This window comes from Eumetopias jubatus, unplaced genomic scaffold, assembly GCF_037043125.1.
Source record: "Eumetopias jubatus isolate StellerSeaLion01/CBP00866 unplaced genomic scaffold, mEumJub1_p1.0 scaffold_10, whole genome shotgun sequence".
In the NCBI taxonomy this organism is placed as follows: domain Eukaryota; kingdom Metazoa; phylum Chordata; class Mammalia; order Carnivora; family Otariidae; genus Eumetopias; species Eumetopias jubatus.
The window spans coordinates 72104509-72175730 of NW_028274816.1; the positions used below are offsets into that span (position 1 = coordinate 72104509).

General features: G+C 48.8%; 1 protein-coding gene across 1 annotated transcript; it reads right to left on the reverse strand.

Annotated features, from left to right (window-relative positions):
- Positions 1-16058: 16058 nt before the first annotated feature.
- On the reverse strand, positions 16059-55512 carry LOC114197857 (heparan sulfate glucosamine 3-O-sulfotransferase 3B1). The gene is made up of 2 exons (XM_028089059.2): positions 54544-55512; positions 16059-20289 (listed from the first exon to the last, which is right to left on the reverse strand). Exons 1-2 carry the CDS (start codon positions 55095-55097, stop codon positions 19671-19673), a joined length of 1173 nt encoding a protein of 390 aa, XP_027944860.1. The 5' UTR covers positions 55098-55512; the 3' UTR covers positions 16059-19670.
- Between the last annotated feature and the right edge of the window lie 15710 nt (positions 55513-71222).

Genomic DNA, 71222 nt, shown 5'->3' on the forward strand with positions numbered 1-71222 from the left:
GTCACTTGGTAGTACCAAGTACATTGTTATTTTTATAAACGACATTACATTAAGAGGGGTAGGTCATGTCGTTTGCAGGTTTCATAAAAACACATTTTAAACAATACAATGAAATTGTAGAAAAGAAGGCCAATAATATACATTCCCAGCTAACCCGTGTGCTACCTTGTTGAACACATGCACATAAAGATGGGCCATTGCCCGGGCATGGGAGGCAGGGCAGGGTACTAATGAGTATGGGTTCTAGAATCAGATGACTGGGTTCAAGACTTGGCTACTCCATCTAGGAGCCAGGTGTCTTTGGATAAGTTGCTTCATCCCTCCAAGCCCCCATTTCCTTGTCTCTAAAACAGGCATAGTAATAAAAGTATATAAAAGTATATAGTTCACAAAACCAATTTTGGATAAGAAACATTGCAGGCATTAAAAAGCCCCCAAATGCAATTGCTCTTGCTGAGCCTCACATCACCAAACTGAGACTTAATTACAGTCTCGGCTCTCCCAGAAATAGAATCTTAAAGCACTCAGGAATCACCTGATCAGCGCTAGTGGGGAGGCCACCTGCCCAGTAAACCCCCATCATCCCCTTTAAGAAGTAACCTTGCAATAACCCACCCGCTTTTTTGCAGGTATGGCTTCCTTGTTCCGATCCCCTTCTGCCTATAAAAGTCTTCCATTTTGCACAGCTCCTCCAAGCTCCTTGCTATGTGCTAGATGGGAAGCTCCCTGATTCATACGTGAACTGTTGAATAAAGCCAACAAGATCTTTCAAATTTACTCAGTCGAATTTTGTTTCTTAAGACATTCAACAACGGTATAGCTATTATTGTGAAAAGTGCTCCAAAATCATTTCTCTTTGGAACCGCCAACCAAAGTTGCCCATCTGCACAAAATGATAGTCTTCAAGCAATGGTAGCTTTATATCATGAGTTCTGTAATACTATTGGGATATGAAGGCCTTTGCATATAGTTCACTCATCTGCAATATTCTTTTCTCTTTTTCCTTCCCTCGTCACCATCTGTTTATTTTTTCAGATCTTTGCTCACAAGCCTCTCCTTTTTTTTTTTAAGGATTTTATTTATTTATTTGACAGAGAGAGACACAGCGAGAGCAGGAACACAAGCAGGGGGAGTGGGAGAGGGAGAAGCAGGCTTCCCGCAGAGCAGGGAGCCCGATGAGGGGCTCGATCCCAGGACCCTGGGATCATGACCTGAGCCGAAGGCAGATGCTTAACCGACTGAGCCACCCAGGCGACCCGCTCACAAGCCTCTCTTGACTTCCTCAGATGAAATCATGCTCCTCTACTTATAAAGCCATGTATTCTTTCTGAATCCTTACCACACTTTGCAATTGCCTATTGATTTGTAATTACTTGTGGTTATCTCTTGAATGTTCATCTCCTCCTGCGATACTGTGATTTATAATAAGAAATATCTATATTTGGTCTTCATCCTCATTTCTGGCACAGGACTCCCTAAAACCCTTGGAATTTCCTGTGATGAGAGTGATCAAGGTGTCTCTTTAATGTTAATGAGGCGACTCTGGAAGAAGCATCTGAGGACGGAGGCTGGTTGCCAGGGGAACCAACCATGTGATCAGAGGGTTGGAACCTTCAGTCCTTGGCCCTTGTTGGAGAGGAGAGGAGCTGAAGGTTGAATCACCAATAAGCCGATGATTTAAGTGAGTGGGCCTAGGTAATGAAACCTCCGTAAAGTTGGGAGCACTTCCAGGTTGGTAGACACGTGGGGAACAGGGAGAGTGGTAGATCCAGAGAACATGGAAGCTTCATGCCCTTTCCCCACACCTGCCCCTGGGCATCCCTTCCATCTGCTATTTCTGAGTTATTATCCTTTTATCACAAACTGGCCATCTTGTAAGTGAAATACTTCTCTGAGCTCTGTGAGCCACCCTAGTAAATTAATCCAACCCAAGGAGAGGGTGGTTGGAACCTCTAATCTATAGTCAGAAGCACAGGTGACAACTTTGGACTGGACTCTGAAGTCTCAGGGGTGAGGGGCAGCCCGTGGGGTTCAACACTTCTTAACCTGTGGGATCTGATGCTGTCCTGGGTCGACAGTGTTAGAAGTGAGTTAACTCAGTGGTGCTGGAAAACCCACACGTAGAAATTGATACTGGAATTCTTTTACTTCTCAGTAGAGTATCACCTGTCTGAGGTCAGATGCCACACCGCTTTCTCAGCTCTCTTCCGCACTATAGGGATTTGGTTGGTCTTCAAGAAACAGATTCTGAATAAATGTATTAATTAAAGCATTTGAAAAGGCAGTATGCTTTAAAACAATTTAGTACTGGGGCGCCTGGGTGGCTCAGTCCATTAGGCATCTGCCTTCCATTCAGGTCACGATCTCAAGGTCCTAGGATCAAGCCCCAGGTAGGGCTCCCTGCTCAGCGGGGAGCCTGCTTCTCCCTCTCCCTCTGCAGCTCCCCCTGCTTGTGCTTACTCTTCCTCTCTCTCTCTGTCTTCAAATAAATAAATAAAATCTTAAAAAATATAAAATAAATAAAAACAAATAAATAAAACAATTTAGTACTTATTACATACAATTCTAAGTAATTGTAATTGTATCTGCATACAACTGAGTACTTTTCTCTATAGAATTAAATGGTCTTTAATCACAGATTGAGCTAATCCTGGTGGTGCACCCAGCCTGAGAAAAGCTCATTTTAACTTACCTCGAATCTTTATTTGTGACACAACAGATGTCCAGAAACTTTTGAGACTTTAGCAGTAACTGTGCCTTCCGCTAATAAAATGGGATCTGCGAGTAATTTGGCATCAGAAAACTTTGAAGGGAATAAAATCAGTTGAAATGCAATGTATTCTGGGGAGGGGGAAGGGGGGCAAGGCAGTGCAAGGGGATGTCATCTGGGTTAGAAACCTCGAAGAATTAATTGGCACGTATAACTTTCCTAAAAAAAAAAAAAAACTCAGAAAAGAAAGAAAAAAGGAAATAGAGGTTCAAAAATAAGAGAAATCGGTGCATGGATAAAGATGAGCACTGTGGTGGACCACCATACTGTGTCTTGGGGGCAGAAACACTCCACAGGAACACTTTGTATAAAAGTTTAAAAGTCTAAAGAAGTAAAAAACAAACAAACAAACAAAAAGACCAACCAAACAACAACAAAACAATTCTCTGCTCAGAGGCAATCAGTTGACTATATCCTTCTATAGCATGTATTTTAGTGTGTTTCAAATAACTGAGATAATGAAGATATAATGGCATATCCTAAGTTTTTCACCCAATATTACAAAAGAACCATTTTCCCCATGTAACTTGCTGAGAAAGAGAGCAACTCCTTGAAATCTTTATAAAGATCATAACCTTTGAGTCTGTATCCATCTTACTAATTCTGTTTATGTCTAGACCGAGAAAATAATCAAAAAGGGAAAAGTATGTACAAGATTTTCATGAGAGCATTGTTTATAATAGCAAGAAATTGGAAACAGGCAGAATTTCCAGTAATAGGGAGAAAGCTGAGCAAATTATGGTAAATCCTTAAGAAAGACAACTTGAAGTCATTTAAAATGATGTTTTCTAACGATTTTATAGTTGTGAGTCTGTTTAATGAGTAGAAATGAAATGTGAAATAAAGCGAGATACAAAACAATGTATTTTATCTAGTTTTTATACCATACATATATAAATTTACATACAAGCATGTACAGAAAAAGTTGAAAGTATTATCCTCTAAGTGTCCACCATGATTATCTCCAGGTGGTAGGATTCCAGTAATCTTTATGTTCTCATTATATTTTTCTATAGTCTCTAAATTTTATATGATAAGTAGACATTAATTTCTTTATCCAGAAGGGGAAGATAATATTTTTAGAAAGCCCCTGGATTGAGTTAATGCATAAAAGTCATTAGAAAAAAATTTTTTAAAAGCCTTGGATAGTTCTGTTCTGTACATGAATGATAGCTGTAAATAAATCATATTTGTATGACAGTCCTTAATTAGGTGGAAATAGTAGTACTTAAAAAAACTTTCTTGGGTTAAGTTTTAAAGCTTTTGATTCATAAATTCCGAGCTAAGTACTCGAGCTGTCAGGCCCTTCAAATCCATCACGGCGTATCCAGGCCACTTTTTTTTCCTGACATTTCAAAATGTTATTTCACCAACTCAGGGACTGGAGATGATCTAGATGATAATGACTTGAATTCTACCAACTCTTTAAATTTACTTTTTCAGGGATGTATTTATGTTCTTTTCCCCTGAAACAGCCCAGTCCATTCACAGGACGCCATGCAAAGGGTAAAGAGGTGGATAGATTTTCTAAATTGTGGGATAGCTTCAAGTAGCAGCCCAGACACAGGTCATGAGAAAGAGGGGGGCAGGGACTGGGTCCGGGGACCTGCCCACCAAGGAGGCAGCAGCTTGGCCCCCCGGGATGCACTGGTCTTCGGGTCCACATCTGCTTTAAAAGTTGGAGCAGAATATTCTACTGGAAAGAACACAGACTTGAGAGTCAGACTAGAGTCTGAGGTCTGGCTCTGTTGCCTGAAAGCTATTTCTAATTTGCTGAAAAAGGCTCTCACAACAGCCTTGTAAAAAAAAAAAAAAAAAAAATCTCTCTCTCTTTTTTTTTTTTAATATTGGCAATCAATTTTTGTCTTTAACGTCAAAACCCCCGGCGGGCCAAATCAAACACATCCATGGGCAGGACTATCTTGGGGCCTTCGTATTTGTTGTTGGCAATTAGAACCTGGCCTGGGAAGTCAACCACTGCTTTGACTCCTGCTTCCCAAGCTGTATGACCTTGGGCCTGTGTGACCTTGGGCAGGTGAGTCTTGTAAAGCTGCAATGTCTGCGTCTTTAGAATGGGTAAAGTCAAGGTCACAGCAGTTTGGAGTAAGTGAGATGATGTGTGTGTGTTTAGCACGGCACCTCACACAGAGTAAGCTCAACAACGGGAGTTACTATTACTGTTGTCGTTGTTGTTGAAAGTCGGCCAGGTGAAGTTGTTGAGGGCCTGGAGGAGGAGGGAATGTTTGAGGAGCACCTTAAGTAACCAGGAGGTGTTTAAGTGAACATTCCTGCAGTCAATGCATTATTTTGAGCAGCGGCTGTGTTCCAGATACTCTGTAGGTTCTGGGAATCCAGAACAAAACGGCCTCTGCTCTCATGCGGCTTATATTCAGTTAGTGGGAGAGGAAGTTTAAATCCTATGCTTAGTGGTAGATAGACACTGGAGAAGAAGAAATTAAGGTAAAAAAACCCAAATGTCCATTAACAGCAAGTGCGATACATTCATGAAATGGAATGCTATAAGGTCAGATTAAGAAAGAACCACAATGGGGGGCACGTGGGTGGCTCAGTCGGTTGAGCATCAGACCTTTGATTTCAGCTCAGGTCATGGTCTCATGGGTCCTGGGATGGAGCCCGGAGTTGGAGTCGGCCTTCTCGCTCAGCAGGGAGTCTGCTTGAGATTCTTTCCCTCTGCCCCTCCTCCACTCGTGCTCATGCGCACTCTCTCTCTCTTTCATATAAAATAAATAGATCTTTTTTTTTTGAAAGATTTTTATTTACTTATTTGACAGAGAGAGAGAGAGCGAGAGCAGGAACACAAGCAGGGGGTGTGGGAGAGGGAGAAGCAGGCTTCCTGCCGAGCAGGGAGCCCGATGTGGGACTCGATCCCAGGACCCTGGGATCATGACCTGAGCCGAAGGCAGACGCTTAACGACTGAGCCACCCAGGCGCCCAAAAATAAATAGATCTTAAAAAAAAAAAAAAGAACCACAACAAAGCACCGAACACACGTGGCACGTACCAGCACCGTGCTGAATATAGGAAGCAGGTACAAAAGAACGGGATTCCAGAGGCATGAAGTTGAAAAACCAGGCAAAACCTATCCTTAGCGTTCATGGGGCAGAACTCCAGAAAGTCATGAACTGATTATGGCCAATGTGGGGATGTGGGTACCCTCTAGCGGGGTGGGAGGGGACCGCTTCAGAGGGGGACACGCAGGGGCCTCTGGGGTGCTGATAATGGTCTCTTTCCTCATCTGAGTCGGTATCCATGGGACAGTTGTTCAACCATCATAGATGTTTCATGTATTTGTCTAAGAGTCTACCTCGCAAATTTTTTTAAATGTAGAAAAAGAAAAAAAGCAGAAGAGAGCAGAGAGTGGAAATGCCTGGAGGCACGTTCCAGAGAGAACGAACTGCTAACAACAAGGCGAGGAGCTGCAAAGACACCTGCTGTATTCTGAGAAGCAAAATAACTCAGGGTAGCTGATGCACAAATCATACGCAGAGGTGGAGGGAGGAGAGGCCTGCGGGGGCCAGATCGCGGCAAATGGGTGCCATCACTTGATGAGGGATGGAGCTCAGTCCCTGCCGACTGGTGGGAGTCGCCACAGAATATTTCTGACAGCAAGTCAGGTGCTCGGTGGAGGGCAGGTGGTGGGCAGGGAGGTGGAAGGGGGTTCTTCCTGTAATCAAGGTGAGATCATGTGGGTCTTGGGGGACAGAGAGGTCGGGGCGAGGAGGGCACCAGGAACCCGTAGAGGACAGAATCGTCTGAGACAATGAACTGCTGGAGGAGGTTGGAGACCAGGCAGCAGACTACGTTACAAAGCGCTACAGAGTGGATTGTCGGGGAAACGTGGGGCAGACGGCCAGAGAAGGCAAATGACGGTGTGTGCACTTGAATCTTCAAAACTGGATTCAAAAAAGATGGAATTGGGGTGCCTGGGTGGCTCGGTCAATGAAGCGTCTGCTTTTGGCTCAGATCATGATCCTGGGGTCCTGGGATGGAGCCCTCTGCGTGGGTTGGGGCCCCCCCCCTCCCTGCTCAGCGGGGAGTCTGCTTCTCCCTCTCCCTCTGCCCCTCCCCCCACCTGTGCGCTCGCTCTCTCTCAAATAAATAAGTAAATAAAATCTTAAAAACAAAAGATGGAATTTGGGCTGGGCTGCAAAGGAGCAAGGGACAGGGAGAAAATGGGGAATGGTGGGGGCTCCGGGCAGTCCCGTGAGGAAGGGAAATTGCGTATTAGGGAGAAGCTGAACAAAAAGTGTCTCCTTGCAGGGGAAGGGCTCAGCAGCTTCTGGTCCGCGAGCCCTGTTTTAACATCGACTGTCCTGTTCCCACAGATGCAGACTGAGGCAACCCTTGCCCTGTCTCTTCATGCCCGGGTGTCAGTGCAACCTTCCTGCCCACCATGTCGCCTCGGGCTGTTAGGAGTGGGAGGCAAGAACGGGAGTGGGAGATGCCCAGGGGCCCGTGGGGTGGGGGGCTGGGGCCACTCACCCGGCTGCAAACTGGTCCCCCAGGCCTGGGTCAGGAAATCACCAATTCACGTGGAGGTTTAATCCCCGAGAGGGGCACTGCACGGGGAACAGATACCCAAAGACACACATCCAGCCAGGCAGCAGGATGAGGATTTCAGAGTACCAACTGGCCCATTCGGGGCTGGGCTCAAGCCTCCGGCTGGAGAGGGGCAGGGATCAGAGCTGAGGGTAAGAGTACCCAGGGCATGAGGGACCCAAACAGCCAGGAGTCCAGGACGGTCTCTAATTCCGGAGGAAATACGAAATCCTAAAGCATTCACACCTACTAGACCAACAGGTAGGGAGGAGGGCAGGAGGGTCTCCCACAGCTCTGCAACCACTGGGGTTTGAAGGACTCACCCTGGAGCACCAAACAGTGGTTTTATACAAATGGGATTGTTTTTAGGTAGCCCCCAAACCTGAACCTGGGGCTTTAGATATTTGTCCCATCCTGATCACAAGTAAGTCGGGAGGGGTGAGTGCAAGAAAGTAATGTTTCTCGAATATTACACGTGCCAGACGGTATGATAAGTGCTTCGCAGATGAATTCTCCTTTGATCCTTATAAACCTATTAGGCCAGTATCATCGACTACAACCTGCTGTTAAGGAATCCAGTTCAGAGAGGGTTAGCAGTTTTCCCAAGGCAACAGAGCCAGTAAGTGGTAGTTCAGAGCTCCAGATCTGGAGTGAAATGGGCTGAGCGTATAGTTAGAAAGTATAAGAACCTCAAGTTGGGGCAACTGAGGCAAGAGGGACTTGATGTTCTGAGGCTATGCATCTCCCCAACCTCACGAGGCTTCAGGCTCCTCTTCTCTTGTCTCCCCAAGAAACCAATGGTTGGATCCCCAATAAGACATAAATAAATGGTCATTTGGGCAGAAGACAAAGACCCGAATGGACATTCACATTCAGAATCAGCAAAATGGCAGTGTAGGTCTCGAGTGGAACTCATTACTCATGATTTATATACATAATCTACAGAAAAGATCACCCATTCCATTGAAAGAGCTTACCAGATTTTTAATGGTTACCAACTAGATGCTTTAGAGTCACCACATCCTAATGAGGGTTAACGTTAATGACGTTATTGCATTAAACCTCGATTGCCAATTCAAAACACTCACCCCTGAACACCCCTGTGTAATATATTGTTTTGATGCTGTGCAGGCACCTGGGCCCCTAGGAGCTCAAGAAGCGTTGAAGGACCCTCAGGATGAGAATGTTCAGCTACTGAGCAAGCTATCAATGGGCATGTCTTTCTGTGCACAGGTCGTTAAGGAAAAATAAATGAAATTGACATGCTCTCCGAACAAAATCTTATAAATAATAAAAAATTACTACTAAAAACTCAGTAAAATGATAAAATTTTCCCGAGAGCATCCCACCTCCCCCCAGTTTGGCTAAGATTTTTCTCGACTTCGAACAGCTCAGCTTGCCCATCCAAGCTCTCAGACGCTTAGGGAACTCATTCAATCCGACTACTCCCATGTTGTGACATTTGGGGAAACAGGGCAACTGGAAAAGCAGGGGTTAGTTATCGAGCCAGAGACCTACCCCAGTCATCCACCCATCCAGGCCCTCATTGTAATGTCTGCATTACTGCAGCGAGGAGCTCCTTGTCTCCAATTTCCCAGCTAAGCTTCAGCATTGATAACCACCCAGGTGTTTCATTCAGAAGTCTGTTTTCATCCTTGGTACCTCCTTACCACTTAAATTCCTCCAATCGTCTCTCCATAGTTCTCATTGGCTTGCCTCCACCTCCAATCCACTACACCAGTTCTGAAGCCTTCTGAGCGTACACCTCAACGCTCATAGCCAAATAAAATAACTAGAATTTTAACCGCAGGGAGTCCACACTCTTGTCTTTTCACTTCCGAGGCTCACCTGTCCCTTGGGGTCATCGCTTCTCTCTTCTCAAACCCTCCCTTCATTCTCAGAGGCAGATCTGAGATTCCAAAGGTCTTCCATATCCCATTGCAAAGGTCCGGAAAGCCCATAAAGGTTAGGAAAAGCTCTGGGGTTGCACATTGGAGAGAATTAAAGCACGTCTTGCTAACAACTTAAATGGGGTATCGGGATGTTTCGGGTTGAACTGTATTCCCCCAAAACTTAGGCAGAAGTCCTAGCTCCCAGGACCGGTGAATGTGACCTTATCTGGAAAGTCTTTGCCGGTATAATCAAGTTAAGATGAGGTCATTAGGGTGGGCCCTCATCCAATATAGCGGATGTCCTCCCAAGAAGGAGGAGATTTGGAAAGAAAGGAAATTCAAACACACACATGGAGGAGAATGCCATGTGAAGACACAGACACAGGAAGCCGAGGCAGATTGGAGTTTTGCTGCCAAGCGGCTACCAGGAGCTTCGAGAAGTTAAGAAAGGATCCTCCACTGAAGGTTTTGTGTGTGAGCGTGGCTCTGCACACACCTTTATTTCAGATGTCTGACCTCCAGAACTGTGAGACAGTCCCTTTCTGTTGTTTTAAGGCACCCAGTTACGGCAGCCAGGATGCTCTCCGCAACACAGGTCTAATCATTCTGACTCTGCCTTAGAAAAATCTGCCCATCTCTCCCTGGGGACCTGGCCTCTCTCGTGTCTCTGGGGAACACTCTCAGAGCCCACCTGCTCTCTGTCTTTCTCCCTCCAGTTTCTGTCTCCCTAGATGTCTCTCTAGAGCTCATCTCAAAAATTAAAATCCTTTCATTTATTTTTTCGCTGCCCAAAGAAGCCACTTTTCACGTTACTTTTCAGTCACCCTTAGCCTCTCCTGTCTCATCATCTCTTACCCAGACTGAAGCCCAAAGCCTTCCCTTTTTAAGACCCAAAGTCTATTGTTTCTTAAATCATAAGACAAGCTCTCTAAGAAGTATTCCATCCTCACTAAATGCTAGCTTTTAAAAATATCACTTTTCCTCCACATGAAACTATGTTGTCACTCACCTGTTTAAACTTCCTTTTTTTTTTTTAAGATCTTATTTATTTATTTGTCAGAGAAAGAGCACAAGCAGGGGGAGTGGCAGGCAGAGGCAGAGGGATAAGCAGGCTCCTCTCCAAGCAAGGAGCCCAGTGAGGGACTCGATCCCAGGAGCCTGGGATCATGATCCGAGCCAAAGGCAGACACTTAAGGACTGAGCCACCCAGGCATCCCCGCCTGTTTAAACTTCTTATCCTCTCACCCTTGGGATATAATCTCAACTCTTGCTTCCTTTATTCAACAGACAATTAAGCAGCTCTTCGGTACCTCAAAGACCCTTTCCTGCTGAATAAGAAGCCATGGTCTCTGCTGTTGTGGAGACGGCAGACTAGTGCTGAGGACAACAAGCAAACACAAATATGTGCATAGCTCTACAGTACAACAAGTACTGTCAAGGAATGGGATTGGATTCTCTGAGCTGAAATAAGAGCTAGTGTTCCTTTAGATGGGGGATTATCCCAATTCGGTATTATTCCAAGCACTCCCAAATTTCATGGCTTAAGACCAAGAACAGTTATGATCTCCGTTTTATTGGTTGACTGGGCTCAGCTGAGTGGTTCTTCTGACCCATGTGATGTTACAAAAGCTGCAGCTGGCGGGGGGCTCAGGGAACTGGAACCCCCAAGGTGGCGGGCTAATATGGCTGGCAGTTGAGTCTGGGTGTCTTCTGGGAGCTCAGCTGAGACTGGTGACCAAAATACGCACACATGGTCTCTCCATGTGTTTTGGGCAACTTGTAGCAAGTTCCCCAAGAGGGAGCATCCCAAGAGTGAGTGTTCCATGAGAGGGGAAGCCAAAGTGGTCAGGCCAATGAAGGGCAGTGGGCACAGCCCTCTCTCTGTTGTCTTCTGATGGTTAAGGGAGTCCGAAGCACAGCGCGACGTCATGGTGGGGAAAGGCTACCCAAAGGTGCGAACACCACCTCGTGTGGTTCACTGGGGTAACCACGGTTAGAGAAGACCTCCCTCACTAAGGGACAAACTCATGCGGATAAGGGTGCTGAGATCTGAAAGATGAGTCTAAGTTAGCCAGGCAAGGACTTGGGAGCAAGGCATCCACACAGAGAACTTGGCTTCCCCCCCCCGGAGCGAGAAGAAGACTCTTGTGGTTGGAGCATGGAGAACAGGAGGAGAGGGTTTAAAATGAAGCTGGTAGGTCTTCCCGGGCAAATTAATGAGATTTATCTGAAATAGAGTAGGAGGTTATTTAAAGGTTTTTAGCAGGAAGGGTACACAGTCCAATTTGAGTTTTGAAAAGATTCCCCAGAGTGTTGTGAGCAGAACAGGCCAGACGGAGCAGGGGGAAGCGTGTGGGAAGCCAGGTGCAAGGCGACCACAGTAGCCCAGCGAGACGGGAGGGTAGCTGGTGCCAGGGGTGGTGTGACAGAAGACAGGAAGAAGTGAAGAGACTTGGGAGGCTTTCTGATAGTTGCCATGGCAGGACTTAGTGATGGATCGGACGGGAGGAATGTGAAAGAAAGAGATGCCAAGGATGACTCCAAATGTTCTGACTTGAGCGCTCCCGAGCCAGTGGGATCCGGCCGGCAGTTGCCAACTGGCTGTATTTATTCACGGCTCTCTTTGCCCTCTGCCTCCATATCGCCCTCCATCCATCACTTGGCTACATCCTGCCAGGTGTGTAGGTAACAGCCTCCCTCTCCGCCGCCCCAGATCAGATTAGGGACTCCTGTCATATTGTATTCCAGTTGTATCCGTACACATCCTTCAACTGCTCCCTGGAACGTGAATTCCTTGAATCAGGAAGCGTGGTGTGTTTAGGGTTGTGCCTGGAGCAACAGTAAGCACTCCATAAATATTTATTGAACGAACGAGCCGATCTCTGACTCCAGCCTCTTCTTGCTCCCATTCGTATGGAATATCATATCCAAAATAAAGGTCTCTGAGCATCCCTCCCATCAGACGCCTCCCCTTCTCAAGGAGCTCCGGAGACCTTCTGTTGTTAATTACTGCTTCCGATGGAGTCTTGGTGTCCTCTATCATCTGTCTTCTCTTGCTAGATAGATGGAAAGAGAAAGCATGCGGAGCCTAGGTGTTTTGAGGTCAGGATTCCGCAGAGGAATTATAACAGCTTCTATGCAGCGGTGGGGGGCATGCAAGGTCGGGAGGTATTGGGGGCTGACAAGGGAGATGTGAAGGAGCCTCTAATGCCCTCACGCAGCTATAGGGGCAGAAGAGAGGGTCTTCCATGGCTTTTAGCAAACTGCACTGGGGTCCTTAAGTCCCTATTAGTTCACACACAAAAACAATACCGTTGCACGGAGAGAAGTTCTCAAATGAGGAGTGCAGGCTTTGAGCCCACAGATACGTCTCCACAGCCAGCTTTGCCCCACGAGGCTGCTCTGTCATCTTTCACACCTCGTCATCATGACAATGGGTGAGAACAGAAAAATGAAACTGGATGCTACTATTAGGACCTGGAGGTTTAGAGCCACTCGTTATAACTGGGAACGTGATGGCCAGATGGAAGCTCGAGCCTTAAGACACTGGGCTTTTGGGAGTCAAATGTGAAGGATAAGAAGGAATCATGACAATCAGAGAGGAAGTGCTGGGAATATACTGTTGAAGATTGAATCTAGAAGGTAAGGTGAAATGGGGGGGATTTACATGATGTTAGCTCTCCTGTATCAACCTATCATTCCACTCTTGGGAGTATGTTAGAGAGGACAGCATAGGGGCTGCCTGAGAAAAACAGGACCCAGCAGAGTGAGGGAAGCCAGGCAGCCATGGCCACTATTTGAAATGCAGAGAGACCTACTTTGTGAAAGGAGACCCAGAGTTGTAAGGGGTGACTCTGCTTAGGAATTGCCTTGGTTGGTGAAAAGTCGGGTACAGAAGACAATGTGCTTGATTAGAGATCCAAGGGTCTCTGGTTTCAAAATGATAGGAAATGATATGATGTCTACGCTCTAATGCGGTGATGCTCAGATTTCTGCATGAATCAGAATCAGCTGGAGAGCTTGTTAAATCCTGCATTTCCCATTCAGTAGGTCGATTCAGGTGCCCGAGAATTGGCATGCCTATCAGGTTCCCAGGGGATGCTGATGTGGTCCAGAAACCACACTTTGAAAACCATGGCTTTCAAGCTTAGCTATATGTTGGAATCCCTGGGGGAGCTTTTTGGGGTTACATCATATTATTTTGAAATGTCTTCCAGCTTTATTGAGATATAATCCACAAATAACATCATGTAAGTTTAAGTTACGCAACACGTTGATTTGATACATCTATAGATCTCAAACTGATTCCCGGCATAGCTGTGTAATGGTCATTTCTTCTTTGTGGTGAGAACATTCAAGACCTACTCTCAACACACCAGTGAAGTATATAAGATAGAGTATTATCTGTTATAATCCCCGTGCTGAACATTACATCCCCAAACTTTTTAATCTTATAACTGGAAGTTTGTTCCCTTTGACCAGTATTTCTCCATTTCTCCCCCCACCCCAACCCCCGGTAACCACCACTCCACTCTCTTGTTTCTCTGAATTTGTCTCTTTTAGATTCCACAGATAGGTGGCATCATGCACTTACCTGCCCAAACTTGAGAACAACTGCTCTAAACTGCTCTCTGGTTAATGAGTAGATTTTAGGTTCATTTTATTACCTTTCTGTAGAAAAAGCAGAAAATCAACGGGATGGATATAAAGTCAGGTCGACATTCAAGGCTCACACATACTTCTCATAGTGGCGTATACCTAGGTTTGAAGGAACAGTTCTCCATAAGGATGCCGGCTGTTGAAAACCAAATGTTAATGATTTGTATCCCCCCTGGCCCGCTAGCGTCTTTTGCTTGGGTGGGGTGTTTTTTTCACGGCCTTCCCAGAATGTTAGGCTGACTTCCAACTCTGGGCTTCTGTGCAAGATGTTTTCTTGGTGTGAATCATAGTGTTTTCCAAAATGCGAGAAAACCCAGAGTGCTACCAGAGAGTATTTGGGGGGTGCTCCCATTTTAGGCATCCCTGGACTCAACACCAAGTAGCATTGGGTAACTCATACCCTCTTCGATTCTTACCCTTCAAGGCAAGATGGTAATTTGCTAAGCGCGAGTCTTTGCCAGGAGTGACCATCGCCAGGAGCAGCGGGTGAGAGCCTACGGCAAACCTGGCTTGAGTTATATCTAGCTAGAAATTAGTAGCAAGGATTTATTTTTGTTTTGTTTTGTTTTTCTCATTTCTTATCGTTTTTTTATTTTATTGTTATGTTAATCACCATACGTTACATCATTAGTTTTTGATGTAGTGTTCCATGACTCATTGTTTGTGCGTAACACCCAGTGCTCCACGCAGAACGTGCCCTCTTTAATACCCATCACCGGGCTAACCCATCCCCCCACCCCCCTCCCCTCTAGAACCCTCAGTTTGTTTTTCAGAGTCCATCGTCTCTCATGGTTCGTCTCCCCCTCCGACTTACTCGCCTTCATTCTTCCCCTCCTGCTATCTTCTTTTTTTTTAACATATATTGCATTATGCAAGGATTTATTTTCATTGTATTTACTTTTTTTGATTACCTCCTCTTTATGGCAAGAAATGATGGCTTTTCACCTAAGATTGTAATAGATTCCCTTTTTAAATTAAGCAAAATCAAAGTTCTAGTTATACAGGATGAATTAAGTCCCAGGGACAACGTATACCATAGTGCCTAGAGTTACCAACACTATACTAAATACTTAAAAGTTTGCTTAGAGGGTGCATCTTAGGTGAAATGTTCTTATCACAAAAAAATAAGATGGCAGGAGGAAACTTTTGGAACAGGTGGATGTATTTATGGCATTGAGAGTGCTGACGATTTTATGAGTGAACTCTTACCATGAAACTCTTCGGGTTATATACGTTAAACATGCATACTTTTTGTAAGCCAATCATACCTCAATGGAGTGGCTTCAAAAATATGAAGTCAGAACTCTCGGGTTTGAGTCTTAATCAATTTGGTAACAGCTACTCTAAACCTCAACCAAAGGTATACCAAATTAAAATAAATCTCAATGGAAAATTGAAAACAAAAATTAAGGAAAATACAAGAATGAATCAAATGTTTATGATAGTAAATAATCAGGGCGCCTGGGTGGCTCAGTCGCTTAAACGTCTGCCTTCGGCTCAGGTCATGATAACAAGGTCCTGGGATCTAGTCTGGCACTGGGCTCCCTGCTGAGCAGGGAGCCTGCTTCTCCCTCCCCGCGTCCCTCTCCTCCCCACTCGTGCACTCTCTCTCCCTCAAATAAATAAATCTTAAAAGATAGTAAATAATCATCGTACAAAGTGTGTCCCATCAAAAGAAACAGAAGATCTCTTGGTGTGAGCTAAAGTCATGGAAACATCATCTTGTCTAAACACTTTTCAACTCTGTCTCAAGGATAAGGGTCTCCATTCAACTGTTTATGTGAGATGAGAATGTTACCATTATCCAAATAGCCCAGCTATCAATGCTCTGCTTGGTCATACTTGTAGTACACCCCACACAGGGCAGCTCCCCCCCACCAGCCAGGCTAGAGCCTGAGGCACCCAGAGCCTGCAAGATATGGTGACCGTGGTGTTCTTGGAAGTTCTGTGCATGCTCCTCCAAGGGGGCAGGGGCCTTCCCACTGATCTCAGAGCCTTCAGAGTCCTTTACAAAAAATTGCCCTAAATATTTGCAGGTTAGTTACATTTTGAAATCTGCCAAATCAGCCTGCCCTCCTCAGAAGGACTCCGTGTGCGCACACAGGCATGTGATCAGTTAGACTCAGCACTCCCTCGTCCATCCGCAACACACAATAAAACAGAAGAGCACTCACAAGTTGGTAAAATAGATTTTATTTGTTCATACAAAGAAATAGTATGAATTACCAGAATTTCTTTTTCCTAGAAACATCTTTCTCTGTGTAAAATTAATTTGTGTTATACATAGGACAAAATACTTGTTTTAATTCTTTTTGTACATATTGGCTATTCTAACATCCAGGTTATAGAAGACACACGGCTAGAATTTGCACCGTATTTCAGATTACTGGGCTGAATGAACTCAGTCATAAATTAATGTTACAAAAGTGAAAAAAAAAATCTAACCACACCTTTCAGTTTAATTGACCATCCTTCTTGAGAAACTGAAAAAGAAAAATGACAGACGTCTGTGTCAGCGTTTGAGATACACGCTAAGTATTTCTAAGTCTACTGGAACCTTCCATTTTCCTTTCTTATGTAAATATCCTGGCAGGATCTGAAACTGTTTCTCCGAAGGCCTAAAATCTATCTGTCACTCAAAATGACTTCCAAAGAGAATCCCATGAAAAAGACAACGTCTCTTCCTCTGTCATCCAAGTATTTATTATGCAGTCACTATACCTAAATACCTTTCCAGGTACCACCTCCCAAGTTACCGAACACCTCAAAGCAAGCACGGGGGTAGACCGGGGCAATAAAAACTTCCAATTTCTTGTTTTCGTTTGTTAATCTTTTTGTTTTTAACAAGCAAATGAAACGGAGAGGGATAAAGTACCCCCAGTGAATTATCAAGAGTTTTTCCTGTAAACTGGAAAAAACCCAAAGCGTGCACAGGGACAAAGTGCCAAAACACGAACCGGTGTTTGTCTTCTAGCAGCTAAGAACTCGAGCTGGTGGCCTTGGAGATTGCTAGAACAGGAAGAAACTCAAGGCTGAATTGTACGTGTTGCCTAACTTCTGCAGGAGGACATATGCACCCCGGCTCAATAATAACTATCACATGACAGGGTGTAACCGTGGGGCAAATGCCGCGTCTGGCTGGGTCGCGAACTGTAAGCTATCAGACCCCTATGAAGAGATGCATGGCAGCTTTCATTTATTTATCTTCTACAGGAAAACGTGTTCTAGTCTGTCCTTGCCAATTATCAACATCTGTTTGGATTCGAGGATTTGACCCAGAATAGAATCTTGACTCACTTCAGTGTTCATGACTCAGTGACCCTCCTTCTATCTGGAGATTTCCTGTTTCAGTTGTAACGCAGGGAATAAACAACTTAATCAAATCTGTCCAGCTTGGAAAGACAACAGGGACCCAAAGGGGAAGGAAAAGCGCATGCATGTTTTCCTACTGCCTTGTCGCATACCCTTCGCTGCACTTTTTCTGCAATTCTACATCATGAGTCCTATCGGGGCGTGAAAGAGGCCAGAAAGTGGTCGGGGCAGGGTTCCCGTGGAGGTCGTGGATCCTGGCTTTTACTTTAAGCGATGTTACCTTGTAACTGGAAAGAGGCATCCTCCGTTTTATTACAAATGAGCTTTCTGACCGGAAAAACGTACAACCCCTTAGCACCCTAATGCAGATGTCTCGAAGCCCAAGCAGCAAGAAGGGAGAGAACCACGCTAGGATTATGGCATTCCCCTAAAGGCAGCTTCTGTACTACTTGGTAGAGGCAGTCATTAAGCTCTGAAATGAACGGAGCCATCTGAGGAATAACGCATGGAGCCTCAGTGCCCACCCTCCTGCCCAGAACCCACACGATGATCCCGATTGTTTTGCTGCTCAGTGTGAGCGAGCTAAGTCTGGGCTCAAACTTGTGGGCGAATACAAACCAATTACCAAACAAGGCATCACTCTAGGACCGGTGACATCGTGATCAGTTTTGAAAGATGAATTATTTCTCTCTCTTTTCATACAAGTTCTCTTGCTCAACGGGGCAAGTTCTATCCCATCCAATGTACAAAAGTGTCTTCGTAAATACCATACCCCAACCATCTGGACAAAGTGTATGTCTTCCCACATAAGCCTTGGCGCAACTATAACTCAAATGAAAATTCTTGTCTTCGTAAATATCACACCCCAACCATTTGGACAATGTGTGTGTCTTCCCACATAAGCCTTGGTGCAACTATAACTCAAATAAAAATTGTCTTTGTAAATATCACACCCCAACCATTTGGACAATGTGTTGTGTCTTCCCACATAAGCCTTGGTGCAACTATAATTCAAATGAAAATTCTTCTATGGTAGAAGCATTCTGGTTTAGAAAACAGGATAAAGTGAACATGTTCATTCTGTAATATTGCTATATGGTGACCCCGACTGCCACAAGCTAGCCGTCAAAAATAATCTCTAACTGCTCTCTCAAGAGAGGGATGGAGGGGAAAGCATTCTGCATCAGCAGCGACGATGCTGGAGACCCTTCTCCTGGGACCTAGCTCAAACAAGGGACATCTTCATAATTGTTAGGCTCGGCGGCTGCCAGTCAACAACTTTCTTCCCCCAGCCTGTCTGTTCAAGAGCCACTCTTGGTGCTCGCTGTCTGGTTGTTGGCGACAGACTGTCTTGTCAGTCTGTGATGAGCTAGGAATTCCAAGGAGGCGAATTCCAGACATCAAGCAGGGGGCCAGGGACTTGCTTCTTCTGCCGGGCCGCCCGTCCTTCTGGTGCTATTTTGGCTTTTCTCCCCACTGAGGTGGTCCATCTAGTACTGGGATGTGCCCCACATGGGCTGGCTCGGCACCCAGCAGCACCTTGAGGGGGCTCTGAGGGCGTGGGATGCACCTGACCCCTCCGGGTCTTGACACCCGGCACCCATGGGTTTGTGCCAATGGTTCTGCTAGCCTAGGGGATTCTTTGGTGTGTCAGAGCAGAACTGTCTGCCTGGAGGACCGAGCATGGTGCACTCGTGCAAAGGAGAGGTCGTCTTTAGTTCTAAAGCAGCACCCAAGCATCTCACACACGTGACCTGGGAAAGAGGAGCTATAACATCTGCATACACTTCAAGCTGCTTCAAGAACCAGGGACCGGGGCAGGAGAGGACGCAGGGCTCTCTCTCAAAATCATAAGCTGAAGTAAACGGACCCTGGGACGCAGACTCCAGAGAGGAGGCACATGTCCCTACAAAGGTAGTGACTCCCCCGCGAGCTGAGTAGACTTGGGGGGAAAAGCCTAGTGCTGTGGTCTTGCCTCGACGTCCTTTGAAATGTCGACACACGGGCAGGAGAGGCTACTACATGAGACATGACCTTGAGGGAGCCAAGCTGCTGGGGCAGCTGGGCGCTCCTACGAGGTACGCGGGCAGGGAGGGAGGACCGGAAGCTGGACTACAAGACCCAAGACACAGGGAGATGGCAAGTGAATTCAGACAGCGATTGAAGGCTGCATACCCGTAACAACAAAAATCTCAAGTTGTGCTTTTCTTCTCTTTAAATAGAATGGGTAGGGGCTGGGGCGGGACGGGGGGGGTTGGAAGCACCATCAATCGTGAGGAAAAGAAAAGATTAAACACTTTGGAATGTTGACAGATTATGAAACTAACTCTCTAAAGAGTGTGGCTAGGCAGCTGAGTGAGTTAATTGCTTATGAATTAAAAATAAATTATTATAAAATAGATTTCTGTACATTTTACATACATATAACCTCTCTCGATACATAAGCCAAGTGGTAAATCACACGGCCCCAGGGCCGATCAATCCCAGCCGAAGTCCTGGCCGGTCATCTGGTAGAACTTCAAGTTGAACGGCCGATAGAACTCGCGCAGCCTGCGCACCACCTCGCGGTCGATCTCGGGGTGGGTCCTGCCCTTGGTCTTGCCCAGGCAGTGCGGCTTGCTGCTGCCCTCGGCCTTCTTCAGGCAGGGGAAGCCCTTGGTCTTGTTGAAGTAGAAGTGCTTGTCGGTGATGATCCTCTTGAGGCCCAGGAAGTCCTGCACGCGGCCCAGCTCGCCGGCCGGGTCGCTGATGAGCCGCTCCCCACTCACGAAGAGCATCTGGCTGATGGGGAAGTGGCGCAGCCAGTGCTCCAGGTGCTTGGCGTAGATGCCGATCTGGATGGCGCTCCACGACGTGTCGATGAGGCCCGTCGTGCGGTTCTTGAACGTCAAGCTCTCGAAGGTGGGGATGTCGGGCCGCTTGGACAGCGTCTGCGTGTAGTCCGAGATGGCTCGGGTCACCGGGTCCCGCACCACCACGATGAGCTTGGTGTCCTTGGACATGGCCGAGATGCGCGCGGGCGCTTCGCGGGTGACGAAGTAACTGGGTGTCTTCTCCATGGTGATCTGCCCCTCCAGGGTCCTCGGCATCAGGTCCCTGAGGAAAGCAAGCAGAGTAAAGTCGGCTCAAAAGCTGACACCTCTTTGGCCACACGTATCAATGGCAACACTGCTCATCCTTGCTGCCTCTTATTACAGGAAACAGTGCTAGAAACGTGAAAACATGTAAAAGGAATTTCAGAGCTGAAAGACGCATTTACGTCCCATCTGAAGCTTGGAGGCCAGATACTATGTGCAATAGGAAGGCATCTATCTTCCACCGAAGTAGAAACAGTGAAATAGGAGTTTCTCTAAATCCTCTCGCGGGGGCCACCTCTCCCTTATTTTTCCCGGTATCCAGTGTTTAGACTGCCCTAAACAGACGATGTCAGAACACAAAGGTCCTTGACCTCTGGCTATGTGCCCTTCCTCAACAGCAGCACGTCGGGCTCCCAGAGATTTTGCTGTCCAGGAGTCCTCACCAGCCTGACTCCATGTGTTCACCATGCCTGGGCCCGCATGCACTGGGAACGGGAAGGAAGATGTCCCCCCCCGCCCCCCAGCTTCAACACAGTGACCGCTGACAAAATGCCTTTACCGCGAAAAGCACACCCGAAGGCCACCAAAACCAGGTGAAATCAGATGGAAGCATAAAATGATACAAACTTGCCAAGAGGAAATCCCCGAGACCCAACTCTAGAAGCTTCCAAAAATACTTTATACTCCATTTAAAAAAAAAAAAAAGGACTTGTATGATCTCTATCACTGCATTCATTTAAGCCAAAGTATGCAGACAAGGGCGCCTGGGTGGCTCAGATGGTTAAGCGTCTGCCTTCGGCTCAGGTCGTGATCCCAGGGTCCTGGGATCAAGTCCCGCATTGGGCTCCCTGCTCCTTGGGAGCCTGCTTCTCCCTCTGCCTCTCTCTCTCTCTCTGTCTCTCATGAATAAATAAATAAAATCTTCAAAGTATGCAGACAATACTGTTAAGACCAACAGGAAATTCAGGCCATGATCCCCACGCCGGAAAGCCGTGAGTGAGCGCGGATAGCAACACAAACGGACGGTGGAAGGTTGTGCCTTATTTGCTCTCTGAACTTGAGCATTCTACCATGCAAAATGGGAAGAGCGTCCACCTACTTCATTCAGTGGTTATGCAGTTTGTAAAGCCAGAGCCAATAAAGCTAACAGCTACGGGAAGAGCCCTCAGACATCAAACCACCTGGGTTCAAATCCCAGCTTTGCTGCCTATAAGCTGTGTGATCTTGAGTATCTTTCTTAACCTCTCTGGGCTTCTCTTTCTCCTCCGTAAAAGCGAAAGTGATAGTACCCCCATCATGGAAGTTTAATGAGGAGTAAAACAATGATCATACTATGATCAGAACACGGCGGACACGTGGTCTGTAACTGATATTTACTAGCTTTGCTACCACGATGATGGTTATCAGCATTATGGTGTTCAATCCACAGTTTATAGCACCTGGTAGGACAAAGTTGGGCACCTGTGTGCACACTAAAAGGAAAGAGATGTGTTAACTAACTGGAGACTAAGTTTTGGTCACGGATGCACAATTTTCCACTAACTATGGGATTTAGCAGTTTCTGACCGCTTCCTCTATGGGCCCGGGAATTAAAAAAAAAAAAAAAAAAAAGACAATTTCCACATCACTTCTGACCAAATATTTACCTCTCGGTAGGACATCCAAAACTTCCAGCTTCGAGCCACCCCTAATCTACTGAGACCACAACTCTTCTCCTGAGCACGTTTATGGAAATGATGATCCAAAGTTCTATCGCACGAGCCAGAAAGGGGCCACACGCTGGGGGGAGCTCCCTCTTCCCAGCAAGTTAGAGGCAGAAGGTTTTTCCCTTAAGGAAGACAGCCTCGCAGTGCCAGAGCCATCCCCGGCTTACGCTAAAGCTGGATTGACCCACTTTGCCCATTAACCACTTAGGTGAACGGAGCAGTCTCATCGGGCTAATGTGAGTGAGGATTAAACAGAGTTCCTGGCTCTCAACCGATTTCGCGTTTCACCCAGAAGCAGGGCGAGTCTGATAAAGTCCCAAGGTTTTTTCCCCCACGTTAAGCCATCTGCCACCACGGTCTACAGGAGTTGAATATTCAGAATCAGAGTGCTACCACCATGACTAGAAGAAATCCAACGCCCCAAGCTCTCCGCAGGTCCTACAAGGGGGTAGGTGCAGGGTCTATCCTCAGAGAGTCCGTCTGACCCAGCATGGGCTTTGAGATCAGGCTGCTGGGTTTGACTCGGCATCCCCACTGACTGATTGTGTGTGACCCTGGATAGGTCCCCTTACCCGCCGCCTGTACCTCAGTTTGCTCCTCTGAACCATGGGGAAAATGATGATGTCCACCACTCGAAGGTTCTGAGAGGACTGCCCAGCCAGCATTGGTACGGAGCTTGCTGGTGTCAAGAAAATGTTATCAATTATCTTCTGTTCACTGCACCCGGGAAAGGACGTGAGGGAGCAAGATCCACCAGGAGTAAGAAAACAAGGAAGAAAACTGGTATAAAGGGAAATGGGAGAGACTCACTGTCCTCTGGTCCAATTCCCTGAACTGCGGACCGAGTTCCCGAGCCTGACAGCCTGCGGGGCACCCAAGCATTCTGGGTACTAGCTCCAAGGGAGCCCTCTCCCCAGAATGGTCTGGAATTTGCACCCACGTGTGTCAGAGAGCACTCAAGGGGCCCCAGGTATTTCTTTGACTGCGCAAATGATAGCCAGGGGACTCGCGCTGAGAGAGAGAGAGACTGCTCAGCCCTTGCCCACGGGAGGCTCTCAGCTGCTGTCCCCTTCGCGTGCTTGCTTGCTTGCTCTGAGTGGCTGACGGGTGAGATGCACAACTGGGTTTCTCCATCATTTCCCCCAATGCCCCCTGAGCCTCCTCCGCTGGCCTCCAGGGGCTCTTCATGGCGGGCCCTGGGCTCAGAGCCAACAGCACCCCAGCATACCCCTGTGGATCCACTCAGTGGGGAACACGGCTTGGGAACTGTGTGGAGAGCCCCCGGCACCGAACCTTTCAGCAGTTTACAGGCAAGTCCCCGTTTCCCCCCTCGGCTGCTCTGCTCCCCTGACCCCCAGGTCCTGGAATAAAAAGTCTTTCCCATTCTCTTCCTGGGCCCCTTCAGCAGTGCAGTGTCCTGCCCCAACACTCAAAACCTCTCTGGGCAAAACTGGTTCCAAGAAGAAAAGATCAGCACATGGCCAAGGGCAAGACCCCTCATGCGTGGGCCCTGCGTGCCCCTCCCAGCAGCCCCAGGCTGGCTTCCCCAGCCAGCAGGGAGGTGGCAGCTTAATTGAGCCACTCATTATGAAAGCCAGTTTCTCAAACTGATCATCACAGCTAATAATTATACAGTGCTTGGGAGCTTGCAGAGAACCTTTTGCACGCAGTATCTGATTTAATCCATACAACGAGCCTTTGAGGTAGGTCTTGCAATCCCCCACTGACTAATGAAGAAACAGGCCGAAAGGGAGAGGTGGCTCGTGTGGAGGCAGGTCACCGGCCTGCAGATGGACAGTTGGGACGGAGACTCAGCCCCCTGAGGGCTCTCCTTCCTCTTGTCGTGGTCCCTTCCCCTCAACCTCCCATCTCCGCTTAATACGATGAAGAGCTCGCAGAGGCACACACCTGTCCTCTCTTTAAATAGACACCTGTATTTTTTCTTCTCTCTCATAGATTAGGATCTTAATCATAGGCATTTCGGTGCTAGAATCAGATGACTTACGATCATACTTGTTCAAATATGAGTCAGATTTCAAAACAATAGACCTCTTAGGTTCACATTCTCCGGCAGTTAGCTGCATTAAACGGGGCCCAGAATTTGAGCGATGGTGGGAACAGTGGCCCCGAACCCTGGTCCCCTCCTTCCCTCTTCATCAGGTGGGCAGGGACACCTCTTCGACACCTCGTGGCACATGTCACCCTCGGGTGCTTGCGATGCCAATGTGGCTAGGCTGGAAGAGGCAAGTCTGAGGAAGACATAGGCTTACACCCATGAAAACTGCCCTTAGGACAAGCCTCTGAGAACCTGATCAGACAGGATCACCCACGACAGAAAGCAGAAACGATCCCTCTTCTTTACTGAAACCTAAGCGGGTAATGCAGGCGTGTCACCCCATCAAAACCTGAAACCCGGATGAGCCTGGAGGAGTATCGCAGGCTTTCAACTTGTTTGCAGATATTCACAAGAAAGCCACGTGCCACGTCCTGGGGCGGCTGCTTTCATCGTGGTGGCACATTAGCCTCATCTAGAATGTTCTGAACTCCATGCCTGGGCCCTATCGCAGACCACCCCCTCCACCCCGGAATCAGGCCCTCAGTGTGTGGGGCCCCAAGTCGTCAATCGTTCAGATGATCTTCATGTGCAGCCAAGATCGGAAATCATTATTCAGTGGGACCTGTCATGCACCTGTCGTTTCTTCTGCTGCTGATTGTGTGTATGTCAGTGGAGACAATGTGCGGGTAGAGAGGGCCCCGTGGTCAGAAACCATTTTTCTTCCACAAAACAATACTGGGAACCAAACGGAAGTTCTTCCGAGAATCCAAGACTTATTTGTGTCAAAGGCTTAAAGTGAAGTCTCGAGGTCCTACAGACCAGGTCCCAGGGTAAGTGAGGGTTCCCCCTGACAGCTTACACGCTGCAGAGAACCCAGCCATCACAACACATAAAATACGGTCCAGTTTAATGCAGAGAGAAAGAAAGATGTTTGCTGCCCACTAAACACACATGTGCATAGAAATACACACGCGCACGCACGCACACACACACACAGTTACCAAACACAAATCGGGCCGCCCGTGGAACAAAATGAGGCAAACTGAAGGAACCCGAAGAAAGACAAGGCCAGATCATCCGCAGCAGAAGTTAGCATCAACGTAAACAGAAGACAGGAAGACAAACAAGTGAAGAACAGCACCAAAGTCTGTGGCTCCAAATGAACCAAAATTCTCTCAAAAAAAAAAAAAAAAAAAACAAAGCAAACAAACAAAAAAACCAATAACAACCAAACCCCCCAAAACCCATGAAACCAAGATTAATTCATGTCAAAAGTGACCGCCGGGCCCATTCCGGCTTGTCTCGTCAGGAGGCGGCGTGGGTGAGGAGTGATGGGCCAGAATCAGGTCTGAGGATTTAGAATCTCCAGCCCCCAATGGACGCAGAGCTAACCTCCCTGCCTGCACCTTACCAGACATCGGAGAAAGTGAGCCCACCACCTGCAGCGTCACCTTCCCCCTGGGGGTCGGCGGTTGTGGTCCCAGGGCTTTGGAGAAGCACAGAGTTCACAAATGAACACCCCCAGGTCACGGCCTGGCTGTCCTGTGTCCCTGCTTTAGAAAAAAACAAACCTTCAGGCCTCGATGAGCAGGAAATTCGCCTGAGCCAGGGAAGCCCTAAAAAGCCCTCGAATGCTGATGTTCTCCAGCAGCCAATGTGGCCCTCATTTGCCCGCCCTGTTTCTTTCTCTCCTCGGCCGACACCCCTGCTCCCGTGGTCCCGCCACTGAACTCCTTGTTTGAACTGGCAAATGACACAACAATAAAAAGGCAGATTATTGAAATGGGTGTAACCTCAGTACAGCCCAGCAGATGCTGGAGACGTTTATGCACAGCAGATGCGAGTGAATTGCATTTGAGAGAGGAGACAAAGCTGTAAGCCACAGTGTGCTGGGGAGGGCCCGGCTCCCACTCAGATCCAAGAAAACCAGGAAACCGGGGAGAGCCGAGAACATTCGGCCTGCCCCCTTTCTCCTCCCCCACCGGCAGGAAGACGAGAACGTCCTTGCTTGGTTGCAGAAATACCCCATCTTCTGAACTCTGACAAAGACTTTTTTTCCCCTTCTTTTTAAAAATTTCTTTTTAACTTGCATATAATAAATAAATCACCCCCAGTGTCCAGCTCCGTGCATTCTGACAGATGCCCAGCATCGGGTAACCGCCAACCACTCCCAAATCTGTCCTTGAGCGGCCCCTTTCCAACAATGACCTTGGGGCAAGCTAAATCCACAGGACAAGCCCTCTTATGAAAAAGGCCACAGGATGCCCAAATCCTTGTTCCGATACTGGTTTGAGGAAAAAACACTGAATGAAATCAGAAAATGGTTAATAGGGACTCAGTTATTTGGACATAACAGATACACTGTTGCTTTAAGGTAGAAAAAAGTTGTTTCCATTAAGGTCTCTGTTCTGGTTCTGGTTCTGCTCCTAACTGGCGTGGTCCCCCCCAGCCATACCCCTGACTTTCTGGGCCTCAGCTTCTGGTCTGGAAAGTGAGCTCAGCCAAGGAGGCGGCCATGCTCTGCTCATTCAGATCAACTCCATGACCGACCATCCCGGGTCTGCACAGGCCAGGAATCTGACTTTAGCTTTTCCTCGAAGAAGCCCGAGCCCAGCCTCTGAGAATTCAACACAGAAAAGCGAAACAAACAGAACAATCTTTACAAAGAGAGGAATCAAGAATTCTAGAAAGGGGATGTCCCCTCCGCCACACAAAAATAAAATAAAAACAAACCACCGCATTCGTAGTCGTGCACAGTCCCAAATCTGTCCAGGAAACAAGGACATCGCCTTCAAAAGGTAAAATGCAGGTAGAATACCACCTTATAAACCCACAAGCATCAGCTAAAACTCAGAGACACTGGAACCCGCAGAGATCAGGGGAGAGGAGAGATGAACAGACGGGGGAGCAAGGAAGGTTTTTAGGGCAGCGAAAATTGTCTACATGATACCATAATGATGGGTTCATCAGTTGCAACAAATGTTCCTTTTTGGTGGGCAAGGAGGATGGCGGAGTACACTTGCACTTGGGGGGGCAGGGGTCCGGGGGCAATCTCAGCAGCTTCCCCTCAATTTTGCCATGAAATCTAAAACTGGTCTCAGAGTGAGGAAGAAGCCAGACCAGCGAGAAGGAAAATGGAGGCTCAGCACAAGCTGAGTGCCTCAGTTTCCCCATCACAGGGAGGCCAACTTGAAGGGGCAGGAAGGGCAGCTGGGGGCGAGGGGAGGGGTGAGCAAGCTTCAAAGCTGCCAGACAGTCCTGGAAGTGAAAGTCTCTGGCAGGTGGCGGGGAGGGGGTGTCTCCCCCGAGGTTTCAGGGGGCACTCGGTACCCCAGGCCAAAGTGTCAAACCATTTGCAAGAGAAAACCCAGGGGCGAGAGAAAGCGGACTCCGCCGGGTCATCATGGCCCTAATCACAGGCGTCGGTGTGGTCAGAAGTGTGGGGCGAAGCTCCTCCTACCCTCTCTGAAGGCCTGTCTACCAACCCTAAATATCCGGCGCCCCAAAAACCTCCCCGGTGTCTGTCTACCTCGTGACCCTGTAAATCACAGTGCACCTCCGGGGGTCAAACACACAGGAACAGCAGCCTATCCCTCCCCTTTCCTCTCCTACAGACACAGACCGGGCACCCGGGGACCAGGAAGGAGCTTCTAGAAACCCTGACGGTGGACATTGCGGGAGCAGCCTGAGTAACTCGAACTGTGGGTTGTCACGCTGGGAGGTTTCTTCTCTAAAGCTGCTGGCTTCCCCGGGGGGGGGGGGGGGGGGGGAGAGGCAGGATGAGGGGGTGGGAGCAAGATGTGTATCAGCTCGGGCCCCCTCCTTATCTGGAACCTTCTTCCTTTCCTAGGGAGGCTCAAAGCCCACCCATTCCGAGGTCCCCTTCAAAGAGCCGCACCTCCATAAATAATTATCTCCATTTGAGGGAGATGTTTGCATATCAAAGAACTCCTTGGGGAGGGTTTAAAATCTGTTGTTCTCAGTGTCTCCTCTCCGAAGCTGGACCGGTGGGCGCTGCCGGAAGTGATGTCATTATTCATTATAAAGTTTCCTGGGCCTTTTTCCCCCCCCTTCCTTTTATTTTATTTTTTTTAAGATAATAGGTAGAAAAGAAAAAAAACCTAACAAAGGCTGGACTCCCCAGACCACCTCCTCTTACCACCCTTCCCTCCTCTCCTTTCTCCGCCCCCAACCCCCACTGCAAGGATTTGGCCTCCATTGTCCTAGAATTTCAATACTGCTCAGAAAATGAAAAGCCCCTGAATGCCATAAGGGGGTGGGGCGCAAAAGAGCATCTCGCTCCTCTGGGTCAACTCAAGATGCCTTTTATTTTGGCAGAATCCTCTGTTATAGACCCTGCTTCACAAAGGCCCGAGTTCCTGTTCCTGGAAGGGGCTGGGGGGCGGGGGGGTGGGAGGAGGGAGGGTTTCAATTAAAAGCTAATAGCCTTTTGTGATGAGCTCTCTGGGGCATTGCTCGCGTTTATTGGACCTCACTGTGTGCTGGGACCAATCCTGTGAAATCAGAGTAATCTGTGTCCCATTTCCCCAGAAAAAAACAAACAAACAAAAAATTTTTGATCACTGGAAAGAAAGAAAAAGAGTCTTCTGGGAAGCAGACGTTTTAGAAAGTACATTCAGCCCCGTCACGGGGCAGCGGGGCGCGGGAGGGGGACACGGACCAGAGGACCCAGAAAGGAGGAAAGTGGGACATCAGAATCCAAATGCAGGAAACCCGGGGTTTGGGCTCCGATCAGCACCGGCTTCCGGGGCTGGCACAGGCTGCTTTTCCCTGGGACAGGAACCCAGCAACCCAGCGCCAGCCGGGGGCAGCAAAAGTTTGTAAACAGGACTCCACCCAAGAGCTTTTGAAGCCCTGGGCACTGCTGGTCAACTGAGATCTGAGATTGGAGGAAAATCACTACCCCCTACAGGGAAGCTGGGAGAGAACCCACAGGGCAAGGGGAGGGGGCTTTCTGGCCTTCCGTGAAAGCCCAGAGGACAGGCGCACCTGAAGCTCTGGGGTCTGGTCCCCGCCCTGCCCCTGACAAGAGCCTAAAGCCTTGGACTGGCACTCAGAGCTTTGGGCTCGGTTTCCCTGTATATGCAAGTGAACGGGTTTGGTTTAACAGGATGTTCTTCAGCCCTAAAATTCTAAAAGATGACCCTTATGCTATCACCCTCTCCCACACCACCCCTATTCTACCTCCTCCTTCAGCCAGCAGTGCTTTGAGGCCAGCTGGCAGGGGTGAAGTAGAACCTCTGCGGATAGCTTCATGATCCGTAATATACATAAACTGCATCTGAGGGGCGCCAGTATAGACCAAGCCCTGGGGTGTGATTCAGACAGAGGCCAATGTTAAAACGTGCCCTGAATCTATGCACCCACTTGTTAAGTAGCCTGGTACCTGGGAGAGTAGAAAGAAAAGCAGGGTTCAAGGTCAGGCTGTGTGATCCCGGGCAAGTTGCCCAACATCTCTGAGCTGTCTTTCCTCATCTGTAAAATGGGAATATTTATCCTGCCTAGTTTACAAAAATTTAAAAAAAAAATTCATATGTAGTTTGCAGGTGAGTAACCCCTTAAAGCAGCAAAACCCTACCCAAGGGTAAGGTGGAATGGAATGAACCCCACCCCACCCACATCTACTCTGTATTATCTCCTTTGGCATATGGCCCTAGATATTAGGGTTATTTCTAGGAAAATACTGCTAAAGAAAAAGAAACACCAAACTGGTTCTCAAATTCAAAAAGCTTATGTAAAAAAAAAAAACAAACAAGTATTGGAGGGGTGCCTGGCCGGCTCAGTCGGTTAACCTTTGCAGCTCTTGATCTCGGGGTTGTGAGTTCAAGCCCCACGTTGGGTGTAGAGATTACTTAAAAATAAAATCTCTAAAACAAACAAACAGGTATCCGAAGGAGTCTTGGCTTCCTTTAATTCTTCACTTGTGCTACGAAGGATCTCGTATTTGGACATTCCTTCCTTATCCCCTGGTAGGACGTTGGAGAGAAAGGAAAACTGAGTGCCCCTTCTTGGGTTGATTTCTCTAAATGAATGTGATGATCCAAGCCAAAAAAGAACGGGAAATGAGGCCGTCTTTAATAGGAACACAACCTACACGGGAGGATTCTTTCTCTCTCTTTTTTAACACGGCAGAGAATGAGGTTTAGGAGCAGTGGAACAGCCACAGTTTAGGGGCCGGGGTCCCTCTGAGGCTGATGTAAAGAAACCCAACTGGCCGAAACCAGATCTACGTGAAGACTTGATGTCATCGGTTCCTTTCCTGCCTCCCGGCCAAGCGGCCCGTAGGGGGTTTGGGACCACAGAAATCCCAGTCAACTCTTGACTTAAGTCCAAGACGAGGGCTCCATCCTGTTCTCCGCTTCCCTTCTACTCAACGAACAGAACCCCGTTTTAGGGTGGTTAACTGAGAACAGTATAAAGTAAATGAGGTCCATAAAATTCCTGAGACGTAAGTTTAAGTGAAGCTAAGCTAAAGGGAAATGAGCACAAATAAACCTCCCTTATCACAGGCTTTAAATAGCTCAAGAACGTCAGAGAAGAAAAGCAGTACTTTTCCACCCAGAGAGAACATCCAAGGGGGTCTATGCACTTAGAGAAACTGCTGACAAAGAAAGAAACTGCTGATTCTTACCTTGGACTCCTTAGAGTCATCAGTACTTACTTCTTCCTGGTTGGTTTGACCCAGGGCTTGAGGCTGACAAAAAGGTGTCTCAAGGACATCAGTGGAATGGCATTGCCAAGGGAAACTCCAAGGAGGCCCACCAAAGTCCCCCGACCCCACACTTTTTGGGAATCTCAGCTCGGGAAGTAATGGAAGTTCACCAGAGTCAATTTTCAGCAGGAGAAAAAGTCCAACCTCCCCAAATTCTCAGCCATTCCTTGTCATGGTCAACCATCTTTTTTTTTTTTTAATAAAAACTCAATAAATTCGGAAGAGATGAGAGTCCGCCTTGCCTGTGCGTTTCACGTCCAAAGACAGGAGAAACAGAATGTGCTAGAGGCTGAAGCTACACTCCCGTAAGTGTGTCCCGTCGTGATTTTTTTTACCTTCCGTGAGAACTTTCTGGGAGACGATCCTGCCTGACTGGTGAGTCTTAAAATTTCCCGCAATTCTCTGCTTTAGACAAAGCGTTCTCTCCCCCGACCCAGCAAGGCCCACAAGGGAACCAAACTGTAAGCACCAAGCAGATCAAATAATGAAATGGTTGGTGACAAAGCTGCTAGGAATTACCAGGGAGATTAGCCTTTTAGCCCGCGTTAGCCTGAGCAGAAAACCAACCCCGTAACTATTTCTAAGCCTGATTGACGATTTCTAACCCTAATGACGATTTCTAAGAACAAAACATTTGGTGGAATCTTACCGCCTTCCATGTTTCGTTTTTATCTGTTTGGGCTGTGAATGTTCAAGATTTTTATCTTCAAAAGAAGACACTAGACCAACAGCAAAACACGGGGCATAGGAAGCACTCGAGAATAATGTGCTCCATGAACACCTACGAGAATGAATGGAAGGAAATGAACCAGTAAGGCTTGATGCTAAATGACTGTGGAGGTCACAGTGCAAATATGCAGAGACAACTGGGAGTACCCTGGAATAATAAATTAGCACCGTTTGGCCCAGATTCAAAGACGGTGATGATCTCAGTATCCCGACGCCCCAAGTTAGTTCTAGAGCAACATTTATGTATGATCACACCCATGACATTAAGTGACACAATTATACTAGGAGGCTAGAGACACAAGGAAGGTCTTGAACCAGAATGCCCAGAGATATGCGAGATATCTATCATGCATGATTAAGGAATCAGTGATATGGTGGGTATGTATCATTTGTGGGGAGGATTCTTGCCCTCCAGGGGCGTACTGTGTATTTGGAGAGAAATTTACCAACGCACAGGAAGGTTACTGACAGATACCGTATGCTTGGCTCAAAGTGAGAAATGTGGAGAAGCAGCTCCCAGACAGTGTGTCCTTTGGAACAGCTGAAGCTTCCTTGAGCTACTCCCATGGGTAGGTGGAAGTGAAGAAGTCAAGGAGAAAAGACAGCGAAGTTTAGTAGCCTAAGACAGTGACTGGGTCATTTAGCCTGGACTGAAGACGTCTTTTTGGAGCAATAGTGAAAAATCAGGTTAGAAAGACTGGAAAATGGGCTGGCTGCCCCTTGTCCGTGCTGCCCAGCCCTCCACCCAGCGCGTCCCCAGACAGCCTTCCAAATGCCAAAGCCAGCAACCTTCATGGCCTCTCAGGATGCGGAGCATGATGTCCTAACTCCCTGGCAGGGCCCGAGGCCTCTCTCTGAGTGTACCCCATGTTCCCCACCTCCCTTTGTCACCCCTCCCCCAACTCTGCATCACCCCAGCTGTGGGCAGGCACCTGCACTTCCCCGAATGGGTCATGAAGTTTCTTGCTGCCACCCCCTCCCATGGACTTCCCACCTTCTAGAATGTTCTTCCCAGTCCTCCTCCTAAAAAAATTTCTGTGGCACTCATCCCTCCCCAATTCTGGGTTAGCAATCCTTGCTCCCTTCTCATGACCACCACTCTCCCAACACCCTCCTGCAAATACACGTACAGAGTTAGCATCACGTTTATCTGTCTGCTGTTACAGTGCTCAAGGGGGCTGAGAACTGGACTGGGCCTTATTTTCACAGTGGCAGAACTAAGCGGCTGCTCGATGAACGAAGGGTAAGTGGGTAAATGAACAAATGCTAGACAGACGTTGGATCTGATCTGAGGCAATGAAAAACCACGTCAAGTGTAGGAGGTGAGTGGCACAAAGATGTGTTAGGCGCATGGCAGACTGCTTCCCAACAGCACAAATTTAAACAGATTTGGGCTCTGTGAGCCTCCCTAAAGACTGATAGGAGAAAATATAAAGAAATTTAGAACGAGCAAAAAAAAGACTACCAGGTGTCTCCCAGGGAAAACTGCATCTTGTAGAGCGCTTCCGTCCGGTTCGCTGACTCTAGGCTTTTAATGCCTTTGAAGTATTTTGCAACTCTGTGAATCATAAAGAACAACACTGCAATGCGATATAGTTCTTGACCACAGGCATGCGGACGAATGCTTTCTGGTGGGGGGCTCTGTGGATTTCCCTCTCCACTTCCCACCACTTGGAAAAAGAGGTCAGTTTCCCACCCTCTTGGAAAATCCATATCAACATTTCCTTATTCCAAGTGAACTTAGGTTATTTTGACTTCTCCTGTGAACCAATGGTAACACCTGCCTGGTTCTCTCATTAATAATGAGTGAAACAGGGGTGCCTGGGTGGCTCAGTCGGTTGAGCATCTGACTCCCGGTTTCGGCTCAGGTCATGATCTCAGGTTGTGAGATCGGGCCCCACGTCCAGCTCTGCGCTCAGCAAAGAGTCTGCTTGAGATTCTCTCTCCCTCTCCCTCTGCCCCACCCCCCCACTCATGTGCACGTGTGCACACTCTCTCTCTCTAAAATAAACAAATAAAATATTAAAAAGAAATAATGAGTGAGAGGTGCCTGGGTGGCTCAGTCAGTCAAGCATCTGCCTTCGGCTCAGGTCATGCTCCCGGGGTCCTGGGATCGAGTCCCGCATCGGGCTCCCTGCACTGCGGGAAGCCTGCTTCTCCCTCTCCCGCTCCCCCTGCTTGTGTTCCCTCTCTCGCTGTATCTCTATCAAATAAATAAATAAAATATTAAAAAATAAAAACCGCCGTTCAGCATGAGGGATACAGAAGAACCGGGATTCTGTGCATTTTAATGGGAAGGGGGCAGTGGGAGGAAAGATCACGGAGCAGATAATGCAAAGCCATTTTGAAGGAAGGAAAAACGAAAGGCTGGAACAGGACAGAGACGGGGAAAGACGTGGCAGCAAGGGTCACCCTCCCTTTATAGGCAAGCGGGGTCGAGGGCATGGCACGCATGTGTTGTGAATTCCCCACGTAAGCTGTAGCTTCCCACAGAGTATTCGGCGTGGGAGTGAGCAGCAAAATGTAGGTGCTCCTCCCAGAGCTATATCATAAACAAATGAGGATTCAGGTTTTTGTGTCTGTAAAAAATTTAAAAAAAATTAAAAAAAATTAAAAAACTGGAGAGAAGGCTAGTACCACCCCGGGTTCTGGCCAATTCTGAGCAGACGGGTTCAGCCTGGGGCGGGTGGGCGGCCTCTCTGGGAGGCAAGCCAGAGGCAGGGTGCCGGGAGCAGGATGCCTCTCTCTGAAATGCTCAGTGGCGTGCTCCGTTCGCGGACAAAACCAAATAAAGGCCTTTAAGCTGCTACTTTTCCAAATGAATCCACTTCCAAATCCCAGGGGCTGGGAACACACAGCCCTAAGCCCATGAGCAAACACCACCTAAAGGAGGGAACAAGAGATGTGCTCTCTGCTGCCCCATTAGCACGGCCGGGAAATTAATCGGGAATTAATCGAGCTCAAACCCCTCCAAAGACAGTTTTCCTGGGCTGGCTAAAGGCACACTGATTAACCTGTCACTTGGAGGCAGGCTCCTCTACCAGGAAACACGTTGAGAAATGGAATCATTTGCCTTGTATGAAGATGCCCTAACGCTGGTGCCCCACCTGTCTTTTGGAGAGGTCCCCACGGATCTGGAATTCCAAGAGATTTCTTTATGGGACAAACAGGGTATCTGATCGAGGAAGGACTCGCTTTCCTGGGACCCTCTTCCTCTGAAGGGAGACCGTCCACCTCTTATTCAGAACAGAACAGAAATATCCTAACAGGAACGGTGACAACCTTCACTCACTACCACAGAGAATCTGAGAAAAGGATGGACCCTCTGGGCAGCAAATGCACGTCCATGACAGGGACACAGACCTTGGGACTCAGCTTCGGGGCTTCACAGAGGATGGGCCCAGGTTATAAGAGCCTGACACCTGACACAGCCCAGCAGCAATGTGTCAGCCACCAGTCAGCGGCTTTGCCGTCAGAACCTGACGGGGATGGTGCATCAGAAGCACCCAGACGCACATTCTCCATCCACGTAATAGGTCAGCATCACACTTAGGCCCCATGAGCCTCCCTCACCCCCCGAGGTTTTGCCTACAAATGGGACACTGTGTCATGGTCATATCTTAGTAAGCATCAACATGACAAGTTGGCTTAATAATGGGTCTACACGTGGCCGTGGAAAGCCACAAAGACCCCAATTGCTATAATACCCAGAGTTCATGCAACAGAAAAATAACTCTGCCTCTGGTAAAGAAGGAACGGGCTTCCTTTTCATGAGAAGACGGTTCGCTCTTGGTCGTTGACCATTATGAAGTCAATTCTGAGACCCGCCCAGCATTTTACTCATGAGAAGGGACTGGACATTCACGACATTGGTGGTGCTCCCTACCAACCTTATCGGGGTTGTGGGCTCCATCTTTGAAATGGGCAGGGAGAGGCTGGGGCAGTTAAACGGGGTTGCCCCCAATCAAACACCGGGCAATGGCAGGGACTCGGACTTCAGAATGGTCGGCTCCGAATCTCATGTCCATCCCAGTCCTCGACATTTCTAAGAACCTCCAAGATCAAAAGGCTCAAATGTAGCAACTACCCCACCAGACCCATCTCATGTCACCACCCCCTTCCTAAAGAGGTTCCTACCTACCCTCCCTTTCTGATAAGAAATAAAAATTATTTTCTTTATAAAGATTTATTTATTTGAGAGGGCAAGTGCTCAAGTGAGCACGCGGTGGGGAGGGGCAGAGAGAGGGGGAAAGAAACCCAAGCAGACTCTCTGCTGAGCGTAGACCCCGACTCGGGGATCGATCCTAGGACCCCGAGATCATGACCTGAGCTGAAACCAAGAGTCAGACACTTAACCAACTGCGCCACCCAGGAGTCCCAAAATGGTTGGTTTCAAGTCAATTTTTGGAATCCTAAGGGGTATAAATTATAACGAAATCAACATACACTAAATAAGTAAGGTGTGTGTGTGTGTGTGTGTGTGTGTGTGTGTGTGTGAAGAAAGAGAGATTAATTTAGATACTGGGAGCTAAACCTCTTACTGGTTCCCTGCACTCCTGCCTTATGCTTTTATTTGAGTTCATTTCTCATTCGACCCTTCTGAAACAAAGGATCACACACATAAAAATAATCAGATTAGCCTCCCCCCAAAGCATGGCCCGAACTCCTCTGTCACTGTTCCCATTGAGCACTTGAGCCCTCAATTTTGAGGGAGGAGAGTGCTCGCCCCAAATACCAGGACCGATACTCCACAACAGCACTTCACGCCCAAAAGGCTGGACACCCCGGGCTGGACGGAAGGAAAGAATGAGAATTTTTCTCGGTATGCTTTACAGGTGTCCTAGACCGAGAAACTGACCCACGGCTATCTTCTCTGCTCTCCTTCTCCCCTTTCGATAAATCGGGTGTGAAAAGGAAAAAGTGAGCTGGCTCTAAATGTCCGGAAAGCCAGAAGTCACAGCTCAATCCACCTCTGGAAGTGAGGAGAGATACCTGAAGCTATGCCAAGCTGAACGAGCCTCGAGTCTAGAAACAAAACAGGCTGATAAATTAGTACTGCGAAGCCACTGAGCTGAGCCCCAAGAAATCAATTCAATAGGCTGCCTCTTCTTCTAGCTCATTAACTATTTGAGATTACCATCATATGGGGAGTAGCCTCTCAGCTGGAAATTAAATTAGCCTGGCTATCAACGAGGAATGCCGAGTGGGAAGTATCTGATGAGCAAGTGTGGGGAAAAACCCCACCACCAAATGCTCTCCCCCAGGGACCATCCTCCTCGGGTCCCCCAAGCTGGTCCCCTTTGCCGTTTCCCTCCTGAACCGTAAGAAAAACCACCAACAGCCAAAGGCGCAAGACTTTCTTTGGTTTGCAGATAAAGGCGCAGTGAACCCGGGTGGCTCTTGATAAAATTACAAAAGAGGTGGCTTGAGATGAAATGATCAGAAATTTGGCATTCAGAAAACAAAACAAAACAGAGAAGAGATGGTTTCGGATTAGAAAGGAAAAGAAAGGAAAGGGGGCTGGGGGTGCAGAGAGAGTTAAGGACACCCGGGAGATATAAACCCATACGTAAGCCCCCGCCACCCCTGCAAGTGGTCGGTGCTGAGGTACAACCTCCAGTAAGAAGAGCGACAGGCCCTAACTGCACATTCAGAACAGGTGTGTGCCTGCAAAGCCACCTCTTAATTACGGGGTTTGGCATCTTGGCACTGGCAGCCCGGCCCTGCTCAGCTTCTAAGAATGCTGGAGCTGAGCGTCCACGGAGCCGTTCTGTTGTAGGTCCGAAGAGCTGAGCAGTGGAATTTCTAATTACATGGCTTTAGGCTTTACCCTAATGAAAGGCTCCATCCAGACAAGCGAAAAGCAACCAGGCTTAAGAGGACACGGGTCCCCAACACATCCTGAGAGGATCCTGAGCACTTGCCTTTTTTTTTTTCCCCTGGGTGGCATCTTTTCTGATCACTAGCAAAAGCAATTCCTGTTTAATGCTACTCAGGGGCATCTTGTAAATCCCACTTGCAAGTTGACGTACTTGAGAGAGAGAGACAGAAAAAAAAAAGGTGCAGGATACGCTGCGCTAGCTTCGCTTTGAAGTCATGTTGTGAAGGGTCACCAAAAGACCTCAGTCCCCTGACGCGGTCCTACCTTGCTTGCCTTTCTCCTCTGCTCATCCTTCCCTGCATCCACCACACTTTTTCAAGTAGACCTCCTTGCCTTTCCACATTTATTCCTTTTGCCAAGCAGTCCCCCGTCCCCACAGGGTCCGCACGCGAACTCCTATTCATCCATCAAAACCTTACTAGGGTGTCCCCTCCTCTTGGAAGCCTGCCTTCCCAGTAGAGATCCCCCCGCAAAACAGGTCTTCCTCTGCGATATTTTTCTGCCTTAACCATCCCTCTCTTTTTGCATGTTTCAAGGCCTACTGAGCCCCCTCAACCCCTGCCTTCCCCCTCAACGCTCTAAGGCCATTCCCCACTAAGTGGTCAGGGTTTTTCTAAAAAGTAGGTCAGATCCCACCCTCGCGTTCACAGAGCCCCCACTGGCATCCTTTCAGGCTAAGAATACATTAAGAACTTAAAGAGCTAGTCCTCTGTCCTCTCCCCTCCCCGCCCCCCCCCCCGCCACTTCCTTTGATCTCTTCACTGTGGTCACAATGCCTTCTCTGGGGGCACACTCCCACCCCCGGGGCCCTCGGAGATCCCTCTTCTTCATTCAGGCCTCTACTCCACCTCATCTCTCGAAGAAGACGTGAGACAGCCTAGGACAGCCCTCTCCTCCCCGATAACGCTCCGATGATGCTCTGTTCTGTTTGACTTCTCTTCACGGGTCTTTTATCGGCGGGGGGCATTCTATTTTATTAGTTTCCTTGCTCTTCATTTACCGCACATCTCCCTAGTAGAATACAAACCACAGGAGGACAGGACCAGACAGTGCGGGTACAATCAACATAGGTGTCTGTGAAATGAATGGATCTTTGCAGCCCCCGAGTCTGGCACGGAAGAGATGCTCCATAAATTAGTAACACAGACGTAGCCATAAGGAACCACAGCAAGACCAGCAGGGCGTTCCCATACTGGGACACCCAGAGCTACGTGAGACCCTCCTCCCCAGTTCTCCATCCCTGGTGCTGGTGTCCAGTGCACACGATCCATAGGGGCGTCCCAAACACCGGCTTCCTCCAAGTGGTCCCCTCAAATACACGCCACTGAGTACAGAGAAGCCACAGGATTTTACAGTGGGCGCGACCCAGCTCCGAATCCCCATCAGGATGTGACTGACAAGCAGCAAGTAGCTGGGAACCTCTTCATGGCGCTCACGTGTTAAACGGGAGTGGGGCCAACGTTCCGGACCTAAGCCTGCCGCTGAACCCCAACAGTTGCAATCGCTCGGGGAGCACCTTTTCCCCGCAGCCAGGCGTCTGCCGTCTGCTGGTGCTGAGCGCACACCCCGCGCTCCCAGGACCCGCGGACCATCCCTGTGCCACGTCAGGAGTCTACTGGGAAGGCAGGCTTCCAAGAGGAGGGGAAATGCAAAAAGTTCAAACGCAACACTAACATCAAATCTGTAAATTTCTTTAGCAAGGGAGGCTCTGCTGGCCCCCCAGAATCCCTCTGGCCAGTAAGGTAAAGGCTTCATCCCCAACCTAACATTCAACTTCTGAGCCAGCCTGCTCTCCCGATCCCCATCCAGCAACCACAGATGACAGACACCTGTAGGTGACGTGCCCGTCCCCTCCCTCGCAACTGACATCCCCGAAAGACACCGTCTGGGGAAGATGAGGTGGCTCCTTTGATCAAAGAGCTCAAGATGAACAAAAGCCTGAGTCCTCGGGAAGCTGGCACGCATGCTCCCTGGCAAATGCCCTTTCCTGGAGAGCACAAAAAAAGCTGCGGCCTGTTCTGTGCGGGGGGGGTTTCCAGCTGGGCCGGGAGGAAAACACAAGGCGAAGAAGAACCGTGCATGACGGAACCAGGGGGGGACAGAGGAGGAGCAGAAAGACCTGGTGTCCGGGGCCCGTCCGGCTCACGCGGTCAGCCCCCTAACCGGGAGCCCCCAGGCTGGGCTCTCCTGAGCCCCCTCTCTCCACCTCCCCCACCCCAAGGGAAATGCAATCCTTAAGCCACACCTGATAGATAACTACAGTCACTTTTAAAAGCAGACACAGACGACTCCCAGATTTAATTGAGTTCCTCCACAGTGGGCGATCGGACGGGACTCCCAACACTTGGGGAATGCGGGCAACTAGGAACCAGACACCTCGTTTTTCTCCACCTGCTCGGGATTCTGAGACAGGAGGATGCAGGGTTGCCCTAAGCCTGCCCAGCTGGACCAAATGGTGGTCCCTCTTCCCCTAAGCTTCCTCTGCTTGCTCACTGGCCCCTCACAAGGAATGAGAGGTTCCCCCGCCCAGGGTTCAGGGGTCAGGGAGTCCCCCGCACCCCACCGCCACCTAGAACTGGTTAGGACACCAGCCCTAAGCCTGCAAGCTTGCAGCCGTCTGTTTTTCCATGACATCGGGCCGGAGAAGCTGGCTTTGGAGCCCGGCTGGGAGCTGGGGAAGAATGGCCCGCTTTCCCCCTTCAGACCACAGAGCGAAGGCCCTTTGGGACAGTCCTCCAAATTACCCAGAGAGGCAACAGGGAGAGGTGGGTTCTGTAGGAAGGAAGGGTGTCCTGTCCCGTCTCATGAGCACCACGGGGAGCAGATGCTCGTTCTCAAAACGAGAGCCACATACAAATTACCTAGCAAAGCTAAGCCTTGTTCATGTTAGGAAAACCACCTGTACATTTTTCCTGCTTTCTCCTCCTTGAAATACCAAATTATTTCGTTTTCCTCAAAAATACGTGAAAAAAGTTAAAATGCAACACTAACATCAAATCTGTAAATTTCTTTAGTAAGGGAGGCTCGGCTGGCCCCCCAGAATCCCTCTGGCCAGTAGGTAAAGGCTTCACCCCCAACGTAACATTCAACTTCTGAGCCAGCCTCTTCTCCCAATCCCTGGCACCTCCTCTGCTTCACCCAACCCCCAATGCTTTGCCTCTCCTCTCTCTGGGCCTTTCCCACGGTGCTGCCCTGCCCCGAATGCAAAAATCTGCTTTCTGAGACACTGGATCAGCAAACTCCTATCCATGCTTCAAAGCCCAGCTCAATGGTGGCCTCTCTTTGGGCCCCCTTCTGTCAGGTCACCAAGATTGTGGGCACCTTAAGGCTTCTGACAACGGCTTAACATCTTATTTTCCCAAATGCTTTTAGACTGCTCGACCCATTTCCAGTGTTCAAAATCGGCCTGGTACATAAAATCAAATCACAAGTGAATGAGCAGCAGACCCCACATCCCAGCAGCCATGCCGTCAAGATGCCCTGGCCATGACTTGGCAATAAGTCTGTCTTTACTGCCTGATTTTCAGAAGGCCCCACAGAACAAGAAGATGGGTATTAAATATCTCGTTAAAAGATACGTAACTCTATAGGAAGGGAAGTGAGATAAGCATGAAACACTGGTCAGGTACATGCAACACGGGACCCCACTCGTGTGAAACCGCCTGCTTCCAGACCATGTGAAAAGCCCCTTGCCAAGCATCTCCCCTGTAAGCAAGAGCTCAGGGCAGAGGGGAGGGGGCCATCCAGACAGGTGTTAGAATTTCACCCAACATGAGGAGCTGATAGTAAGTGTATCAGAAGATAATAAGATCATTCTGGCAAGTTTAGAGTGCTTGGAGGGGAAATCCAGATACCCTTGTAACTTAAGTTTTGTACAAACAGGTAAATTAATCCCCCCCGCTCGCTGTAAAAAGGTTGCACTCGCCTCCTTTCCCAGGGACACCTAATCTGAAAGTTTCCTTCGTTTCTGGTGCTGTGTGTCTAAAGAACACTTCTAAGTGCTCCCCCTTGGCCCCAGACAACAAAAGGGAAAAGGCACATTAAAAAAAAAAAAAAAGCGACTGGTTTCTTGTGCAGCTCAAGGCTGCCACTGTTGATCCGAAGCAGTGAACGTTGTATTTCCCCAAGACCTGTGTGGGGTGAGCGATCCTTTCAGTGCTATGATAAACACAGAACAGAAGGACTACACAGAGCCAGGCAGCCTGGAGGAACGATTCACCCTTTCTCCAGCACCATCAAGCGCCACGAAGACGGAGCACTTACCTTTGAAAGCAGACAGGAGCTTCCTGGAAGAACTCTGAACCAGCAATTAGGCTGCTCAGGGAACACTAGCCAGGAGAAGGCTTCTAAAGAAGCCAGCAGCAAGACAGGACTTGAAATCCTCAGGAGCAAGTCGGCTTCCCCAGGCCTCAGCCTCAGCGCCTTTCTGCCCAGGGTCCCCGACTTACCACGACACGAGACCCCTCTTTTTCTTTACCATTTCTGCACGATCACCGCGGGGGGGGGGGGGCGGAAGAGTAAGGGGGTTGCCCAAGTTTGAGATAACTTCACAAGTGGGAGGAGTAGGGAGTCTATCTTGCCATAAGAAGGAGCAGCTTGTTTGTTGCAAGGGCTAGAGGTGGGCAGAGAGAGTGCAGGGTCAGGGGGCAGACTCCAAAACTCGAGAAACCCTGGAGCCTTGCTAGGCTAATGTACCCCAAATTGGCATCAAGACAAACACTGCGCCATGGGTGATCAGTCGATATTGAACGAAAACGGGATTCTGTATTCAGGGGGAAATACCAGATGCGAGAACATGAAACAGATTTTTGTTCTGGCCTAGGTTTTTGTTTCTGTTTTTGTTTTTTTTTGCCTGCAGGACTTCTCAGGGCCTTTAATATGCTAACACAGAACCATTTTCCCAACACATCACCTATTAATCTTTCTAGAACTTTCTGTTCACTGAAGACACTTGAGACCATACTTCTCCAAGTGTGGTCTGCAGGAGACCTGCAAACTGTCAAGAAGATAAATGTACAACGCAACAGCTAAGTCATTTGGCGTTGCCGCAACACCCAAGGTCCTGATCAGTGAACTCACGGATGGGGTATAGACCACTGCGGCTACCGCACAAGGCATGAGCTGCATGCTCGTCACACAAAGTAGGACAACACATTGGCCCACAACAGACTGGGAAAACGTGGTCCCGAACCAGTTTGCAAACACGGACGGGCTCATTTCCACCGGACAAGTGGGGATGTTGACACCAAAGAGCTAAACTGACTTAGCCAAGGTCACAAAGTCTGTAGCAAAAGGCTGACCCCCAACTGGGAAGGAAGAAGAACCGGTTAAAGCACCGGGAATATTTTTTTAAGTAGGAGAAGCATGTCATTGGAACGGATTTCAGCATCATGCTTCTGATTTCAAATGGTCCCAGTGGGCAGAAGGCCATGCAGCCTCTCCCAGAATTTTTACGGCACGAGTACCACGAAAACCAAGTCAAGTAGGGAAGAGCCGATGCTAAAATCTAACAATGCCCACAATGAACTAGATGGAAAAAATTCAATCCCAAAGTAGTGCATACCTGAAAAGGAGGCGGATGCCGGGGAAAGCGTGGCTCCCACTCTGTCCCGCAGTGACTTGACCCAGAACCGGGCAGGTAACAAATGAAGTGAAGCTGGCCAAGTGGGGGACATTAAGGAGCAGTGGGGACTGTGTCAAATGGAAGAGAACACGCCCCCACTCACAGGTGCAGGTGCTCTCCAGCTCTAAGCCACCTGTTACCATGAGGACCATCAGATCCTAAAAGCAGCAGAAAATCTGGATTTGTTTATGAAACTTCTGACTCTGTCAAAATTGGCAATGAATTTACAGGTTTTTAAAACCCTCGGGGCGCCTGGGTGGCTCAGTCGTTAGGCGTCTGCCTTCGGCTCAGGTCGTGACCCCAGGGTCCTGGGATCGAGCCCCGCATCGGGCTCCCTGCTCCCCTCTCTCTCCCACTGCCCCCTGTTTGTGTTCCCTCTCTCTCAGTCAAATAAATAAATAAAATCTAAAAAAAAACTAAGGCCGGGTTGAGAAGAAATATTGAAATGATGGGTATTCCTACTGATGCCACGATCTCTCTGGAGTCTCCGGCGTGTGGAAGGAGTCCGGTGAACGGGGGCTTGAAGACAGACGGACACCATCCAGAAGTTCCCATGTGCACAGTGGGTCTTTGCACGGGTAAGCGGAGGTGACCCGAGAGAGTTAGCGAACTGCAGAGTAGGAGCCAAGTTCTTGGAAAAGGGCATAGACAGACTTGGCGTGGGCCAGGTCTGCCCTATGGTGAGACCTTCCCCTGCAGGACCGCTGGGGACAGTACACAGCAGGATGGCTCCACGGACTGGGGCAACAGTGGCCAGGGTGTCAGAGAACGCAGAGGGGAGAGGGGAGAGTTTCGGTGTGATCCTGGGAACAGAATGGGGGCCGCATGGTGGTGGTGCAGGCTGTGGGCAGCTTCAAGGAACAGGTGAAAGAGAACAGGTTGGTAAATGAAGACACGGAAGGAGGCCGGGGTCCGAAGAGCAGCCTCAAACACACAAGATCTGACCTCTGGAGTCCGGGCTACAGGGACAGTGTGAAAAGCGATGGTGGGAGCATGCGTGACAAGCATACAGACTGCCACCCATCAACAGAGATGTCCTTCCAGCCGAGATGAGGCTGAGCAGTGGGTGTGGGCAGCAGAAGGAAAAGTAGGCATAGGGACAGAAAAAGACAGGGAAAAATATAACCTTGGGGATAGTCTTATGTGGAGAAGTCTGGGGCTGGCGGGGGAAGGGGGGGTCAATGAAAGAGAGGGCTTGCCCTGGTCCAGAAGGAACACCAGGTCAGATTTCAGCCGGCAATGGGAGCTCCAAGATGTGGCGTTTGCAGGGCCCCTGGGAGGCTGTGGGTTCAAGAGGCTGAGCCACCTACAGATCCAGCTGTATGACCTTAGGCAATCTCTGAGAGCTTCCCTTTCCTCCTCCACAATGTGGGGGAAATCACACAGGAAACATCACTCCCAGCACACAGCAGGCTCTCACTCACTAAGGCTGAGCTATTTTTTTTTTCCTATTGCATCACATAGTTACTGACATTCCCTCTCCTTCCTATCTCCTTGGCTCTCTTCCGAGAGCTCCTGGAAAGTAAAACACACAACCACATTTCTTAATTTGCAGTATTTTACCACAGGCTTCCTGTTCTCCTTCAAAGGGTGTTTCGAATTATTAGTGATTGGGGGGGGACTCGTGATTTTTTTCATCAAATCAGTGCTTCAATGGCTCTGCGAGGTCTTTGAGAGCCTGTAGATTTTTTTTTAGTTCACGGACTACCAGGCCTCTCAAGGACAAGTTCGTGTCTCTTGTGCTTCCTGAGTACTTCAGCTGCTGCCTAGCATAGCACTTGATAAAAATCAGTGCTCGAACAGGGCATTTTTTTTAGGGCACTGGTGTTACTCTGTAGGATATTATAAAGACGGATGCATGTCATTATACATTTGTCAAAAGCCGTAACATGTGCGACATCAAAAGCAATATTGTAAGCTCTGCAAGTCCCAATGTAAGCTACCGGCTTTGGATGATGACGCTGGGTCATGGAGGTTCATCAGTGGTAACAAACGGACCACAGGTGCTGCACGTGACCGTGGGGGAGGCTGGGCATGTGTGAGGACAGGGTGAACGGGCAACTGTCTTTTTGCTCCATTTTTCTGTATCCTAAAACTGTTTCTTATTTTTAATTTTTTATTGCTATGTTAATCACCATATATTACATCATTAGTCTTTGATGTAGTGTTCCATGATTCATTGTTTGTGCATAACACCCAGTGCTCCATGCAGAACGTGCCCTCTTGAATACCCATCACCAGGCTAACCCATCCCCCCACCCCTCTAGAACCTTCAGTTTGTTTTTCAGAGTCCATCGTCTCTCATGGTTCATCTCCCCCTCTGACTTACTCCCCTTCATTCTTCCCCTCCTGCTATCTTCTTCTTCTTTTTTCTTAACATATGTTGCATTATTTGTTTCAGAAGTACAGATCTGTGATTCAACAGTCTTGCCTAAAACTGTTTTTTAAAAGATAAAAGTCTATATATAGAGATGTATATTTAAATAAGTGCTCAATAAATCCTTGTTAGGTGAGTGAAAAAAATAGGTCAGCATGATTTATAAGAGGGTATTATTCACTGACTGCAGAAAAAAAGACTTAAAATGGTAGGTCACCTTTCACGTGCTCCGTTTGTTTCAAGTCAGTTACAAAGTAGTGATCAGCTCCCCTACCGTATTCTCTATGCCCACCCCGCCCACACACACCCACGCACCCACTTGGGGCTTCGATAAAAGCTCGGGGCTGGGAACAGGATGTTTACTTCTTTGCGTATTTGTGTTAACTGGCAGCACAAGCATATGCTAAGTGTCTGGAGACTCTGTAACAATCAGCCTGGAGGGCACCAGGGACCCCAGGAACAGCACAGCAAAAGGAATGGCAGGGCTGAGCCAGGACCAGCTTCCAGCCTTAGAAGCAAGCAGGGGGAGGGAGAGGCCTTTCAGCTGGGGGAAGGCACCGGGAGTGATCCGGAGGTGAAAGACTGTTCTCTAATTGTCTTAGTGTGTCTTCTCCCCGGGGGAGACTACTTTAATGGACATAAGGCCAAATCCTGCATTTCTTCCAACTCTCCCCTGCAGCAAAGAGCATTGTCCTTTGTGAGCTCCAGGCCTTTTTCATACAGTGTCCTATGTGAGCTCCGGGCCTTTTGAACACAGGTCATCTCCTGCACCTCTGCAAGCCCCTACCCAAAAAAGGTGTCTCATCCAAACCCACAAGACATCCCAGTGCACGGTGTAAATCCCATCCTGACAGGAGGCTTTTTTAATCACCTTTCACTGCACTGGAGAAGGGTAAGCTTGTGGATGCCCACCTGCAGGCTGGGGGAGCATTAGAGCGCTCCGGGGCTGCCCAAGAGGAGCCATTCCAACCCCCTATGGGTAGGGGGCAGTTGCTGGGCTGAGGGCACGAAGTGGGGGTGCTGCGGGAAGGAGGGCGACCTGGGAGTGTGCGCCCTCGAGGGGCACGTGGGGAGCAGCGGAAAAGTGTTGGGGGCAGGCGGGAGTGGGGGGTGGCGAGCCACCTGGTCTCCGTCCAGCAGAGATTCAGGCATCCGAAGGGGGTCCCGAGAGTGATTTGCCTTGCCGTTTCCTTTCCCTCCTCTCTCCTCCCCACCAGGGGCCTTTCCCACTTTTTGTCTCCATCCTGTCACTTAACGGGCCCCATTCATGGAACTCAAGCTAGTTTGGGGTGTCCACCGAATCCGCGCACTCGCACTCCAGGCACCCATCACAGAAGTGGGTGAACCGAGGATTACAGAGTGCCTCCCCCCCCCCCCCCGCAGAGAGAAAATGGTGAGGAGCCGGGAAGAAAGAGAAAACACGAGCTGGCTGAAAACTGACTCCACTGACTCACTTCCTCGCGAGCCATCTCCCCCTCCCCCCAGGCCCCTTAAAAGACGGTTTCCTCGCCCGCTTCTAAGAATTCATTCATTCCAGCCCGCGCCCAAACAGCCACGGATTCGGGGAGGGCGGGGCCGACTCTGGCCCCCAGCTCTACCCGACGGAGGCAAACATTTCGAGGGGACACACCTCCCCTCCCGAAGGCAGGGGAAAATTGTGCAGGAAGGTTCAGAAAGAGGGGAGGGCGCAAACATCGGCCGGGGCCGCTCAGCTCCGGACCCAGCCTAACTCCACCCGAGGGTTGCCGGGCGGCGGGGAAAGCCTGCCCGCCCCGGCTCCGCCAGCCCCTTCTGGGCGGGGCCGTCGCGTAGGCGGAACGCCACTGGCCTCCTGGAAACCGCTCGGACCAATCAGCGCGGGGCCGGGGCCCGCCGGCACCACCCCCCCTCCTCCCGGGGGGCGCGGGCCGCTCGGCCAGGCCGGACCCAACAGGTGAGGCCGGAGCGCGGCGCTCCGGCTGGTCACGTGGCTGCCGCCGGCCGCCGGCCCTGCCCCCGCCCCCGCCCCGAGAAGCTCCGCCATCTGCCTCCGGGGCTCAGCGGTCGGGGACCCGACGTAGTGATCCTGCGCGACCCAGGCACCGTGCTGACTGATCCCAGCCGCGGAGCCATTTTCTCTGCCCCTGGCCGCGCGCTCGGCCACCTTCCCGGGCGCCAGGTGCAGGCGAGCGCTCCTCTGCGTCCCCGAAGGGCACGGACACGTGTCCCTGCATTGTGGGGACGTATTGGACGCTTCTGTCATCAGACCCTTCCTCCTGCCCCTCAGCCATTCAGTCAAGAGTGTGCGTTGGAAATCTGCTGCTTCTCACTTGTCTTCCCCTTTTTTTCCCATTCTCCCATTTGTTGCCCCAAGCTTCACACTGCCCAGAACAATCTTTCAGCATTGTATGGGCTTCTGAGCAAGTGTAACCATATTGAGTAGCGTGGGACAGAGACTGGGGGAGGGGGACCGGGATTCTGAATCCTACGCCCCCAAGCCCCCAAGCCGCTTGATGGACGCACATGGAATCATTCACACTCTAGTCAAAAGTGTTTAAAAGTACTGATCCCTTGGCAAGAAATAGTCTAGCCTGGGCTGAAATACAACCAACCTGATGTTAAAGCAGAGTCTTATTTTTAACACATTTGCTATATTGAGAAGAAAAGGATTTTATCCCCCGAGCTTATCTGTTCCATGACAAATGTTGTCAACTTAAAGTCACAGTGAATATATGTATGTACGTACATACTTTTTTCCCCATCTTTTTTCATATAGTTTTATAATGCGAGGAGAAAAATTCCCCTCTGGTAGTCCCGCTCTAACCAGATCCACAGTCACAGTTTGTAAAAGCAGCGCTCTTTGCCAGGGGAACAAAACTCTGTGTAGCACAGCGTTGCTATTTACACGTTTCACCCATGATGCAGTGTGCTAAATTTTTTGAATGACTCAGTAATTTATGCTATTTTTAATATTTCAAGTCACAAAAATATGTAAAGAATTTAAGATATCGATATAAAGGAAATTAACTCTTACCTACGTGCAAAGAAAATTAATGGAGGATTTTATTAGCATTAGCAGCACCTTAACACATAGCCTCTTGGTTGCAATAATTAAAATTATTTATTATCATGTTATCAGGCTGGTCATTGTTCCTCACATTCAACTTCTCCCCAAGTCTCAATTCAGGAAAAGAAAATATCGATACGTGCTAACATCAGTTTTATTTGGTGTCAGTTTTATTTTGGTAGAGTTTGAGAGCAATAGATTTCTAGCAAGGTAATGTTTTAAATATTAGAAAAAGCTTCATGCTCTACTTACAAGTAGCTTCCAAAGATAGCAGTATCTCATTTCTTTTCAGCCATGGTAAATGTTTTCATTTGAGGTAGGCAGCATATTGTATTCATTACCCTTGAAAATATGCCACATACTTGGGGAATTCATTTTGCTGGGATTCCTGACTATCTCAACAGCCTAGGACTGAAATTTCCCTTACTGTCTGAAATCACCCACTGTTAAATGAAAGAGGTAGCGCCCTATTTGGAAACTAACTCTATTCACAGCAAAAGAAATGCTCATTATGCTCTGCCTTTGGAGTAGACATTTTGTGTTTCTGTCAATCAACTTCATTTCCATGTTCATAGAGTGAGGACGTAAAGTATTGAGAAACTACTGATATACAGAGAGCAAGCAATCTTGGTCACGTACTTCAGTTCTGAAGCTCGAAATAAATGCCACTTTCCTGATTCATAACACTAGCTGGCTGGTGGGTTGTGTTGTTTTTTCAAATTCCTGGTGCGCTTTTAATTCTAAATAATTTTTGCAATTAAAAGGGTCAACTTCTGTAATCAGAAAACCTTATCGCCTGCAACGTTTCAACAAAAATGTGAAGCAGCATACGTTATTTGGAATGAGGTTTTGTGACATACTGATTTTTCTAGATCTCAAAAAGTTTTTCTTCAAACAAAAACAAAACACCAAACTAGAAAAACAGCTGTGACAGATCACTTAAAAAATCACAAACAATACAACTTTAGCTGGGAAAATGTCTTTATAAGTATTAGTCTGTGTTAAATAGTAAGTTTTTAATACCCATGGCTCCTTTAAAAAGGCAAAAGCTAGTTTAGTTAACATTTAATTCCTAATTATAGTATCTTATGTCGATAAGTATTTTTTAAGACATAGGCTAATTTTTTGGCGACCTGTTCATTAATGCCATACCACTTGGAAGCTAAGGGTAATTTAATTCATACACTTAAGCCTTTTATTTATCTAAAACAAATAGGTTGCTATTAGATATTGACAATTTTATTAACTCAGAGCATCTGGGAAAACACTTATGATTAGGTTAATTTATGTTATATTTTCCCCTCAACTTGTAAAAGATTAATCAACCATTTTATGGTCTAATTTAGGTGCCTAATTAAAACCAGAGTTCAACACATGCTACACAGTCTTGCTAATAAATCTTGACAGCTTTGTAACATGATGGTTTGTATTTCAAATTGTTGCATATAAATGTAGATTTTTTGATCTTCACCCAGCAGCTTGAAGTGAGTTGCATATTTGGTTTAAACTCCAGGACTGAGAAAGTGCAAATTACTTCAAAAAGGATTATCTCCAATCAGATCGGATCTTAAATTTCCCTCGGTGAAGACAGAAGCAGTCCTTGCCACCAGGTTTTTCACAGAACCAGTAGAGGAAAATAGGAGAGAAAATCAGTTTTCTCAGCATTTGTTAAATTGAAAACGCAGGAAAAGTTGCTACTTTCAGCTACCAGCTTTCAAGAGAGACATTTCTGAAGTGACTGGGCTTTAGAATCTACTTCTAAAGAAATCTGCTCCAAGCCTTAGTTGTAACTGTCTTTTGGTTAATGAGTACAAGTTTTCAGTGTGGATTTGGGCACTGTATTTTTTTTTAATGAATAAATTCATTCCAAGAAGTTCTGTAACATCTTCTTTAACCCTATGTCCTCCCACACACCTCCCAGCCTTAAAAAAGGCAAATGGAAAAGAATAAATCTGCTCTTACTAGGGACACTCCCTCTGTTTTCTCTGCCTTTATATTTGAGTGGTATTTTTGTCATTTTAATGACTCCGTGGACTCTGACCGTCCTATGCTGCAGAGAAACGCAAACTCTTTCAAAGCAAACCAAGTTTTGAACTCACCGTATGTGACCAACATCATGCTTGGGTCACTTTAAGCGAGGTGGCACAGCACAGGGTGACCTCTGCATCAGGACTGCCTGGGTGGGTGGCTGTATCAGCCTTTGCCACTTTCTGGCTGTGAGACCTTGGGCCAGTTGCTTAACCGCTCTGTGCCTGTGTTTCTTCGCCTGTAAAAGTACCTACTTCACAGGACTGTAATGAGGATTAAATTTGCTAATCCTGTAAAACTTGAAACAGTGCCTGGCACACAGGGAAAACATTCAGTAAGTGCTAGCTATCAACATTATTAAACCACCCACACACTATACTTTTTTTTTTAATGTGGCCACAGCATTGAAGTGTCAGCTTATTTTGTACAACCAAAAATGGAAAGAAGAGTCAAGATGGGGGAAGGAGTTCTGCCACTGTCCTGTCTAAGGCATATTTCTCTATACAAAAAAACCAAGAATCACACAGTGTTTGCCTAACTTAATCCCCAAACTGGGGTCATTAAAATTCATGAATATCTACCACACTTGAGCCAAATCAAGAAGAGAAACTGATTAAAGGAAGTACATATTTCTTTTTAAATTCAAAGGTTAGACCCCTAGTCAGAGCCTAAACGTAGGGGGTGGGTGCCTTCTCCAGGCTTGGCATATATGAGGGTCTCCTGAACCACTGCTCCCCTATTTCTCAAACACCTTCACAACCATGACACAGAAGATAAGGGCCAGATTCACCAAAAGTCCTGATGAGCCACTCCGTGGGGTCCTTTAAACACCTGTTAAGTTTGGGAGGCCTGATCAGAGAGAGAAAAGGCGAGCTGGATATTGTACTGGGGGAGGAGGGGGGAACAAAAATCAAACCACAAGAGTCTTAATCCCAGACTAAAACAAACTCGGGTCCCGGGCAGATGAACCACACCTACTAGTAGCACTTTCGATTTTTGTAGCAGGTAAGGCAGCGGAAAAGCGCCTGATTTCCGACGGGTGGCAAGGTCAGGTCCGTGTCGCCACCCTGGGAGGCTCCGATCCCACACGATCCCTTTCGGGCCGATCGTGTCTCATGACGCCAAGTGGAAAGAGCTACGATCCAATTCTAAGACTTCATGCAAATGCGCCCAGGCCCTGGGTTTACTGGCTAGGCCACTAAGCAAGGCTGTGTATCAGCGGATTAAACCCATTAACGACTTGCACAAACACAGCCAAGCCCTCGTTCTCCTGCAGACTGCCAGCCCGCCTGTCGGATTCAACCACCCGTGCCCGTAGTTTCTTAATGCCTCCAAAATGTCTAAATGCCTCCAGAATGTCTCCCCCCTCTCCTCCTCTGTTCTGGTTCTGAGGGCTTGTTTTAACCACGTTTCCGAACTGCAACGCTCTCCGGTTAATTATTATTTATACTCGGCTCCAGTCTGCGGCCTGACCGTGCGGGCGCAGCGGGAGCTACAAAGGAGCACGCACCTCCCCGCGAGCAGCTAGGCTTGGGCTGAGCCCAGAGGGCTCCAGCCAGGGCGAGCGATGCTCCCCGGGCACCGATTTTAGGAAAAGCGCTCTGGGACAGGCGTCTCCTCCCGGTGGGGTCTGTTTAAAGTTAAAGCGGCTGCCTTCAAAATAATTGAGCCCACACGTTGGCCCAGACATCCAGAATATTCTAAATCAATTAAAAAATTAAGCAAGCAGCTGGCATTTTGGAAGACTTTTTTTTTTTTCCCCCTTGCTGCAAAACAGTCACCCAGCCTGCGGTCCCGCCGGGCGCAGCTGGTGCCTCCCGGGGTCGCGGCGCGTGGGGCGACCTGCGGGGTCTCTCGTTTGCCCCTCCCGCCACCCCGCTCACCCGCGGGGTAAGCGCCGCCGGCCCTGGGGCTCCTGGCCCCGCCGGTTCGGCCCCTCCGTTTAGGGGGACCGCTAGGTTAGACGACGAACCTCCCGCCTCCCCGAAGTGCAGCGGCCCGGCGCGCCGCTCGCAACGCGGCCCGCGGGCGCCGGGTCCCGCCCGAGGCTCCCCGGCTGCGCTCCCCGCGGCAGGCGCGCAGCGAGGCTTTCCAGTGCGGCTTCGTCCTTTATTCAGCAGTGTTGAGTCAATCAAAAGGAACGTGGCAGGTGGAGCGCGGCCGCCTAAGAACCTTCGTGAAACTTCCTGTGGGGATTTCCACAGCCTGCCCCAGGTGCTTCTACGACCGCCTGACTTGACGGATTCGGCGCTTTTCCTGCCAGTTCCTCCCAACCCAGCCCCTCGGTCTCTGATCTGCGAAAATCCCGGGCTGCCTCCGGCCCCTCGTGGGTTCCCCCTGGAAGGGCGCTCGTTATAGCCCCGACCCCCAGGAGGAGGAAAAGTAGTAACAACAATGCACTCGGTGGCCCCCTGGTAACAATCGGAGAAGCCCCCACGTGCCCCCACGTGCCAGCCGGGCACCCGAGCGCACCGGCGCACTCCCCCGCGCCCGGTGGGAAGCACAGGCTCCCCACTGCACCGATGGGAGCACTGAGGCTCGGCGCCCCCAGCGAGCCGCCAGAGCCGGGACGCGAATCCAGACGTCGGACTCCGGAGCCCCCATGCTTAACAGCCGGTGTCCACGGCCCGCGAACGATGGGAAGCGTGACTGTCACGGCTGGCTAAACCTCGAGACTTGGGCAACTCCTGACAATAAGAAAAACATTAAGGACAAAAGGGAGGAGGAGGACGAGGCTGGGAAGAGAGCGATTTTTAATCCGCTGGGTCAGCCCTCCTTTTCTCTCTCCCGGGGCCGAGAAGGGGGGATGGGAACAGGGGACGCGGTTCGGTTCGACTTCCCCTTTTTGTTTTCCGAAGTCCCGAGCATCTCGAGGGCCTGGAAGGTGCCTGCCGGGGACTCGACGGAGTCATACTCGTGAGGATTGGAGGTTGGTAACCAGAGAGATAACCGGGTGGGGGCCGGTGGCTGGGGCCCCTGGGTGCCGACGAAGTTTCCGAAGGCCGGAATCTGGACCCCCTGCCCACCCGCGCCTCACCGGAAGCTCGGTCAACCCAGAAGCTCACCCCAAAGACCGGTAGCTTTGGAAAGCCTTGGGCAGGGGTCGTGATTATGACCCTGAGGGCCGCTGCCCCTTCTTTGGAGCCCGACCCCCAACCCGACCCGAAAACCGAGTTTCGGGAAGCCCCGATCTCGAGGCAACGCACTTTTGTCAATCAATGAACCCCTTACATTCCTGGCGCCCCTACGTGTACAGGGCCCGCGGAGACGGGGTCCCTGCCCGCTCTCTCCCGGCACCCGGGCCCAGGAGGCGGAAACCAGCGAGCTGAGCCGGAGGCGCCCGGGAGCCTTCAAAGCCGCGCGCCGCTGCCGCCGGCTGCAGTGCGCGCCTTTGCCCGACAGGGACCAGCACCGCTCCACGCTCCGCGCCGCCCGCCCGTCCGCCAGTCTGCCGGTCTGCCAGGCGGAGGCGCCGGGCCACCCGCCCAGCTCACCCTCCCGATGCCCAAGTTGCCGGCCAGCCAAGTGGGTCTGACCCCTCTTCGGGTTCCAGCAAAAAGTAAGGTTGTAGAAAGAAAGTTTACAGACGCCGTCTCTCCCACCCCGATCCCCATCCCCATCTGGGGAGCAGAAGCTGTTCCAGAAGTTGGTCTAGGGTGGAGACCGTGACCGGCTGGGCGCAGAACGTCCCGGACTCCGAAAGGAAAAATTAAACTCCGAGCAACACTGGATCGATTCGTTTGCGAAACGGCCGCAGTCAGAGACGGCTGCGCGCTTCCCTGGGGCGCCACCCCAGCCGCTAGTCCCCCTTCTTTGATTAATTCTAGGGGCGCACCGCGGGCCACGGAGCCTCCAGAGCTCCTCGAGAAGTTTCTCCGCGTTGTGGAGAGAGCGGAGCCCCGCGCACCCCGTACCACGCTGGGGCGGGATTCTGGGCGCCGCGGGTTATTCCTCTGTCTGCCCCTCCCCGCCCCCGGTGGTCGAGGGCTGTACCCCTGTCACTTCCCCAGCACATGCCACATCTCCCTCTTCTGCCGCTCTTGGTCGCGGCTGCCGCCCTGGCCCTTGGCCCTGGCCCCGGTAGGGAAACTCACCGGTACCAGGCGAGGCCCTTGTCGTAGCTGCGGTCGAAAAAGTGGGGCTCGGCGCCCACCGCGCGCACGTCGGGGTGCACGCGCAGGAACTCCAGCAGAGCCCGCGTGCCGCCCTTCTTCACGCCGATGATGATGGCCTGCGGCAGCTGCTTGCTCCCCGACCCACTGAAGAAGCTGGAGATGGAGCTGGGGGAGTCCGGCGTCTCGGGACTCTGCTCCTCCTGGCTCGCGGCGCCCTCGGCCGGCTCCTTGCCCGCAGCCTGCGGGGTGGCCGGCGCCGCCTGGAACGGCAGCCTGGGGGCAGTCCCATCGGGACCCGGAGCCAGGGCTGGCGGGGCGTGGGCGGCGCGGGACCCCGAGCCCAGCAGCAGCAGCCCCGGCGCGGCGGCGCACGAGCCGGCGCACGAGTACAGGAACATGTAGAGCCAGATACAGAGCATGGCGAAGAGCAGCGCGAGCTTCCTTCTCACCGGTGGCGGGGACGGCGGCGGCTGCGGCAGGAGCCGGCCGGGGACATCGAGGCAGGATCGGCCGCCGCTCAGGCGCTGCCCCATGCGCAGCCCGGGGGCGCGGCGAGGGACATGGCTCAGCACATGGCGCGGGGCCCGCCGGAGCTGTGAGCGCGGAGAGGGTTCCCTGGCCCGCGGGACGCCGGAGTCGTTCGGCTTATTGCCCCCGCGCGCCCGCAGCCGCCGCCGCCGCCGCCGCCGCTGCTGCTCTTCCCCAGGTGGCGGCGGCAGCTGTAGCGGTGGCGGCTTTTGACATGTTGCCCGGGAGGAGCCTCAACTGGAACGAAAGTCGGGGTGGCGGCAACTGCTGGCCCAGGAGCTGCTCCTGCTCGGGCAAGAGAACAACGCACTCCCGCTCCCTGCTCACTCCAGACGGTGCGCACGGCCGCTGGCCGGGGCTGCCTTCCCGCAGTCCTGCCAACCGAGCCCAGGGAGCTGCCCCGGCACTTCCCCGCGGAGGCTGCGAAGAACTGCGCAGGAAGAGAGCCCGAGACCGAGGTGGGGTGGGCGGGCCCAGCCTTCCGGAGTGACGGGTCGCTCCACCTACCAGAAACCCGGAGCGCCCTGCGAGCACAGGCGCTTCGCCGAGCGTTCAGCAGCCAACCGGCTCCCGGAACGTGGGGGTGTGGAAAGGGTTTGGGGCGGTGGAGAGAGGTCGGAGGTTGCTACTGGCTGCGGGATACGGGGCGGACTCGGGGGGGCGGAGCCAGGGGCTGGTGACAGGAGCTGATGGTCGGAAGGATGCTGGATTGACTGAGGCTTGGGAGAGGCCCGACCCCGCCAAGTGATGCTGCGATGCGCTCCCGCTCCCGCGCGCATCTCCGCACTCGCTCCCCAGGAGCCAGCCTTGGCGTGTAGTTGCCCTTGTGTCGGGACTCGAGTCCAGATCCAGATGTTTCGCTGACGGGCTCGTGGTGTGTGTGTGTGTGTGTGTGTGTGTGTGTGTGTGTGTGGTGCAGTAGGAAAGAAGGGGGTTAGGGGAGCGCGAGTCAGGCCAGAGATGCCTGCAGCCCCCAGACCCGACCATCCCACGCCGGGGACTCGGAAGCGGAGTGGAGTGGGGGGGCTTCCGGGACAGGCACCGGTTTAAGAAGTTTAAGTGGAAAGTTTGTAAATGGCTGTCAACTTTTTAAAAAAGTTTTCCCTTCTCACTCTTTGCCAGGGCTTGATCTCTTTCGGGTCGTGGGTTAACTGAGACTGGTGTAAACTGTCTTCGGGGAAAAATGTTCCCTACCTTCCCAAACCGCCGGGAAAGGTCGGGGGAGCGAAGGAAGAAATTAACTGTGAGACAGTCTAGTAGGAAGTTTCCCGTGGTCGAAAAGGGAGGGTGAAAGTCACGTGTAGAAAGTTTTGTCCGGATATGAGTTTGTTGGGGACGTCAGGTTTAAGACAATGTTCTCTCTTCCCCTTTCCCTGAATCCACATTAAAGCCAACATTCCATTCGCCTTCATTTAGTAAGAGACAGTTCGGTTTGCTGACCTGTTACACTACGATCAGGTGTTGTTTCTTTCCCACCGATTTTTTTCTTTTTAAGTCAAAGTCAACCTGGAGCGAATCGATCACTGAGTTGCACTTATTTAAGTCAAAATCCAGTGTTAGTTGCTCTCTCCAGTTTGCTGCAAAGGGACTCTCGGGGCGGGGAAGCCAAGCTTCGGTGGAGCTGTAAACCCTCGCGGCGGAACCCCTCGCCCGGTGACTCACGCCCCCGCCTTCTTGCCCCGGCGTTTGCACGTTTGCAGTTCGGCGGCTCGGGATGCTCACGTTCATCCCGGTAGTGTTCAGAAAGTTTTCAGTGCCTGCAACCCCGCTCCGGCGGGGCCAGCCGGCCTCCAACGCCCGGCTTCGCGCCTTTCCGGGACAGAACGTTCCTTCCGATTCCGACCCCAGGGGGGCCCCCGGGGCTGAGTGTCGCCCCCTGGGGTGACTCACCGAGAGCCGCCGCCCACGCTGCAGTTCACTGCCGGTGCAAGCCTTCACGGCGGAACCGATCTGAGCCCGCGTCCGAGACTAGCCTTCGCTCCCTCAGTAAATGCCCCCAAGTGTCCCGAGTCCCCGCAGTCCTACCCCGGGGCGAGTTCCCCTCTGTCCGGAGCACACCGAAAAAGCCAGCCTCCGGTTCGAAAATGTACCAGAGAGACAGCGATGACCCGAGAGGGCTCAGATAACCCAGAGGCCACCGTGGGACCCACGCGTCCCGGCTGTGCCCCGCGCCACCTCTTTGCAATACCTTGCGCCCAAGACAGTTTCCTACAAAACTGCTGAGGGGGAAATAATCTAGGTAGAGGATTCTCCTGCCTCTTTTCTGTTCGCAGGGGGGATTTCTTCCCAGCTTTTCTTTACCCCTGTCCCTGGGATGTTGTATTTGTTCTGCAGAAGTGACTTATTCGCCCTTAATTTTAAATTTCATTAGCTAATTGCTAACTTATTTAAACTTCGAAAACACGAGAATGCGTTTCTGAGCATTGGCCCGACCCTTTATTTTGGAAATGTTAGAAGGAAATGGTGTCTCCAAAGGATGTGTCTTGAATAAATTCTTATTATTGAGGGGGCTATGGATTTGCTGACTTTTGAAGATTTGGGGGGGAGAGGGTGGTAGTGGTTTATGATTCGTGTGTTCGGGCGAATTGTAGCTCCCTGTGTGGCAAACTTCAGGCCTGGATGGGTGTGAATCTTACAGTTTTGTGTGGGGTTTTTTTTTGTTTTGTTTTTTTTTTTTAGGATTTTGATACTCCTAATAAAAATGGTCTCTGTCCTGAGGGCTAGAGAAGCCCAGTGTAAAAGAAAAGTCGAGGATTACAAATCCAAGCCGCCGGATATATTTAGGGCTCTTTTTCCGGCAATGAAAGGAGAGGGAGTGGGCATCGGAAATTGCCCGGAGTGTTCCGCAGAGCTGAGCACCCCAGAGCCAAGTGGCCGCCCGCGTCAACCCGGCGCGCGTTCAATCCCCACCAGAACAATGGGGGAGTTCTAGGCGCTCCCAGCCGCGCGAGGTCGGCGGGTCTTCTGCGGCCTGAGCAGCGCCTGGGCTGTGACCCGACGTCTTGGCCCTTCCGTCCACTTGGCCGGTCGGTCCACTGGGCTCGGAATGCACCCCTAAACCCCCATGCCTGCCTACCGCTACAGGCTCTGCCCTGGGCCAACGCGGGCTCTTCCATGCTCCCATTCTGCAGATGCGGAACCCGAGTCTCACCCCTGCTCAGAGCTAGTGGCGAAGCTGACCGTGAACCCTGTTTTAGCTCCGGTCCTTAAACATTGCTTAGCAGTGCCGGGCGCGGGAGGCGGGGCGCCCACGCACGAGCCAGGCCAGCAGCAAAGCGCCGCCACCCACAACTGAAGAAAAGATTGCCTTTGGTCAAATTATTCAAAATGTTTGCATTCGGAAAACCTGGGAAGGAGCAAGTTCAATCTGAGCACTCTTGCAAGGTTCATGTTTTATTTTGGTTGGTTTGTTTGGGATTAACTAATGGGGGGCTCACCTGGGACCTCCGAGGGTTCTAACCCGGCCCCAAAAGGACAAGGCCGCCTCAGGGGGTCGGCCCCTTGTCCTTTTTCCCCCCGGGTCCTGCTGCCAACGGCCCGCCAGGTGACCCAGGCGGGTCATTCCTGGGCCCTAAAATTCCCCATCGGCAAAAGAGGGAGGCCTTGAGCCAACAGATCGCCGCGGTACTTTCCGCCTGAAGTTTCTCTGCTTCTGGCCTCGGGAAGGGAGGCGCCCGCAGCTGCTCCCTGCGGGGCCGGCACCGGAACCCGGACCTTCCTCCCCTCCCCTCCCCTCCCCTCCCCCACCCCCGCACCGCAGCAAGGCGGCCTCCCCCGGCTTCGCAGCTGCAAGCTCCTTTCTTCCTCCTCCAGCGGCGGCCGCGCCTCCAATGCCCGCCCGCCAGGGGGCGCTCTGACAGCCGCCGCGGCCTGCGAATCCCCCGGGCCCTCGGGGAAGGAGACTTTCCCCTCCGCTTGGGCTTCCGCGGGGCCTCCTGGCGCGCCCCGGAGCTTCCGTGGCCTCCCAAGTCTCCGGGAGTCTAGGCGGCCTCGGCACCCCCATCTCCTCCGCGGGTGGACGGCGCCGCTCTGCGCACGGGGAGTTACCTGCCAGAGGCGGGCACCTGCCCAGGCCCGCGGCAGCCGCTCGGCCACGCGGAGACGGGGCTGGAAATTCCCGGTGAGGGAGGCTGGGGAGGATTTCGCCAGAGGAAGGAAGCGCTTCCCAGCGCGGCGCTCCCACTGCGCCTAGGGGAGCGCGTACTGGCCCAGCCTCGGTGGGACCCGGCGGCCGCCGCTGGGGTGATTGCCATGTGGCGGGTCATCGCAGTAAAGCGCCCGCGTGCAGGAAGAGCCCTCTGCAAATCACAGACGGTGATGGCTCTTATCTTACAGCTAAAAGAAGTTGGACCCCCAGACTGGTTCGGTGACCTGTGTCCTGAGGAGGCGAGGTTGTGTGCTGATTCTGCAACGCACCTTGCTCCGAGCCTGGAGGTTCCCTTGTCCTCTGGGGGGACACTGGGGCAGGGAATGGTGGGGAAACTGAGGCAGAGGTACTCGTGCCCCGGCTCCCTCTTGGCGGGGCCATCAGAGGCTGGCTGCTTCCCTCCCTGGACGTCACGGGGAAGCCCTCTCCACACAGCCATGCTGTCACCAGGTCCTACCATGGCTGTCCCCATCACCTACTAGGAGGCCCAGGCACAGTGCTGTCCCGGTGTGTTCTCACCTCGTCCAGCATCTTTGTATGTAGTCCTTTTATTACAGCCCCCTCAAATTACCCAGTCGGAGTGTGTCCTGTCTTTCCTGCCAGGCGCCCGGATACCATACACCAGAGCTGTGCCGCTTTCCCCAATCTGGTTCCCAACCATTTACTGGCTCTGTGACTTTGAGAAAGTTTCACAACCCTTCTGAGCCCCGGTTCCACTGCCTGTCCTTGTGCTCTTCTGCTGCAAATGCCTTCGGTCCCTCTCTTCCTCCAGTGTACTCTCCTGGCTATGGAAATCCTCCAAGGCCAATCCGGTCTTCAAGGTTTCTGGCCTGAGCCGCTGAGTTGCTGGAGGATATCTTGCCACGGAGGTGACTGGACCTGGCTGGATTTTCTCTCTGCAAACTGACTAGGGTCGCATTACAGGCGTCTGCAACTCTCCTAAGTGTCTCCAGGAGGCCCACTTTGCCAAGAGACAGCATTTCTCCAACCTTCTTTGAGACCATTGATGCTAATAGGGGACTGTCTACACCTTCTCTCCACCAAACTTCCGCTCTGACCAACACCCACCCCAACCCCCTTCTTGCCTCTTGTCACAAAGGAGGAAGCTGCAGGGGAGCCGGGCACAGAGTGACCCCACTACTGCTCTGGATCTCAGCCGTTCCTGCCTCAAGGATGTCTCTTTCCCACCCCTTGCCCGAGGCATTAGCCTCTCCCTTCACCGATGGGACCCCAAAGGCCCTGTCAGTGAAGGACACTCTGCCCCAGCTGCTGGTGTGTCGTGGACCCTTCTAGGACTGCAGACAACTGCGGTAGAGAGCAGCTGAACATCCGCTTCTTCCAGGGTGGACCCCATCCAGTGACAGGTGCAGGGGTAGAGACACGCTCATCCCAGCGAACCCAGACACCTCCTGAGGGCAGTCTAAGTTCCAGAGCTACCTGTGGGGTCAGCAAAGGACAATGCACCTTTCTTCTACAGGCATTGGTCCCAAGAGTACTCCCTCAAAAACATACTATACACAACCTGGCAGAACCCAACCTGTGTCCCTCCCTTCCTATGCTATGGTTCACATCAGCATCCAGACACACTTCTAGTTTTTTGCTCTTCTTCAAAGCCAAACACATGTAGTTTCTACTTTCTCAGGTGTTATGCCTTCATTATTATGCTAGTTTCTTCTTTTTTTTTAATGATGGAAATGTTTATACAAACACTGAAAAATCAAATTTGTAAGGAATGCAGAGTCAGGTATGACTCTCTGACCCCAAACCCCAAGTCACGCTCTCCAGAGGCCACACCTTTGCTAAATATTTTATGCAAATACAAGTATATATTACCCTGCCTTTTTTTTTTTTTGGTCTAATGGGGGCATAAAATAGTCACGTTCTGCCAAAATATGAAGGATCAATCCATATCCGTTTTTGTGTGTGTTTTAAAATGCTAACTATAGATAGATAACTTCTATAGATAACTTCTATTTAAAAGTAAGGAATTATTGAAGTAATAAATGTTTCTTTATCCCTGGGACTGTGTTTTCCTAAAAGGCACCTCTAAAGTTAAGAAAAGAAAATGCATGCATTTGGAGTCATTTTTTTAACTATGTGTTTTATTTATAGAGACGATATTTATTTATTCACTCCTTGCTTTGAAACATGAGTGAGTTAGCACACTTACACTTGTTTTCATCCCTGTAACTTAAAAAAAAAAAAGTTAACTAATGTATACTTTATTTTACTTTGCCAAGGTTGATAATTTGACACTTAACTGCAATTCCATAAATTGTCTGCTTTTCATTTTATTTCTATGTGACTCAATGGAGCCAAGAAATCTGAGAGCTTCATGTTTTTTTAAAGATTTATTTATTTATTTGAGAGAGAGAGGGAGAGCATGGAGGGAAGGGGCAGAGGGAAAGAATCTTCAGGCAGACTCCATGCTGAGGGTGGAACCTGATGCAAGGCTCAATCCCACGACCCATGAGATCAGGACCTAAGTGGAAACCAACAGTTGGATGCTGAACCAACGGAGCCACCCAGGTGTCCCAGTGAGAGCTTCATTTTTGATATGTAGTACAGCTGATTGGAATTCATGGAGTAAATGGCTATTGTTGATGTTGTTTTGAAAATGTTCATGGATGCAGTACCTTTTGACACATTGAGAATGTCCATCCATTGCCTTTTTAGACTTGAAGAAAAAAATGTGTCTGGGTATAAAATTCTTGAGTTACACATTTTTTTTTCCACTTAGAATTTTATACTTGTTCTACCTTCTACTGGCATAGAATTTTGCTAGTTCTTTCTTTGATGGTATCCATTCTGCAATTCAACACATCTCCTGTGTACTTTATCTCAGTCACTGTCTGTGTTTTATTCGGCATCTCCAATTTTTTTTAACTGTTTATTGGCATACCTTCATTGTCTAATTTTTCTCCCTGAGCTCATGCTCTTCAAGGGTATCGGCTGATAATATATAGCAAGGGAAGGATAAGTGTACCGGATGTTTATGAGGGAGTGCCCTTGGGACCAACACCTGTAGAAGGAAGGGGGTGAGGGGGGGCAGGCTTGGGCAGAGGGAGAAGTCCAGCTCTGCTGCAGGTGCAGTGTCCTTTGCTGACCCCACAGGAAGCTCTGGAGCTCGGATTGCCCTCCAGAGATGTCTGGGGTTGGCTGCGATGACCAGGCTTTTACCCCTTCGGAAGGAAAGCCGGTTTATTTGAAACATCAAATCTATTCTTTGACCTCATTTGTTTTTCAGAAGCATCGAATTTGTAATTTTTTGTCATTGTAATTTTTTGAGAGTTTCAGAATTCTTCTTATTATTCTTATTCATCCTCACTTATTTAATTAATAGGCTTTATTTTTTAGAGCAGTTTTGTGTTGACGGAAAACCTGAGTGGAAAGTACAGAGCTCCCGTTCATCTCAGCACCCCTCCCACCCACACTTTCCCCTAATATTAATATCTGGTGGTAGTTGGGTACATTGGTTACCTCTGATGAGCCGATATTGACACATTATTATTATGTAAAGTCCATAGTTTACATTAGGGTATAACACGCTTCGTGTCACACATTCAATGAGTTTTGACAAACGTGTGGCAACATGTACCGAACATTATGGTGCCATACAGAAAATTTCACTGCCTGAAACACATCCATCTACTCGTCCCTCCCTCCTCTCAAGCCTCTGGTAACCGCTGATCTTTTTGCTCTCTCCATAATTTTGTTTTTTCCAAAATATCACATAGTTGGAACCACACAGCGTTGCTGTTTTAGATCGGATTCTTTCACTTAGCAATATGCATTTAAGATTTCTCCATGTCTCTTCATGGCTCGATAGGTCATTTCTTTCCATTGCTGAACAATATTCTGTCACATTTGGGTATCCAGTCACCTGCTCGGACATCTTGATTGCTTCCAAGTTTTGGCAATTATAAATAAAGCTCTTATAAATATTCACGTGCAGATTTCGTGTGGGCATGATTCTCCAACTGATGTCATGTGCTGAGAATATGTTTATTTTTGTAAGAAACTACTGTTATGTCTCCCAAAGAGGTTGCATCATTTTGTATTTCCACCCACAACACATAAGAGTTCCTGTTGCTCCATATCCTCGCCAGCATTTGGTGAGATCTACCCCTCACTCAATAAGATTTCTAAAGTAATTCCTCTTGTGAGGTATGCTTTCTTTTTCCTTTTACTCCTTTTAAAATATATTCCTTTAAATTAGGAAATACCTCAAACATTGAAAAGCGAAGAAAACCGTATCAGAAACATCTATAACACCACTGTCTGGATATTTTAGCATAATTTATCTTTTTTTTTTTAATTTTTATTGTTATGTTAATCACCATATATTACATCATTTGTTTTGGTGTAGTGTTCCATGATTCATTGTTTGTTCATAACACCCAGTGCTCCATGCAGAATGTGCCCTCTTTAATACCCATCACCAGGCTAACCCATCCCCCCACCCCCCTCCCCCCTCTAGAACCCGCAGTTTGTTTTTCAGAGTCCATCATCTCTCCTGGTTCGTCTCCCCCTCTGACTTACTCCCCTTCATTCTTCCTCTCCTGCTATCTTCTTCTTTTTCTTTTTTCTTAACATATGTTGCATTATTTGTTTCAGAAGTACAGATCTGTGATTCAACAGTCTTGCACAATTCATAGCGCTCACCGTAGCACATACCCTCCCCAATGTCTATCACCCAGCCACCCCATCCCTCCCACCCCCCACCACTCCAGTAACACTCAGTTGGTTCCTGAGATTAAGAATTCCTCATATCAGTGAGGTCATATGATACATGTCTTTCTCTGATTGACTTATTTCACTCAGCATAACACCCTCCAGTTCCATCCACGTCGTTGCAAATGGCAAGTTCTCGTTCCTTTTGATGGCTGCATAATATTCCATTGTGTATATATACCACTTCTTCTTTAGCCATTCATCTGTCGATGGACATCTTGGCTTTTTCCACAGTTTGGCTATTGTGCACATTGCTGCTATAAACATTGGGGTGCACGTACCCCTTCGGATCCCTACATTTGTATCTTTGGGGTAAATACCCAGTAGTGCAATTGCTGGTTCGTAGGGTAGCTCTATTTCCAAATGTTTGAGGAACCTCCATACTGTTTTCCAGAGTGGTTGCACCAGCTTGCATTCCCACCAACAGTGGAGGAGGGTTCCCCTTTCTCCACATCCCCGCCAACATCTGTTGTTCCCTGACTTGTTAATTTTAGCCATTCTTTCTGACTGGTGTGAGGTGGTATCTCATTGAGGTTTTGATGTGGATTTCCCTGATGCCGAGCGATGTTGAGCACTTTTTCATGTGCCTGTTGGCCATTTGGATGTCTTCTTTGGAAAAATATCTGTTCGTGTCTTCTGCCCATTTCTTGATTGGATTATTTCTTCTTTGGGTGTTGAGTTTGATAAGTTCTTTATAGATTTTGGATACTAGCCCTTTATCTGATATGTCATTTGCAAATATTTTCTCCCATTCTGTCGGTTGTCTTTTGGTTTTGTGGACTGTTTCTTTTGCTGTGCAAAAGCTTTTTATCTTGATGAAATCCCAATAGTTCATTTTTGCCCTGGCTTCCCGTGCCTTTGGTGATGTTTCTAGGAAGAAGTTGCTGCGGCTGAGGTCGAAGAGGTTGCTACCTGTGTTCTCCTTTAGGATTTGGATGGACTCCTGTCTCACGTTTAGGTCTTTCAACCATTTGGAGTCTATTTTTGTGTGTGGTGTAAGGAAATGGTCCAGTTTCATTCTTCTGCATGTGGCTGTCCAATTTTCCCAGCACCATTTGTTGAAGAGACTGTCTTTTTTCCATTGGACATTCTTTCCTGCTTTGTCAAAGATAAGTTGACCATAGAGTTGAGGGTCCATTTCTGGGCTCTCGATTCTGTTCCATTGATCTGTGTGTCTGTTTTTATGCCAGTACCATACTGTCTTGATGATGACAGCTTTGTCATAGAGCTGGAAGTCCGGAATTGTGATGCCGCCAGCTTTGCTTTTCTTTTTCAAGATTCCTCTGGCTATTCGGGGTCTCTCCTGGTTCCATACAAATCTTAGGAGTATTTGTTCCATTTCTTTGAAAAAAATGGATGGTATTTGGATGGGGATTGCATTGAATGTGTAGATTGCTCTAGGTAGCATTGACATCTTCACAATGTTGGTTCTCCCAATCCATGAGCATGGAACGTTTTTCCATTTCTTTGTGTCTTCTTCAATTTCTTTCCTGAGTATTTTATAGTTTTCTGAGTACAGATCCTTTGCCTCTTTGGTTAAATTTATTCCTAGGTATCTTATAGTTTTGGGTGCAATTGTGAATGGGATCGACTCCTTGATTTGTCTCTCTTCTGTCTTGTTGCTGGTGTATAGGATAATGCCACTGATTTCTGTGCATTGATTTTATAGCCTGCTACTTGACTGAATTCCTGTATGAGTTCTAGCAGTTTTGGGGTGGAGTCTTTTGGGTTTTCCACATAAAGTATCATATCATCTGCAAAGAGTGAGAGTTTGACCTCCTCTTTGCCGATTTGGATGCCTTTGATTTCTTTTTGTTGTCTGATTGCTGTGGCTAGGACTTCTAATACTATGTTGAATAGCAGTGGTGAGAGTGGACATCCCTGCCGCGTTCCTGACCTTAGGGGAAAAGCTCTCAGCTTTTCCCCATTGAGAATGATATTCGCTGTAGGTTTTTCGTAGATGGCTTTTATGATATTGAGGTATGTACCCTCTATCCCTATGCTTTGAAGAGTTTTGATCAAGAAAGGATGCTGTACTTTGTCAAATGCTTTTTCTGCATCTATTGAGAGGATCATATGATTCTTGTTCTTTCTTTTGTTAATGTATTGTATCACGTTGATTGATTTGCGGATGTTGAACCAGCCTTGAAGCCCAGGGATAAATCCCACTTGGTCGTGGTGAATAATCCTTTTAATGTACTGTTGGATCCTATTGGCTAGTATTTTGGTGAGAATTTTTGCATCCATGTTCATCAAGGATATTGGTCTGTAATTCTCCTTTTTGATGGGGTCTTTGTCTGGTTTTGGGATCAAGGTAATGGTGGCCTCATAAAATGAATTTGGAAGTTTTCCTTCCATTTCTATTTTTTGGAACAGTTTCAGGAGAATAGGTATTAATTCTTCTTGAAATGTCTGATAGAATTCCCCTGGGAAGCCATCTGGCCCTGGGCTTTTGTTTGTTGGGAGATTTTGGATGACTGCTTCAATTTCCTTAGTGGTTATAGGTCTGTTCAGGTTTTCTATTTCTTCCTGGTTCAGTTTTGGTAGTTGATACATCTCTAGGAATGCACCCATTTCTTCCAGGTTATCTAATTTGCTGGCATAGACTTGCTCATAATATGTTCTTACAATTGTTTGTATTTCTTTGGTGTTGGTTGTGATCTCTCCTCTTTCATTCATGATTTTGTGGATTTGGGTCATTTCTCTTTTCTTTTTGATCAGTCTGGCCAGGGGTTGATCAATCTTGTTAATTCTTTCAAAGAACCAGCTCCTAGTTTCGTTGATCTGTTCTACCGTTCTTTTGGTTTCTAGTTCATTGATTTCTGCTCTGATCTTGATTATTTCTCTTCTCCTGCTGGGTTTAGGCTTTATTTGCTGTTCTTTCTCCAGCTCCTTTAGGTGTAGGGTTAGGTTGTGTATTTGAGACCTTTCTTGTTTCTTGAGAAAGGCTTGTATTGCTATATACTTTCCTCTCAGGACTGCCTTTGCTGTATCCCAAAGATTTTGGACAGTTGTGTTTTCATTTTCATTGGTTTCCATGAATTTTTTTTAATTCTTCTTTAATTTCCTGGTTGACCCATTCATTCTTTAGTAGGATGCTCTTTAGCCTCCATGTATTTGAGTTCTTTCCGACTTTCCTCTTGTGATTGAGTTCTAGTTTCAAAGCATTGTGGTCTGAAAATATGCAGGGAATGATCCCAATCTTTTGGTACCGGTTGAGACCTGATTTGTGACCTAGGATGTGATCAATTCTGGAGAATGTTCCATGGGCACTAGAGAAGAATGTGTATTCCGTTGCTTTGGGATGGAATGTTCTGAATATGTCTGTGAAGTCCATTTGGTCCAGTGTGTCACTTAAAGTCTTTATTTCCTTGTTGATCTTTTGCTTAGATGATCTGTCCATTTCAGTCAGGGGGGTGTTAAAGTCCCCCACTATTATCATATTGTTGTCAATGTGTTTCTTTGCTTTTGTTCTTAATTGCCTTATATAATTGGCTGCTCCCATGTTCGGGGCATAGATATTTACAATTGTTAGATCTTCTTGTTGGATAGACCCTTTAAGTAGGATATAGTGTCCTTCCTCATCTCTTATTACAGTCTTTGTTTTAAAATCTAGTTTGTCTGATATAAGGATTGCCACCCCAGCTTTCTTTTGGTGTCCATTAGCATGGTAAATGGTTTTCCACCCCCTCACTTTCAATCTGGGGGTGTCTTTGGGTCTAAAATGAATCTCTTGCAGACAGCATATTGATGGGGCTTGTTTTTTAATCCAATCTGATAGCCTGTGTCTTTTGATTGGGGCATTTAGCCCATTTACATTCAGGGTAACTATTGAAAGGTATGAATTTAGTGCCATTGTATTGCCTGTAAGGTGACTGTTACTGTATGTTGTCTGTGTTCCTTTCTGATCTTTGCTTTTAGGCTCTCTCTTTGCTTAGAGGACCCCTTTCAATATGTCTTGGAGGGCTGGTTTCGTGTTTGCAAATTCCTTTAGTTTTTGTTTGTTCTGGAAGCTTTTTATCTCTCCTTCTATTTTCAATGACAGCCTAGCTGGATATAGTATTCTTGGCTGCAGATTTTTCTCGTTTAGTGCTCTGAAGATACCTTGCCAGTCCTTTCTGGCCTGCCAGGTCTCTGTGGATAGGTCTGTTGCCAATCTAATATTTTTACCATTGTAGGTTACATATCTCTTCTCCCGAGCTGCTTTCAGGATTTTCTCTTTGTCTCTGAGACTCGTAAGTTTTACTATTAGATGTCGGAGTGTTGACCTTATTATTATTGATTTTGAGAGGGGTTCTCTGTGCCTCCTGGATTTTGATGCCTGTTTCCTTCCTCACATTAGGGAAGTTCTCTGCTATTATTTGCTCCAATATACCTTCTGCCCCTCTCTCTCTTTCTTCTTCTTCTGGGATCCCAATTATTCTAATGTTGTTTCGTCTTATCGTATCACTTATCTCTCGAATTCTGCCCTCGTGATCCTGTAGTTGTTTCTCCCTCTTTTTCTCAGCCTCTTTATTTTCCATCATTTGGTCTTCTATATCGCTGATTCTCTCTTCTGCCTCATTTATCCTAGCAGTTAGTGCCCCCATTTTTGATTGCACCGCATCAATAGCCTTTTTGATTTCAACTTGGTTAGATTTTAGTTCTTTTATTTCTCCAGAAAGGGTTTCTCTAATAACTTCCACGCTTTTTTCAAGCCCAGCTAGTATCTTTAAAGTCATGATTCTGAACTCTAGGTCTGACATCGTACTAATGTCTGTATTGAGTAGGTCCCTGGCTGACGGTACTACCTCTTGTTCTTTTTGCTGAGGTGAATTTTTTCGTCTTGTCATTTTGTCCAGAGGAGAATAGATGAATGAGAGAACAAAATGCTAACAGGTTTACAACGTCCCCAGCAAATATACTGTATACAAATCAGGAGAGACCTGAAACCAGGGGAAAAGAAAGGGAAAGAAAGAAAAAAGAAAGAGAAAAAAAAAGAAAAAAAAAAGAAAAAAGATAAAAACAAAAACAGAACAATACAAAAAAAGCAGAATGTGATCAAATATGATCAGGCTAGTGCATAGATCAGTGCCACACACTACATTTTAGGAGTATTTTGGTCTGTTAGAAAAAAGTGCCTCCTAAAATTTTAAAGGAAGAAAGACATATATGTACAAAATAAGGGTTGATACAATGAAGGGATAGAAGATGACTGTAAAGATGAAAATTATAAAAGATTTTATAAAAGGACTTGATAAGAAGTTGTTTGAAAAAAAGAAGATTTAAAAAAAAAAGAAAAAAGGGAGAGAATGTGATCAGGCAGGAGACTAGAACAGAGACATATACTAGTGATTTAGGGTATATTTTGATCTGTCAGAAGAAACTGTATCTCAAAATTTTAAAGAGGGAACAACTTATATATATATGCCAAAAGTAAGGGTAATTACTATGAAGGGATAAAATATGACTCTAAAAATGAAAAATAAAAAATGTTTTGTTTTTTTTTTTTAAAAAAGAGATTGATAAGATGTTGGTTGAAAAAGGGAAAAAGAGAAAAAAAACAGTTAACAATAATTAACTTTGATGAACTAATGAATCATGGTAAAAAAAAGCCATGAATTCTATGTGCAGCATTCCCCTAGCGCTGGAGTTCTCCCGTTCTCCTTGATCGGTAAACTTGGTCTTGGCTTGCTGGCTGTTCAGGCTGATCTTCTGGGGGAGGGGCCTGTTGCCGTGGTTCCCAAATGTCTTTGCCGGAGGCAGAATTGCCCCGCCCTTGTTGGTCCAGGCTAAGGAAGCTGCTCCGGTTTGCTCTCAGAAGCTTTTGTTCCCTGCAAGCTCTCGGTACAGCTTTGGAGGACCAGGGTGAAAATGGTGGCCTCCCAATCTCTGCCCGGAGAAGCTGAGAACTCGGGGCCCCGCTCCTCAGTGCGCCCCCAGAGAAAAGCAGTCACTCCCGTGTCCCGGTCTCCGGCCGCACTCCGTGCTCACCCGGCCTGTGACTGAGCGTTTGTATCTCTGCCACCCGACCCCGTGTGGAGTCTCCAAACCCAGCAGATCCCTGCGGTGCGCTCCCGCGCCGCTCCTCCCTGGGGAGGAAGGGGAGTCTCCCCGGATCTGCTGCTTGTTGGGTCCCTGCTGGAGGAGCAGTGGCCCGACTGGGCCGCAGATCACAGTTTATGGCCACCCCGAGCTGAGAGCCCGTGCCTCGGCTCCGTCTCTGCAGCCGGCTTCCCCGCTCCGATCCCTGGGAGCTCTGCCGCACTCAGGCACCCCCGGTCTCTCTATGACCCCGAGGGTCTTGAGACCACACTGTCCCGGGAGGATTCCACCCCCCGCTTAGCCACTGCAGCGACGTCCCTCCGCCGAGCCAACTTCTAAAAGGTCCGATTCTGTGCTCCGCGGTTCTAGCACTTGCCAGAAGCGGCCGACGGAGGCCCCTCCCCCGCCGTCTGTCCTCCCGAATATCGCCTCGGATTCACTTCTCCGCATGTCCTACCTTCCAGTAAGTGGTTGCTTCTCTGTTCAGAGAGTTGTTGCTACTCTCCTCTTCGGTCTCCTGTTGAGTTTGTAGGTGTTCAGAATGGTTTGATCCCTATTCAGCTGAATTCCTGAGACCAGACGAAATCTACGTCTCCTACTCCTCCGCCATCTTGCTCCGCCCCCCCGCATAATTTATCTTTTTAATAAAATATTACAGAGACAGTTAAGTTTTCTCCTTTTTATTTTAATTAATGACACAGTTAGGCTTAGTTTTACATTGTATTTTAGATTCTATTTTCCATCTTCTATTTTTGCTTTTTTTTCTCATTTCTGATCTTCTGTTGGATTTTCTACATTTTCTCCTGTTATTCTCTTATTGATTTGTAAATTATAGATTGAATATATATATAAAACCATTCTTTTGGGGGGTGTGGCCTTCAGGGAAACATGCCACCTGGTATTTTCCACGAACTCTCATGTTGTGCAGTCAATCTCTAGAACTTTTTTTTGTCTTGCAAAAGTGAAACTCTATACTTACTAAACAATAATTCCCCATCCTCCTTCCCCAGCCATTGGCAACTGTTATTCTACTTTCTGTCCCTATGAATTTGACTACTTTAGGTACCTCATGTAAGTAGGCTCATATAGTATTTGTCTTTTTGTGTCTGATTTATTTCATTCAGCGTTATGTCCTCAAGGTTTATCCATGTTGTAGCAGGTGTCCGGATTTCCTACCTTTTTAAGAGTGAATAATATTCTGTTGCACCTACCACATTCTGTTTAT

Bases quoted from the DNA above. Each gene is read 5' to 3' on its own strand.
- LOC114197857 (XM_028089059.2), bottom strand. From the start codon at position 55,097: ATGGGGCAGCGCCTGAGCGGCGGCCGATCCTGCCTCGATGTCCCCGGC. The intron at 20,290-54,543 runs GTGAGTTTCCCT...TGCTTTCCTCAG, and splicing joins AAGGGCCTCGCCTGGTACCG to GGACCTGATGCCGAGGACCC.